This window comes from Melanerpes formicivorus, unplaced genomic scaffold (genome assembly GCF_026170545.1).
Source record: "Melanerpes formicivorus ecotype bairdi unplaced genomic scaffold, bMelFor1.0.p_v2 SCAF_2, whole genome shotgun sequence".
Taxonomy (NCBI): domain Eukaryota; kingdom Metazoa; phylum Chordata; class Aves; order Piciformes; family Picidae; genus Melanerpes; species Melanerpes formicivorus.
Window position 1 is genome coordinate 25228194 of NW_027142354.1, and position 72089 is coordinate 25300282.

Consider the following 72089-nt stretch of genomic DNA (forward strand, 5'->3'; position numbering starts at 1 on the left):
TCAAATGTTTTACAGACAAGCATCAAGACAAATAATTCCATTGGTAGAGCCATGCAGCAGTCTCTTTTTATTTAGATTTCAGGCTTCGGTGTCCTCAGATGACATAACTGCTTCTGAACACCCCAGAGTGACATGTGTACATGAACAAAGTAGTCTAAGGTACTTCACTTTTTTCTAGTTCTTGAGAGATGTTGCTAACCACACAGATCAGCAGGCAGACAGGTGGTGACCTGCTGTGAAAGACCACGTCAAGACTACCTAGATCTGAATGACAAGGGATCCAAACCCATACTACCCCCTGGCATCTATCACATAGACCAGAGCCCACAGATACAGTATGTCTAAAGGCTCTAGCTTTGAACTTGTGAAATTCACATTTATCTGAAGCACAACACATTGAAGGCCAGTATATGGGTAGGTATTGCATCTACTTGGTATAAAAGTGATCTTCTAAAGAACATTTGAAAAAAAAAAAACAAAAACCTGAATACTTCATTAGAGAAAATACACATTCACACTTATGTTCTTTTCAAGCTGGTTGCAAGATAAAACTACAGAATATGAGTAGCATTTAAATTAATCTGTGGCATGTATATATATTGCAATCCAAATCAAATAGGGAGATCAGAAAAACAGTTAAAGTTCTCATGACAGAATGTACATAGCTTTACAAAGAATGGAACTTCCTTTCACCTGCATCAAAAAGTCTTGTAAAAATACACATGATGTGTCTTTGAATGCTGCTTGTATAGGAATGAGAAACAGCAAAAGGAACAGTGCCACACAACAGACTGTGGTGCATCTTTGAATGTGGAAAACCCCATCGGGAATCACTTTACAAGATTAAGCCTGATGTATTCCTTAAAGTCAGAAATTGTTTAACCTAACAAACAGAAGCTGACATTACAGACCAGGGAATGCACAGGGGCAATATACTCCAATAATTATGCCCTGGATAATTTAACACAGCACATAACTGAGTGTATTACTGGGCAGGCTAACACTCTGTTCATGCAGACCTGGCTGGGGAAATATTTTGAATTTTCCTCTCAATTAATCTTCTACTCTGATGTTCAGCTATGTAAAAAGGGCATTGTTTTCCCCCTTCCTTTGAACTGGCATATATCTTCTAAGTTCAGTGTTAAAAGAAGGAAAAAAAAAAGTTTATCTTGTATAGTCTAGGCCACACTACACAATCTCTTCAGTAGAATAGAATAGAATAGAATAGAATAGAATAGAATAGAATAGAATAGAATAGAATAGAATAGAATAGAATAGAATAGAATAGACCAGACCAGACCAGGCCAGGCCAGGCCAGGCCAGGCCAGGTTGGAAGAGACTTCAACCAATCCAACCCACCTAAATAACTAACCCATGGCACCAAGTGCCCCATCAAGTCTCCTCCTGAACACCTCCAGTGACAGCGACTCCACCACCTCCCCAGGCAGCCCATTCCAATGGGCAATCACTCTCTCTGTATAGAACTTCTTCCTAACATCCAACCTAAACCTTCATTACTTGAAGACCTCATTTACACAGCTTTCCTACTACTGAATTGATAATTCTCTATCTTAATGAAGTTCAGAAGAACTTCTTACTGAGAAGATAATATTCTGTTGATAGATCTACAGTAACTGAATAAAGCATACACTGTCCACTGCAAAGCCACCCACACAACTCCAGATGCTTTATCCTTTCTTTAGAACAACAACAGAGGAAAGCCAGGCAACTTGATGTTTCCTTGAGCACCTCATCTACTTCTTAATTTTCCTAAGGCAAAATCCACTAGTCCTGCTTAAACACCACTTGTGTTTGGGGGACTCTCAGTTGTTGCACAGGCCTTGTGCTGCCCATCAGGATTAAGCAATGTTTAGGGATTATCAATAATGGCCTCTCTTCTAATTCAGGTAAAAAATTAGAAGAATACATACTGAGGGTTTTCTTCCTTCTCCTGAAATTCATGACTTTTCCTTATATCAAATCCGGCTTAAGTCAAGCTCTTCCACATTCCTCACACACTGGCCTCACTTACAACTTGGCCTCCCTCTATATAAATGTAGTAGGGCAGACGCTGCTACTAAAATTCACCCAGCTAATTTCAACCTTGAAAGCTTCCAGCCTACTTCAAAATTAATAAAATTGAAATTTTCTTGTAGATGATCTGATTTAACCATGTAGCTTAGCAGCACAGACTGAATAACCAAGGTCACTGGAGAATTTCTTCACTGTTAACCACTACATTATTATGTTTTGTGTGCTCCAGTGGTAATATCAGTTAAGCTTATTTTAATCAAACTTTAAACACTAAATATGTCATAGGTGTTTTTCTAAGCTTGATCTCAGCACACACAAAAATCTTCAGACAAATAACACAGATTTTAAAGAGTGCACCAAGAATATATCAGAGGGATAAGGTTCAATAGAAAACCAGAGAACAAATGCACACTAGAGAAAAAGAAAAATCCAGTAAATAAAATAATTGCATTTTTTTGAATACTTACCAGTTGAGGCCTGTTCCAGGAACTGGGTCCAACGGCTTTTTGGCACAGTAGGCTAAAATCTATGTTACAGTTACTACTGTTTTGTTTATGGATGTCTTTTTTTTCCTTTTTATTTTTTTTAAACAAAATTTCCCTAAATACTTAAAAGAAGTAATGTGACTCCTGTAATAAATTGTTTATAGTAAAATAGATTGAAGTGTAGCCTGATAGAGAAGCAGAGATCTTGACTGATACAAGTTTTGCTTTTTACATGTTTTTCAAAACTTGCCTGAATCATTGTGATGCTGCCTTTTACAACAGAGTGAACTTAAGTTTTCCCAAGCCATTCATAAGTTTTAGTGTAAAAGAGGAAAATGATGTCATTGCAGTAACCAAGATAGGAGAGGGGGAAAAAAAATTGGAAAATCTTGTCTCTGTACATCTCAAGCAGTATTGAGAAACTTTCCAGGGGAGAATTATTGCGTAGGGTTTTTTTTCAGTAAATTTCATATCACTTAGAATTTTGAACTTTATTACAGTAATGACTAACTCACTCTTTAAAGTCCATTTAAACTTGTTTGTTTGTTTGTTTTGAACAACAGACTTGGAAACCGACATGACACTTTTCAGCTTTATGTTACAGCTAAGGGAGAAGGATGATGAGGATACTGTTTGTAGTGGGTTGAGAGAAGGCCACTCTTAATCCACTACATTTTTAATTGGTGCCCAACGTTGGGTGCCAATTAAATATGGTGGTGAGAGAAGGCCCAGCTTTCCCTCTCCCACAAAGAAAGGAAAAAAACCATGGATGGCCCAGTCGGAGAAGCAAAGGATATGCTATATTTACAAGCAATGTGGAATGCAGGTTATATATACACAATATATACAGTATTTACAATATATATACAGAAATATACAGCAAAGAAAAATACAGGAACAAAATTCCCTCCTCCGGACATAGGAGGGTTTCCCCTCCTGTACCCCCCTCTTTCCCCCTACCTCCCTTTTTTCCCAAAAAGGGTTAGAGAGAGAAAAGGCAGTTATTAAGGAAGAGAATTCTTATTAGGCCTCCAAGCACGTGCTTATCTGGTACTCAAGGTCAAAACTCCAGCTAGTTGCTCAGAAGCAGACAGGCTGGAAAGGGAGAAACGAGAGGAACTGAGGAAAATTCCAACTGCACTAAAACTTAGAGTTGCATTCTACCAATCTACCAATGAAATTCGTTTAGACCTATCTTTGTTTTTCAAAATATTCAGCCAGAGTGTTCCAGCACTGTCCCTTTCTTAAAGGCATAGCCTAAAACGGTCACACTGTTTAAACATATCTGACATTTACTGCGAGTTATTTTCACTCTCTGTAATTATCAAACAGTTGTACTAGTTTGGTGTGAGTCAGGCAAACTTTTTAGCCAGGTAAGTTTCAATGGATGGTACTCTCATCTGGGCTCTCATCTGGTACGCTCATCTGGTATTCTCAACCTGAGGTGCCCAGGAGGTAGTTCACAGTACAAAAACAGGGCAGGATTTGAGTTCTCTTCAGAGACACACCACCTCTGTTTGGAAGTTTAAAGGCAGACAAAAATGTGGATGAAAGATGGATCAGCAGATGCAGTTCCAATAGCACTACAGGCAGGAGACATTAAAATGGTCTTCTAAAACAATGGTCTTACATAGAATAAACCAGGTTGGAAGAGACCTTCAAGATCATCGCATCCAACCCATCAACCAATCCAACCCACCTAAACAACTAACCCATGGCACCAAGCACCCCATCAAGTCTCCTCCTGAACACCTCCAATGATGGTGACTCCACCACCTCACCGGGCAGCCCATTCCAATGGGCAATCATTCTCCTTGTATAGAACTTCTTCCTAACATCCAACCTAAACCTCCCCTGATGCAGCCTGAGACTGTGTCCTCTTGTTCTCGTACTGGTTGCCTGGGAGAAGAGACCATCATCCGCCTGTTTACAACCTCCCTTCAGGTAGTTGTAGGGAGCAATAAGGTCTCCCCTGAGTCTTCTCCTCTCCAGGCTAAGCAACCCCAGCTCCCTCAGCCTCTCCTCTCTCGTTCCAGCAAGTCAACATCTTTCCTAAACTGAGGGGCCTAGAACTGGACACAGTACTCGAGGTGTGGCCTAACCAGTGAGGTGTACAGGGGCAGAATGACCTCCCTCCTCCTGCTGGCCACACTGTTCCTGATGCAGGCCAGGATGCCACTGGCCCTCTTCTCCACCTGGGCACACTGCAGGCTCATGTTCAGCCTACTATCAACCAGCACCCCCAGGCCCCTCTCCGTTTGGCCACTCTCCAGCCACTTTGACCCCAGCCAGTAGCTCTGCATGGGTTTGTTGTGGCCAATGTGCAGAACCCGGCACTTGGATGTGTTAAATCTCATGCCGTTGGATTCTGCCCATCTGTCCAGCCTGTCGAGGTCCCTCTGCAGAGCCTCTCTACCCTCTAGCAGATCAACTCCTGTCCCCAGCTTGGTGTCAGCAAATTTACTGATGATGGACTCTATGCCCTCATCCAGATCATCCATAAAGATGTTAAATAGCATGAGGCCCAGCACTGATCCTTGTGGCACACCACTAGTGACTGGCCACCAGCTGGATGTGGCACCATTCACCACCACTCTCTGGGCTTGGCCCTCCAGCCAGTTCCTAACCCATCGCAGTGTGCTCCCATCCAAGCCATGGGCTGACAGCTTGGCCAGGAGTTTGCTATGGGGGACGGTGTCAAAGGGGAGACGATGATGTACATAGAAGCTTAATGTAGGAACTAGGAATGATTTTACTCTTCATTCTATCAGAAAGTTTTATAGTAGAGAGATAAATCTGTGTTATAGCTCAGCTGAGGATTGGTTCCAGCAGTGAATAGTTTCTCAAGGGATGTTCAAGAACTGATATGGTTGTAAAATTGATCTCTACCAACTTAATTTGTTCCTTCTGTTCTTTAACAAATTTGCCTACCTGACAAGAGACAGTTCCTTTAGCTCACCCTCACCACCCTTCTACTTTCACCTGTCTCTTCCTTTGCTTCATCTAATGAATTTTTCCTCCTTACCCAGCAGTGCTCTAGCTCACATTTGATATACTGTCAAAGACACAGCAAACTCTAGCAAATGCAATTAGAAGTCTCTAATGGATGAAAATCTGAATAATAATGAAAACATTAATAACTTTGTAGCAGTACATTTGTAAATCATTGTGTCTTATTTATTTTTCCCCTTTTCTGAGCCTGCTTGTTTCTATTGCAGGACTTCTCAAGAGAAGAATATCTCTTGCTCTGTGCTTACAGAATGGACCCCAATGATCACTGGAACCTCTAAGACATACTGTGTTGCAATCAACAAGCAAAACAATAATGCACAAGAAGAGAAGAATGTGTCTATCAAACAGAAAGATCTAGGATTCTTCTATCACTCTTAAATAAATGTGAATAAAATCAGATGTGATGAATTCTTTTCATTTGAGTTTTCATTGCCAAGGAAGCTTTGGTAGATCATTTTGACCCAGACAAAACAATTACAAAATTGTCTGAACTATAAATATTCCTGTTTCTTTATTCAATCTTGGCTTGTATTTCTTTTTTCTTCTACTTAAGCAATACTATTTCATTCTCAAAGGTTAAAGGGGAGCAAATAAAAAAGATTAGTAAATAAAACAAATACAAGATAGATATATTACAGGATCCCATTATGAAAAAAAAGACTTCTCTGATCTTACAAGAGTTATATCCCTTGGGTAGATTACCAAAGATTATGAATTTTAAAGACTATAGCCTTGACATCAATTAATGGACCATGTTGTGCAATCCCTTCACAGTATGATGTGTTTGTATGCTTGTGAAGCAACATGGGAGGTTAATGAATACAAGTGCATGCTGAAGATTCTTCACATAACTTTAATCCCCTCAAGACAAGATGACACAAAAGAAAATAACAAACCAACCACCCAACACAAAACCTCTTAGTGTGTCCCAATGAATGCTAGCAGAGAATTTTAAAGAAGGAGAAAATACGGCTTCAGGGCTGACCACCAACCCAGACATGCTGTTCTTCTCTACCCAGAGGCAAAGATTAGTTTAGTTACAAGTCCTATGCAGAAAGTAGCCATTTCTCCCATTTCCAGAAAGTTTATTAAAACACTTATGCAGTGCTTGCTCCTGCTGCATATCCTCAGGGCAGCTTGTTGCAAAAACTTTCAGTCTAGATAGCTATGCAAACATCACTGGTTTTGGAAGCAAATACGATTTCATGACCACGCTCTCCAAAAGATGACACTCTAGTGCAGAAGAGAATACCTAGCATTGAACACTGTGGAATCAGCAAGCAAATGAAATCTAGCATAAAAACTGTGGCAAATCAGACCAAGGCACTCTGGTGATCAGAAACATTTTCCTGTCTGCACAGCAGAAAGTACATCTGAAACAGAGTTTGTGACATCAGAAGTCAGATCTGTTGCTGGTGTGCTTTTACATGCCTTTTCAGAAACCAAATTCATGGAAAATACTGAGCAAACTATATTCATTTCAATACTTAGATATTTCAAACATAGTACAGTTGGGGGGAAAAAAAATAATCAAGCTGACAAATATAAGACAGACAGTCACAACTAAAGGATGTGATATAGGACTAGCAGTTGCTAACCAGCTGAATTTGTTAGCACTATTGTACATCTGCAAAAAAACACCCTAAAGAAAACATGACTGCATATTCAAATAAGAGTCCAGCCTGTAGAATAAATTATGTTCTGCTTTCTGTTGTACTGTTTAAATATGCTATGTAATATGCAGAGTTCTATATTTCAAGAAAGTTGAATGAACTGGAAACAGTTGAAAATTTATCAGCTTCCGGGAAAACGGGAGTTACAAGGAAAGATTAAAAAACCTGAGCATGGCAGAAAACAGGGGGAGACAACAGTCCTAAATGGCTTGCACAAAGAGTTATTAAAAAAAAATTAAAAATCTTTTTCCTCAAGGTACTCAGTGGTAAATACCTACTGCCACTGACAGGAACACATTTAGTCCTGCATTGAATGTGACAACACTTATTTTTCTATCAAAAAATGGACTAGGAATGATCATTAAATTACTTTCCATTTAATCAATTATGATTAATATGCCTATACAATAATAAGCAAATCCATGTATTGTTTCAACCCCTTTGTTTCTTTTGCAATGTTTGTGCTGGTTTGACACCACCTTTTCCCTACAACACAGAAGTGTGAGAAAGTGAGGCAACTGGAAGCTGACCATCTAAATACTCCATATAAAATTGCAGCCCATACTTCTCCTGAGACATCTTCAATTCAACAAGCACACAAAAAACACCCCACAAACAATGCATGTTAAAGAAAGGGCACTGGGCAATTGCAGTGAATGTCTAGGTTTGATTGTAATCTAAGGAAGAATGAGGCAGTCCCTTTCAATTTGTCCCTTTTTACTGGTGTCTGTGTTAAATGACACATAAATTTTCTTTGGTTAACTTTACAGTACCCTTTAAAATTACCACACTGTCAGAAAGACAGAAGTCAAAGATTTGGACCACAAGCAATAGGACTGCAAGACAATCGTTGATTTTGTAAAATGGGACAGCCTTGCAATAGTCTCACTTTTCTGAATAAATTTAGCTCAACAGACTTTGAGGAGAGTAGGTTTAAAAAAATACATCCCCTTCATCAAGTTACATAACAGCTTAACTACCAGTAAAAAATAACATACTATATTGCACACACTGGCATCGTTTATAGCATTTAGGACAGTGAAAGTCCTGGATTTAGCAAAGATCTGTTGTGTATTTAAAAAGAGAGAGAAAATTCCCTAAAGAATCAATATCAATAAAAGTCCAGAAAGAAGAATCATCTTAAAGTATTCTTACAGGTAAATTCAATTCACCTCATTGTTTACTAATCTTCAGGACCAAGAATTCTGAAGATCATCTTCTAGTCTGCTTTTAAAGTGAGAATATGGCCTATCCTTCCTCACTTTTCAAGACCCCATCACCTTGCACTTACACTTAATGGAGATGTTTTACTGTGACAGTAGGTGGTTTAATGAAATATTACCACATCATTTCTTCAAGGACTCCTTTGGCTTCTTGTGTCATTTATCTGTCTCAAAATCACACTGTTTATTTTGGACCATTTTACCAGAATTGCTCCTTGGTGCCTGATTGATTTGATGAAAAGAAGACCAGTCTTGGCCCCATTCAATAGCAATGATGTTTTTCCAAGGCTGGCAGACTGCGCATGCTCTAGGCATTGCTCCAGATTTTCTCCAAGGAGCAGCTCTTCTATGAGATGTAGCCTGATCACAGGAGTCTTACTGACATAACTAGAATTGGCTTGCCTTGCACACTGGCAGTAGAAGATGCGATTCAAGGAGATGTGGAAGGCACAGGAGGATGGGAGATGGAATGGTCTTCCACAGATCTTATCATTATTTTTCTTTTGTATCCAATGGTAATAATATATTTTTTTTTTACTTTTAGTCTTTGCAGTAAGGAACTAGACTAAAGTTCCCCCTTCAAACTGTAACAGAAGCATAAACATTTAGGCCAGGTACAGCTATCCATTTCCCAGACAGTTAAATCCCTTCCCCCCCCTCCATTCCTCCACTTATTTACTAGAATATCATCTGTTTCACACATCTGGAAATAGGTCATTTCTTACAGCTATGGCTGCTATTTTTGATACACAGGGAATTTTGATACATGGACCAAATGGCCAATCATTTATGACCAGTATTGCTTTAGGAAATATGATTTAACAGTTGCCCTCACCTCACTATTAATAATCTCATTGAATTTCTGCTTCTATCTTTAAATCCCAGTATTTGTTAGGTACGAACATGGATCAGTGGCCTTCATTCTGATCTGAAAGGACAAAGAAAACAACAAGAAAAATGTCCCAAACAAAAAGCATATAAGTAGAAAATGCCACCTCTGTAAGTTCATTCTGAGGAACCTAACTTCTGTATTTTATAAATGCATCTAAGTCTTCAACCCACCTTTGCAGAAGTGTAGCAAGAATTTGGGTCTCTGGTTCAGAGGATCCTGCCAGGCATCTTAGGTGATTCAGATACTAGCCCATTATTTCTGCAGACTGGATGCTACATTTCTGCAAGTACTGAGTTTGACTTTGAGAAGAGGATTCCCCCCGCCCCCCAGCCACCCACATCTGTTGTGTGGTTTGTCCGTCCCTATAAATATTTGTGCAATTTTACTGTGCAACTTCACCTGCACTCATTCCTTTAAGTCACATCTGGTACGTTACACATCTCTGACAAAATTTGCTGGCTTTCCATTAGTTTCAGCAAAGTGGTATCAGCATAGGTAGCAGAGACAGCCTTTGCAGCACAAATCAACACAGTGTTTTAGAACAGAATAGAATAGTAATAACCAGGTTGGAAAAGACCTTTGAGATCAAGTCCAACCTATCACCCAACACTATCTAATCAACTAAACCATGGCACCAAGTGCTTAATCCAGTCTCTTCCTAAACACCTCCAGTGATGGTGACACCACCATCTCCCTGGGCAGCCCATTCCAATGGCCAGTCACTCTTTCTATGAAGAACTTCTTCCTAACATCCAGCCTAAACCTCCCCTGGCACAGCTTGAGACTGTGTCTTCTTGTTCTGGTGCTGGTTGCCTGGGAGAAGAGATCAACTCCCACCTGGCTACAACCTCCCTTCAGGTAGTTGTAGACAGCAGTAAGGTCTCCCCTGAGCCTCCTCTTCTCCAGGTTAAGCAATCCCAGCTCCCTCAGCCTCTCCTCATAGGGCTTGTCCTCCAAACTCCTCCCTAGCTTCGTTGCCCTTCTCTGGACACCTCCCAGCAAGTCAACATCTTTTGTAAACTGAGGGTCCCAGAACTGGACACAGGACTCAAGGTGTGGCCTAACCAGTGCTGAGTACAGGGGCAGAATGACCTCCCTGCTCCTGCTGGCCACACCTTTCCTGATACAGGCCAGGATGCCATTGGCCTTCTTCTCCACTTGGGCACACTGCTGGCTCATGTTCAGCCTACTACCAGCCAGTACTCCCTTTCTGCCTGTGTCTCCATCTGCACTGTCAATAAGTTTAGTGATGATATTTTTGCCTATGAATATTTCAAATCAGTGGCGAGGATTTTGTTAACAGGAATTGTTCGTGTGATTGTCACGTAAACCTCTGTGCATACAAACCTTTACTTTGTTCACCTAGGGTGAACAAAATTAACAACCCTGACCCAGTAATCAACAGAAGGCCTGTATTAACAAACTTTAACAGAGTTTTGCAAGGGTTTGTGCCTCACAGCTGAACTACACAAATTCAGATGCCCTCCCCACCACCTCATCCCATAATACCGCTGTCTCATCACATAGGCTGAATTTTTCCCTTCCTCTTACAGCAGCACCTCTGGCACTTGTGAGACTCCTTACCACTTTCTGAAAAAGTAAAAACTGTCTGACAACTAAACAATGTTCATTATAGTACACAAAGCGTGGGGTTTTCAGCATAAAAATAAGGAAGCTCTTTCTTTTGCAATGTGCTCCCTGAAGTTTTACCAACATCAAAGTGAAGTATCGTCAATGAAAGAGAAAGAAAACAAACCTTAGATAGATGACAAATACCTTTTCCATTCTTATTAGGCAAGTTTCTTATTAGGCAAGTTTTTAAAAACCAAACCTTTGGCTTAATACACTGCAGGAAATTAGTACTTAACCTGAGGAAAATTTAGAAACCCATAAAAGCTCCCATTAGGAGCTGCTTTTTGGTGGTGTGAGACCTGGCAAATACCTGTCTAGATTCCTCCTATTGGCCTTTTTGTCTTCATCCTTCTCCATTTTCCATCTCAGCACCAGCTGGCCTATGATATTCAGAGCCTACCTCCCACCAGCTTGGCATTACTGTGCACTTCTGAGAGCTGTGGCAAGAGAAAAGGAACAACTTCTTCACAGTGCAGAGCATAAACATGTGTCAAAGCCTCACATGATGAGTCACAAAAAAAAAACATTGGATATACCAGGAAATGAAAATGCTCTGTGATTGTTTCCATTTCAAATAATAGCTCTTTTCACAGCTTCAGCTTTATTTTCCATTTCTTATGCAAAACACTTGCAACATAATCCTCTCTTGAACACCTCCAGGGATGGTGATTCCACCACCTGCCCGGGCAGCCCGTTCCAATGGCCAATCACTCTTTCTATGAAGAACTTCTTCCTAACATCCAGCCTAAACCTCCCCTGGCACAGCTTGAGACTGTGTCCTCTTATACTGGTGCTGGTTGCCTGGGAGAAGAGACCAACTCCCACCTGGCTACAACCTCCCTTCAGGTAGTCATAGACAGCAGTAAGGTCTCCCCTGAGCCTCCTCTTCTCCAGCCTAAGCAATCCCAACTCCCTCAGCCTCTCCAAACCCCTGCCCAGTTTTGTTGCCCTTCTTTGGACACCTCCCAGCAAGTCAACATCTTTTGTAAACTGAGGGTCCCAGAACTGGACACAGGACTCAAGGTGTGGCCTAACCAGTGCTGAATACAGGGGCAGAATGACCTCCCTGCTCCTGCTGGCCACACTATTCCTGATACAGGCCAGGATGCCATTGGCCTTCTTCTCCACCTGGGCACACTGCAGGCTCATGTTCAGCCTACTATCAACCAGTACTCCCAGGTCCCTCTCCATTTGGCCGCTCTCCAGCCATTCTGACCCCAGCCTGTAGCACTGCATGGGGTTGTTGTGGCCAATGTGTAGAACCTGGCACTTGGATGTGTTAAATCTCATGCCCTTGGACTCTGCCGATATGTCCAGCCTGTTGACATCCCTCTGAAGAGCTCTTCTACCCTCTAACAGATCAACTCCTGCCCCCAGCTTGCTGTCATCTGCAAACTTACTGATGATGGACTCAATCTCCTTGTCCAGATCATCAATAAAGATATTGAACAGGATAGGGCCCAGCACTGATCCCTGGGGGACTCCACTACTGACTGGCCGCCAGCTGGATGTGACACCATTCACCACCACTCTCTGGGCTCAGCCCTCCAGCCAGTTTCTAACCCAGCTCAGAGTGCTGCTGTCCAAGCCATGGGCTGACAGCTTGGCCAGGAGTTTGCTGAGGGGGACAGTGTCAAAGGCCTTGCTGAAGTTCAGGTAGACTACATCCACTGCCTTCCCCACATCCACCAGGGAGTCACCATCATAGAAGGAGATCAGATTGGTCAAGCAGGACCTGCCCTTCCTAAATCCAGGCTGGCTGGACCTGATCCTGTAAGTGCTGTGTGATTGCACTCAAGATGACCTGTTCCATAATCTTGCCTGGCACTGAGATCAGGCTGACAGGCCTGGGATTCCTTGGGTCCTCCTTCTGGCCCTTCTTATGGATGGGCATCATATTGGACAGCTTCCAGTCATCTGGGACCTCTCCAGTGAGCCAGGACTGTTGAAAAATGATGGAGAGAGGCTTGGCCAGCTCATCTGCCAGCTCTCTCAGCCCCCTATGATGGATCCCATCTGGTCCCATGGACTTGTGGGGATCCAAGTGGCTAAGGAGGTCTCTAAGTACTTTGTCCTGGATTACAGGGGAACTATACTGCTCCCTGACTCCATCTGCCAGCTCAGGAGGCCAGTTGTCTGGAAGACAACCTATCCTGCTATTAAAAAATTAGGCAAAGAAGGTGTTAAGTACCTCTGCCTTTTCCTCATCTTTTGTTACTAGGTTTCCCTCCGTGTCCATGAGGAGTGGACGTTATCCTTGCCCCTTCTCTTGCCATTGATATATTTATAGAAGTATTTTTTGTTGTCCTTCACAGCAGAGGCCAGCCTAAGCTCTAAATGGGCTTTTGCCTCCCCAATTTTTTTCCTAAATGATCTAGCAACATCCTTAAACATTCCATGGGTTATCTTACCTTTCTTTCAAGGATGACACAGCCTCTTTTTTTCCCTTAATTGATCCAGAAGTTCATTGCCCATCCAGGCTGGCCGTCTGCCCCAGCGGCTCATCTTCCAACACATTGGCACAGCCTGTTTCTGCACCTTCAAGAATTCTTTCTTGAAGTAGGTCCAGCCCTCCTGTACCCCTTTGTTTTTAAGGGCTGTTTCCCAAGGTATCTTCTGGGTTAGTTCATTGAGTAATTTGAAGTCCGCCTTCCCAAAGTCCACAGTGGAGGTTTTGTTTGTTTGTTTGTTTGACTTCATATTGAAAACTCAATAATTTCATGGTCATTGATATAATAAGGGGGTGGGGGGGAGGAAGAATGCAGAGCGACTCCTTATTTATGTCTTTCTGCATGCAGTTAAAAAGAATTTCCAAGAAGAATAAACCAAGGAAATGGTCTAGCCATTTTACTGTTTATGAATGCTTCACACTTTGAAAATTGTGCAAGCCTTAACCTGAGCATTTAACAATGATCTATTTTTCTCCCTGTTCCTGATTTCTTTTACAAGCACTGGAATTTCTTTAAATGACGAAGGGCTATTCTGTAGAGCAGTGATTGTCAATATCTTTGACAATCTTTGATACTGAGTCTCACTTGAGAAAACTAGTGATCTTCCATGTCCCTGGTTTCAGCTCTAGACTTTGTCCTCACTTCTTCAGCAGCAAGTCTGAGCTATTGTGTATCACCAAACCCACTGGAATACATCCATGGCATTTTGTCCTTCTGACTGCAAAATCCTAGAGTAGAGACACTGCAGCTGAATTTTCAGCAATCAGGACAGATTATTTTGCTTGGGCTCCATGCTTCAGGTCTAAAATTCTTGAGTTTCTTCAAGAAGGAATGTCTTAGCATTTGTAGCCACTTCTCCTGAATATCTGTTAAAGCAAGCTGAGAGGATTTTTTTTTTTTTGTATTTTGGATCATTGTCTCTTTAGGATATGAAGATCCATGACTACAATTTCTATTTGATGTTGTTGCTACATTCAAGAAGGCAGCAGCAGCAGCTCCAGGAAGGGAACTGGATTGAGTGGTCAATCAGAAGACTAGCTGAGGGAAACCTGCCTTGCATGAGACTGAAAACTTTGGGTTTAATTTTCTTCACATATATAAAAAGGAATTGATCAAATATTATCCACTGCAGCAGCTGACAGTGTCTGTAGCTTTCCATCCTTTCCCTTGTTTTCTTTTGGTTCAGCATGATTTGAAGAGAGGAAATCAGCTCAAAAAGGAAATTTCAAAATTGTAGCTTCTAAAATTTACTGAATGAATACATAATCTCAATTATTAAAAACAGTTTCTAAGTTACAAATTACCTTATTACAGTTGTTGCTAAGATTTGTTGCTCAGCGTGATTTGCAATGCATGCTTCCAACATCCAGAGATTGGTGTATTCAGCAGTGATGAAAAGAGTCCAGAAATATAAGCAGGTATCTTAAATTCACTTGCTTCTACTGGGACAACACCAAACATGTTCCCATCTACCTCTACAAGTATCCAGATTAAGATGTCATGATCAATGATTGTTGACAAGATAAAAGGTTGTATAAGATCTGTCCAACTCATTTGCATGATTCCAACTGTGGCCCATAGCAGATATCCAGGGAAGGCATTAAGAAAAAAAATGAGCAAAGAATGACACTTATCATTTGCAAAATATGTAGATTTTTAGTGCCTGTGTACATGCACATGCATATATAACACATCTACACATGAGCTAGACAGAGAGACTTAGAGAAGGCCATAATCATGGGTACCATTCAGAACTGCAACATGACAGTTGGGAATCTTGGCAAGTAGAGGGAATTCTGCCTTTGATGTACTGCATAAACTCATTACAGGCACATGCAGATGAACAGTAAGAGTAAAGCAGAGTATCTTGTTTTCTAAAATGTGTTTTTATGATAAAATATATACAATTCGCTCCTTTCCAAAGTCTGTGAAAAATAAAGCCTGTCAATGAAATTAAACAGAAACATACATAAAACTGGTAAAAGGAAATTTTTACTGCATATCAGCCTCCAGAACTCTCAATAGGTTGAGAAATGGGATTAAAGAAAGCCTGGAGTTTTTATATGAATAACAAGAATATTTGCAGTTACATTAGGGCAAAACAAGTCATGCAAGCATGAAGACAGAAACCACCCATTAACTACCCAGACCTATGAATGACATTCCCCTTCTAGGCATACTAATAGAAAATGTTTAATCATAAATATTTTACACCTTCCTCTAGTGCATTTGATACTGGCAGCTTTCCAGAAACAATATAATCAATTAGAAAGATCTTTGATTTAGTAAGTCCCAGGTTTCTTTTGCTTCAATGTCCCCCTTTTTTCTACAAGGGTGGTCTCCTCCACATTGGGAACAACACTGGGCCAAGTTATTACAGTTATTTATTTTTCAAATGGCTTTAGGAGAGCAGATGTTCCCATGTGAGCATTAGATCTCTCCTTCTATGGATGTTTGCAGCACAAGCTGAACCCTGAATCTCATCCAGATATCACTCAAGTCCACAGCAAAACTCCCACTGAGCTGACCAAGATGAGGATTTGGCCTATTGACTGTGATAGTCTGCTCAGCTTCTGCCACCACTGTGTAGATAGCAAGCAGTAGATAGTTGTTAGCATTTATGTTGTCTTAGGACAAAGGATAACAGTTTTAAACTCAGAGGGTAGATTCAGACTAGATATAAAGACGAAATTTTTTACAATCAGGGTGGTGAAACAGCCTGGGAACAGGCTGCCCAGAGAGGTGATAGAAGCCTTATCTCTGGAAACATTCAAAGTCAGGATGATCATGGCTCTGAGCAATGTGATCTAGTTGAACATGTCCCATCTCACTGTGAGGGGGTTGGACCAGATGACCTTTGTTGCTCATTCCAACTCAAAACGTTGTATGATTCTATGATGCTAATATTTGGACTGCCTGATGTGCAAAATCAGAAGTATAATCTGTGGGTGGGTTTTTTTCCTTCCTTTCAGGGAGAAAACATGGTAAATGTGTTAGAGTGGAGAAATCCCTTAATACTTTAGTTTGGTTTAACTTTTAAAAATTCCAGAATTTACCTGAAAATCTATGTTTTAAAATTGGTCAAGAACTTTCATCAGAATTTAATCTCAGGGGAAGTTCAAGATTTCCTGGGTTTTTTGGCTTGTCTGGAAACAGTAAGATACATAAAACTTATCAAAAGGATTTGAAAGTGGAGGGAGTTAACCACTGAATTCTAGTAGATTGAAGCCTGATGTTTAAGAAAATAAAAAAAAATCTGCCTAGTATCATGCAGGAGTCAGTGGCAGAATGAGCACCTGCTCTACTCTGCTTTCCTTTGTGAGAAAAACAGCCTCTCTGCAGGCATTTCAGGCTTTCTTCCTCCATACTCCTACATCAGAAGGGCAAAGGCTGCAAAATTTTTTAACATGTATTTTTCCCAAATTACTCAAATATTTCTGATTATCTTCAAAAGCCCATCATTAAAGCAAGGTTACAGTAAGTAACTGTGTTATATGAATCTGCTTATTCACAGCACATTATTTGTGGGTTTGGTCTTTCCCTCTCTGTTTTTCTTAGAGATCATTACAGAAGTGCTGCTATTATGGTTTCACATTGTTTCAATTTATTGTATCTCCCTGTGTCTGTTATGAGGGATTTTGTTTAGTTGCCACGAAGAGATTTGCTTTTTTTCTTTTTGCCTTCAAATAATCTCTAGAGTGTTCATGCTCAAAACTCTCTTATGAGATTCAAATGGAATTCTTGAGAATGTGGGTAACAGGATTTTGATCACTTTATTCCTGGAAAATGTCAATCACTGATGTCCTTGCAGCATAAATCAAAGAAGTCTACCTCTCTAACAAATACAAATATTTGGTCTTGTAAGGGACTCATCAAAAGGTTGTTCTGAAGACCATGTGACTTTCTACTGTACTGAGTACTCACACTGGAACAAAAAGACAAGGAAACCTAATAGCTGGGATGTTGGTATGGCCAAGAAAAGTGAATAGTTGGAATATTTGTAAGGTCAAGAAAAGTTATTAGTTGGGATATTTATAAGAGAATATGACCTGAGTACACTTCTCAAAATCAGTATTTTGGCAAGCTGAGCATTATTACTTCTCCTAACCCAAATTCCCCTTTCAGAGAGCAGCTCCATGAGTTTCCTCATGGCAAAGATCTCTCATGCTGATAATTTTTTCTTGTGTTTTTCTTCTGTTTGGTTATTGACAATTCACTGGTTCCTCCAACTGTCCAGCAGGAAGACAGTCTTCTCTCACACCAACAGAATTCAAGGACTCAGATGGGACTTGCAGCAGACACAGTTATTTGTTCAAACATATAAGCCAAGACACAATATAAAGAACACAAAATAAAGAATGTGTGTATGAGTCCAGCACATAAAGAGAAGCATTTCTCAGGGAACATGCCATAAATAAAACTTCAGAGAGTTCACCAGATAAAGACTTCATGGTGAACGATATCTTGTAGGGAAACTAGGAAACTTGTGGTTTACAACCCTGGAGGACAGCTGGTGATTTGTAACCACGCAATAGATTTTCTGGTTTGCTTGAAGTGAACTGGTTTATAGTAAGATAAGATGCTTATTTAACTGAGGACTTTGGGGAATGAAGTACATTTCTTACAGAAACATTTTAAGTATAAAAAAGGTAAAGAGAATATTTTTTATATAAAACCTTTTTACAGTTTATTTCCTATCATTAATTTCTTAAAATATATATTTTTATATATATATAAATGAGGATCTAACTAAATGAATAAGGACGATAGATGATAAAGTTTCGTCCATGTAAACAAATAAATAATTATTTACAATCTTTGGCAAAACAAAATGAAGTTTCATTGATCTCACTCTCTCACACACACTTGGCAAGGAAAAAATGTAAAAGAAAATTAAAAAAAACATCATAAATAATTTACATAGAATAGGAAAATTATGATACAGTCCAAATATTAACATCTTCACCCCCATACTGATGTCTCTCTGACAAAACAAAAAACCCTACACAGCCATTACAACCATTACATTTAATGAAGTCACCCTCCCTTTTGCTTGAGACTTGGGGATACAATTTGAAACACCAAAAGTAAGAAACTGAAGCATTTAAAAACCTCATAAAGAGGACTTGAAGAAACAAACAACAAATCAAATCAGCAACAAAACAAAACTGAAAGATTTGATAATATGAACGCTATAAAATGTGCAATAAAGCCAGCAACTGTGGATTCCTTTCTAATGAATACAAAACCAAAATCTGTTTCAAGGGAGAAAAAGTTGATTCAACATTTAGCTCACTGTGCCCTGTAAGAATGCAGAGGTACTGTATTTCATTAGTTAACCCATCTATGAATAAAATTACACCAGCATGTGTTCTGTTTGTGAACAAAGCTCATACAACTTAAACAAAATGTAAAAAATGTTAAACATGTTTATACTGTTGTATATCCAAGTAAATGTATCTGTTTAGAATAAACACTGGTATCCCTTCAGCATTATTTAAGGAGTTCTATATACAGCAGACATAGGTAACAATATAAAATATTAAAATTAGGGTAACGGGATATATATCAAGGTTCCATTTATAAATTTGTTATTATTATTCATTTAACTTTAAAGCATACATGAACATAATCCATGAACCTATAATTAAGTGTCTACCATGCTTTGACAATATCTACATATTGTGATATGCTTAAAAAATAGCTTTAAAATATTATTTGTGAATGTATTACTGATGCATTATATGACATGCTTTAAAATAAGTTATCAGATAAGGTAGCTCAGAGTGATAATCATAATAAATACTAAAAGTATTTATAAATGGAACCTTAAATTCATATGTTACCAAATTAGGTAATAGTGGCATTGCCACCTTTTCAAAAACCCACATCAGGATTCAAGATTCCAAAGTGCTTTTTGCAGCAGAGGTGGGAAAGTGGTTCAGGTTCATTTTGCTCCACATGACCGCGGTATATTCTTCATGGAAAAGAAATGCAAAATCATTTTTTGAAAGTTAGACAATAGTGATAGATTAATCATCTTCCCTTTCACACATCAGTTTCTAGTCCAGTTCTGTTTGGCCTGAATTAAGCCTCTATTAGACAATGCTTTAGATTGCAAATTCAACATTTCTACTGACTGTGATTTTAATAGGTTTTGTTATTAAGAACATTCTTTAGCTGATGAGAATGCATCTTTGGATAAAGAAATGTTTATAATTTATCTTTATTTTATTATCCAAAGGCATTTTCCTTGTTATTATAGATACTGTTGGTGTGGCTCTTCATTACTTTGCCAAAATTAGACCCAGAGGCTTTGAGTTCTGAAGTCCAGTCCTGATCAGATCAAGGAAGTGTCAACCATGCACCTAAAAATTTATTCAAACACATTTTTCCTTGCTTAAAGACAATGACAGATAATCATCACTTCCCTCTTTTTCTCTCTCTCTCTAAAAATACATTAAGTAATTACATTTTTATATGCAAATGTCATTCCCTAAAAACGGCAAACAAACACATTTTGCTAAGTTTTCACTCTACAAAAGTGCTCTAATTTATCAGTCTGGTTTTGCTTCAGTGGTGGGTTGGATGCTCAAGTTTAGGCTTCATCAGCCCTGGCTGTAAGAAGGCACTTTGGTGGAGGGATGGCTAAGGAACTCCTGGCAGCAGGGAAGTACCTGGTGAGTGGAGCACGAGGACAGAGGACAGGAGGTACACAAAAATAGAAACTGGGAGTACCAGGATGTACTGAGGTGTCTAGGTTGCAGAGCATTTACAGTACTTTGCTGGTAATGCAGCAACCATGGCTCAAGCATCTGAAAGAAATAGGAAAAAAATAAAATCTCATTTATGCTTGTTTATTTTGGTTAGGAAGTTGATCACACAAAAGACACAGCTCCATCATGATACAGTACAGGGATGTAGTACATTGTTTTCTATTCTGCATTCTTCTACAAATGTAGAACCATAGAATGCATTGAGTTACAAGGGACCTTCAAAGGTCATCCAGTCCAACACTCCTGCAGTAAGCAGGGACATCCCCAGCTGGACCAGGTTGCTCAGAGCCCAATCAAATCTGACCTTCAATGTCTCCAGGGATGGGGGCTCTACCGCCTCCCTGGGCAATCTGTTTCAGTGCTCCATCACACTCACAGTAAAGAACTTCTTCGTAGTGTCCAAGCTAAATCTCTACTCTTCTCTAGTTTAAAACCATTACCCCTTGTCCTGTTGCTACAGATCCTTATAAACAGTCCCTCCTTTTCCCCTTCAGGTATTGCAAGGCTGCTATAAGGCCTACCCAGAGTCTTCTCTTCCCCAGGCTAATCCCAATAACCTCAGCCTATTTTCATAGGAGAGGTGCTCTAGGCCTCTGATCATTTTCGTAGTCCCACTCTCAGCAGGTCTATGTCCTTCTTATTTTAAGAGGTCCAGAGCTAGACACAGCACTTCAGATGAGGCGAGCAGAGCAGAGTGGCAGAATAACCTCTTTTGATCTGCAGGCCACGCTTCTTTTGATGCAGCCCAGGATGTGATTTGCTTTCTGGGCTGCAAGCGCACATTGCTGGCTCATGTCTGGCTGGTCTATCACCATTCCCTCAGCCTATATAAAAATAAGTATCTGCCTATACAGAGACACACACATGTATGTGCACCTATGTATCTAAATGTGTATGAAAAAACATACATAAGAAAACCTGGGAAAGCATTTCCCATATTTAAAAATATTTAGGTCAAGGTATTACAGCCAGATATGCTTGGTAAAAATATCTGCTCTCTCCTTCATGCCTCTTTCAAGAAGAAGCATTCTGCCCACAGGACACAGACAGCCTACAAAGGAAGTGGATGTACAAGATTCTAAGCACGTATGTCACCCATAGATTTCAATCTCATTTTTTCCAGGTGGGTAGCATTAACCATATGGGGCTTGTTATTCAAACTGAGATTACTACAGGGGTAAAGGGCATTAATGGTATTTCAGCAAATCAAAGTTTACTCCACAGTATGGTATTACAGGTTGTTTTCAGTAACTAGAAGATAGTTTTCATTTCCATATTTCCTGCTTACTCCACAGGTTATCAAAGGCTTCTGCATTTTCCAGACATCTTTTATAACTTACCTCTGCATTCATATTTGAGGTCAGAGAAATAGACCATCTCTTGAGAGAAGACAAAAAGACCTAATCGTCCACCAGCAAAGGTTGTATCATAGATTGGTCCAGAATCCACCATGACTTGTTTCCCCTCATACACTAACACTCTGAAAAAAAAACAATTTGAATTATACAAAGAGGATAACACAGTGTCCAGTGCTAGGAGTTGGTAACAGTTCCCCAGAAATGAAACAGAATTAATTTTAACATGGCACATGAAAACCCAGCATCACTGTAGGAACCATCTCTCATCTGTGTCTCACACCCACCTGGCTGGCAGCCATAATACATTAATCAGAGCAGTGGAGCTGTTCCATAAGTAACTTTATGCACACCATCTGCAAAAGATTTCCCAATTTTTTATTTAGAACAGTCATGTCTCCTGGAATGACTATGTCATGTACTAGCACTCTCTGATAAGATCCTGTCCCTGTGAACTCAGATGTTAGCACAAAACCTCGCCACATCACTTAGAAAAGTCATCTCGACAGCTGTGTGAATGGCTGATTTCCTATCTTTAGGTGCAAGGGCCAAAAACTGCAAGAACCATCCCTTTAGAGTCAAACAAAACATTAATTGAAGACATTTTGAATCTCAGTTTCAGACATTTTAAGAGCTTAATGAAAGCTGGAATGACTTGGACACAAGCATCTAGACTAATAAATTGGAAAAGAAAAACTTGAGGGGTTTTGGAGGGGATTGGCTTTGTTGTTTGTTTCAGTGGGTTGTTTTTGTGTGGGGTTTTTTTCCCTTGGTTTGTAGGTTTGTTTTTTTAGTGCTTCAGGCATTCATCCTGGAGCCAAAAGACCTCTAAAGATGCCACTTCTTTTTCCTTCTTTATGACGCAACAAGGCTGGTGAGAGGCCTTGAACACAAGCCCTATGAGGAGAGGCTGAGGGAGCTGGGATTGTTTAGCCTGGAGAAGAGGAGGCTCAGGGGTGACCTCATTGCCCTCTACAACTACCTGAAAGGTGGTTGTGGCCAGGAGGGGGTTGGCCTCTTCTCCCAGGCAACCAGCACCAGAACAAGGGGACACGGTCTCAAGCTGTGCCAGGGGAGGTTCAGACTCGAGGTGAAGAGGAAGTTCTTCACCGAGCGAGTCATTCGGCATTGGAACCGGTTGCCCAGGGAGGTGGTTGAGTCATCGACCCTGGAGGCGTTCAAGGGGAGATTGGACGTAGCACTTGGTGCCATGGTCTAGTCATGGGGTCTGTGTTGATAGGTTGGACTCGATGATCCTCGAGGTCCTTTCCAACCTAAGTGATACTGTGATACTGTGATACTGTGATAAGATGTAGTTCCTTAAACTTGGAGTCTCGCCTTCTCATGGGTGATCTTGAGATAGTCATGGTTTTTAGGCTCTCAGTCTCTTAAAATAACTTTGGGCCAAATGAGAAATGAATCCATACTTCATTAATCAGAGCGGTCCCTGGAGGAAGGGTTTGGGTTCCTGCTTCAATTGGAAATATAGGAGTTATACAAAGCAGGATAGCTTTACGCAAGAGTGAACACACTTGAGCATCTTCCTGTAACTCAGGGGTTAGAGCACTTGCTCTATCTTGAAGTATTTTATTTTCTGAAAAGTGACAAGTGTAAACCTGCTCCCTGAAAATAGTATTTAATGGATGATTGAAAGAACAGCATAAAAAATGACAGGTTCATGTAACCCTATTTAATACAATTCAAAATGTCAAGAATCCAAAAGGTATGAGAAGAGTTTAATAAACTATCCTTCCCACAAAAAAAAAAAAATCCTGCTCTTATTATATTAACACTAAATGGCCAATTCTGTACAAATGAAACAAGTTTCATGACTGTATTAGTGAAATAAATAAGTAAATCAAATTATTTTCTATAAAAATGCCCTAAAGGATGAAGAAATTTCATGTCCTGTACCATAGGATTTGTCATGCTAGATTAATCTAAGCGAATACCAGTAGAAATGTGCTTTGTCTGATGCTAAGTAGATCCTGCAAAGGAAGATACAGATAACACCAATACAAACGAAAAGCAAGTTTCCTTTTGATCTGTATTAGCCAATGCTTTGCACTGCAAGACTTTGATATACAAAGAAACTCTTTCCAAGAAATAGATCACTTGGTAACTTAATCTGTCCAAATCTGTCTACCCTTTGTCTTTCACAGCCAAACAAAACTTCCCTGCTCATAAACACAGACAAGACCTTAAGAGGTAAACTCAGACTCTACCCCATGAAAAATGTCCTTTACAGTTAAACTTTATGTTAGTAGAAGATAAAATTGACATGGACAGTTAATGCTCATTCTTTGAAACACTAGATAAACATCTGGGCTCTAAGGAAAATCATATGCCATAGCTCCTTGTATGTGTTACAGATGTGCTTATGGCTACTCCTGCAGTATCTTGCACAAGCCACTATGAGAGACAGGATGCTGAAGTAGACAGGCCGTTGGTCTACTTCCCTGTGGCAACTCTGATGTTTCTAATTAATTTCATTCACTCAAATTCCAGAGGTTGAGAAGGAATCTCATGTTCTGATCTTGGTTTGAATTTTGCTTATGCATTTTTGGTCACTTTACAGAAGAGCTGTTGAGAAAAAAACTTAATTTTTTTCTTTAGTTAAAGAATATTTAGCTGAAGTAAATATTGAACCATCCAGAATAAAATAAATACTTCTGAAAAGGAAAACAACTTATTTAACAGATAAAAAAAAAAAGTCACAAAAATATTGGAACACAAGGTCAAGCAAGTATCATCATTATCAAAAATAACAAACTGATAACATATCTCTTACATAAACAGAGACAAGGGTTTGATACTAAAAAAAATAAGGAGGTGCAGAAACATTTCTTACTTTATTAATCCCGTTTTTGGCCTATGAATCAAATGCCACCTGTAAGCTGTATAATCTTTCCAGCCAATGTTCTTGGGATCATGCCACAAAGTACGCACCTACAGTAGGAATACAAATGCCTTATTAGAAACAGACTGTGCTCCAGTAACTGTATATACAGCCAAAGCTTATTTGCTGCATAGCATGAAACTGAAAGATAGTGTTTAACACTTGATGGTGTGATCAGCAGACCTCTTTTATAGGGTGAGAGTAATGAAAATTTCTGTCTTAAATTGTTCATCAGTTACTCATCTGTAGTTTCACAGCTGGAGTCACTGAAGACCATTACAGCATCAAACCTGACTTTCTCTAGGAAGTCCTGTCCCTGCTTGCACAAGTACACACCCATGGCTGCCAGAGTTGATGCTACTTTTCCCATTTGTATGAATGCTTCCAGCAAAGGAGAGGGACTGCTGTTTGCACAGATGTTACTGCATGTGACCTGCTTCTTGAAATCTCTCGCACTCAGTCAAAGCCTTTCTCCTGCACGGAGCTCTGAAACGTGAAATTCCTATCCACATGCGAAGCCTCACTAACTTCATTTCCAAAAGGCACAAATTTCTTCCATGGCTGGATGCTATTTGGAGCGGCAGCGGTTTCTGTCTGTTTTCCTTTCTTTTCTCTTTGGCTGCCACTGGCTACTGAACTCTAAATCACAAGCTGGAATGCCAAAGAAGCAAGTGCCAATACAGAGGTACAAAAGATTTATGGAAAACAGATCTTTCACTCCATTTTCTTTGGACCACAACACATCTTCCCTTCTATGCATATAGTTTTTTCCACTGGTAACTTTTTGAATGTGCAACATTTTCTTTGAATAACAAGGCAAATGTGATTATTGACACCAGTAATACAGAGACTGAAGAAAATATGAAAGATGTCTGCAAAAATTGGGCTGTGAAAGGAAATTATTTTTTGTGACACCTCTCTTTAAAATATTAGCCATGAATCATTGGCTTGAAGTTTTAAATCTCTCACCTGTCCAGGGGTGTTTCCTGTGTGCCAGAGAGCATTTCTCAAGTGTTCACCAGTACCAGTTGTTGAATTCACTACTTTGAGTGACACACCAGAATAACCATAAGCCCTAGTAGGTTTGTCCTCCCAGTAGGTCTGAGTGACCTGCTTCCACATCAGAACATAAAATCGACTGCTGGACTGGTAGCCAAATACAAAGCCAGCATAGTCATCATCGCGGTCTGTGTTAACATAGAATGTCCCACTGAAGTCAACAGAGCTGAACTCATCGTAACCTGGGAGAGGATAAAACAGATGAATGATAGAGTTGCAATGCTGGCTCCAGCCATGCACACTCAAGAGTCCCAGCGCTGTCCTGAGTTTTGTCAGGAGTTAACTATTTTTCCATTTTCTTATCTGTAAGAGAGGAGGTAATTACCTCCACCTGCCACACACCACATCTTGCCTAACTATAACATCGGGGCTTCTAGAGAGAAATATGTTGTTTATGAGGGGCATTGAAAACAGCAAGCAAATGGGTGCTCATCACTAGATCACTAGTTACTTTTCCAAAGACAATGGCTGACATCTGATACTCACCTACAGCTATTCCAGGATCGGAGTTGGCAGTCTGCACCAGTTCCTTGCCTTGGTGTCGAATAACCCAGTTGGGATCAATCTGAGCTGTTCCCTTGGGGTCCAGGGGGACCATCTGGAACTTTCTGAAATCAGTTTCACTGATGGCGTTGTTTTCAGGGCATACATCATAAATATCTGGGACGTTGTCATTGTCAAAATCATCTTTGCAAATATCACCTCTGCCATCACCTAAAAACAAGAACAAACAAGTACAATTGTTAGCAATTTATCCAGCTTTCCTAACAGCTTTCCCAATAATAGAAGAAATTTATACTACATATCAGTATGTTATTCTCCCATTTCTCAATGAATGCTCTAAATGATTCCAAGGAACATTAATTCTCTGAAAGTCCATTTGAAAAGTGCTGGTGGTGACTAGAAGTAATCAGATCAGACCAGGGCTAAAGTTGTTGACAAAACTGTCCTGTCAGCATAAGCCTGTCAGTTGTTTATGACAGCGATCAGCCTGGCCCCAGTCTATACACTTCTTTAGAAGAGGGGTAGGGAAAGCTGTAAATTTGCTACGTTGATGAAATTCATTAATGCTTACATTACATTTTCAGTTCACTTTTGTCCCAGATGTGGAAACAACACCACATTTTAATAGGTGCAGTGTAAGTGAATTAAAACAGTAGTGTTAAAATCTTAATCTTCCTGCACATTTTAAAATCCTATACACTATTGAAGATATTAAACTTGTTTTCAGACTCTAATCTCTGCCTCAAGGTTCCTTCAGCAACAATCTCTGAAGTTACTTAATGTTTCAGAATTGTCATCCCTACAACGAAAGAGAGTGGGAACAGTATTGCAGTAAAGAATGCATACAGGCTTAGTCGGTCTTTCTTCTTATAAAAATTGTAGCACTTCAGAAAAAATGTTAATAAAAGTAAAGAAACATTGTATACAATAGAACTGGCCTTGGAGGAAAGGAAATGTTAAGTTTTATTATATAAATTGCAAGACATTTTTTAGAGAACCTCAAAAGACATCCCTACAGTTCAGCTGCAGTTGTCCTTCTGCTCAGCACTTTTACTACTGTCTTTCTTAATATATCCATAATATTGGTTGAAAACAGGAGATGTGACTTGTCTTGCATAACAGGTGGTGAAAGGAGACATTTCAAAAAATAATTTCATTCCCAATGCCACTGTTATTCAGTGGCACACAATAGTATGTACACTTGAAAATAAAGTAGAAAAACTTTGCTAGACAAGTATAGAAACAAATTTGAAAATGGCCCTGACTTATAACAGAAAGCACTGAGTATTACATTGGGCACTAAAGTAAAACTAGAATAGAATAGAATAAACAAGTTTGGAAGAGACCTTCAAGATCATCGCATCCAACCTATTATCCAACCCACCTAATCAACTAAACCATGCAACCAAGCACCCTATCAAGTCTCCTCCTAAACACCTCCAATGAGGGTGACTCCACCACCTCCCTGGGCAGCCCATTCCAATGGCCAATCACTCTTCCTAACTTCTTCCTAACCTCCAGCCTAAACCACACCTGGCACAGCTTGAGACTGTGTCCTCTTGTTCTGGTGCTGGTTGCCTGGGAGAAGAGACCTTCCTTCAGGTAGTTGTAGAGAGCAATAAGGTCACCCCTGAGACTACTCTTCTCCAGGCTAAGCAACCCCAGCTCCTTCAGCCTCTCCCCACAGGGCTTGTGCTCCAAACCCCTACCCCGTTTTGTTGCCCTTCTCTGGACACCTTCCAGCAAGGCAACATCCTTCCTAAACTGAGGGGCCCAGAACTGGACACAGTACTCAAGTTGTGGCCTAACCAGTGCAGTGCACAGGGGCAGAATGACCTCCCTGCTCCTGCTGGCCACACTGCTCCTGATGCAGGCCAGGATGCCATTGGCCCTCTTGGCTGCCTGGGCACACTGCAGGCTCATGTTCAGCCTACCATTGACCAGTACCCACAGGTCCCTCTCTGCCTGGCCGCTCTCCAGCCACTCTGACCCCAGAGTGGAACTGTCAGCTAACTTGTTTCTATCCTCATGCAACTGAGCATCTGCTTTTCTTTAAGTGTTTGTGATTACTTTAAGAACATGGGAATTAACACAATGGGAAATAGCAATATTCCAGCTCATTTAATATTGACCTACTACTACTAGATGCTTCAGAGATAAATGTGAAGCTAATTACTATGTCTAAACAGCACAGCATTATCCAAGTATGAAGCTTTCAGAAACAATGCAGAATGAGTTTTACGCAACATCCAAAAACAGTAGTTGGAGAAAGTGAAGTATCTAATATCTCAAAGACTTTCTATAGTTCAGATACGTGGTAAAATGGTCCCATTTTTCACCCTTGCAATCAGCCATGAACAACTACAAATCCTGACCAGCTGCAGCCTCCTGCACCTGTTCGTCTTAGTATTTGTTGAAGAAAAGAAAACGAATTTCCAATTTTATTCCCTTTGCCAGTATCAGAGAGATAATTCTTGAATTACAGGAGAGTCTAATTATTCACTGTAAGTCCTGCTGACATTCATTTGGCAATGGGCTGCTGCTGACAACACCGACTCCCTGTCAAGGAAAGTTAAAAAGGGTTTGTTTGCTCAGTCATGTCCAATAGCTCTTTCCGGGGCCCTGTCTTTATATGCTATAGCTCAACGCTTCAAAAGCATGGAAGCGTGTTTTGGATTTATTGATTCTTTCCCAAGATTTCTATTGGGCCTGCTGCTAATGAGTGGTGAGCTGGCTGAACTCCTTAAATTTACCCTTCTTCTGAATCCTTAGCCCTTACCCAAATGCAGTCTCCCTTGCAAGACCCACATGACAAGTGACCATAAAAATCTGTCCCAGTTTGGGACACCTTTATCCTGGAACATTTCTGAAATTTAGAAGACAGAGTTTGGCAAGTACAAAGATATTCTGAGTATACAATTAGACTGAAGGGTTAAGTAATTTAAAAACTACTACTGACTATCAACTAGAAACTTCCCATTTCCAGTAGCTGTCTTGGCAGGATTTTATCTTTCTGAATGTACATAAAACTGTATTGAGCATGTATTAAATTTTGCTTTCAATTCCACCAGCATAACCATGGAATGACTCCAGCAAGCTGTGTAACTCAGAACAAAAACTGATCACCTGCATTGATTGTAAGCACTATTACAAGTAGATACATGATGGTTTTCAAAAGTTGGTAATGCTTTCTCAAGTATGTTTATGATTCTGAAACTATCACTAATTCATTACTGAAATACTGCCAAGCACAGATGACTCTTTGAGAGTGATCAGCAACATTTTACCACAGAACTGAAGAAAAGAACAATTATGGATCCACTTTTTAACTGTGAGACATAAATCATCGGAGCACACTTACAGTTATCTATAAGCAAATTTTGAGAAAAGCTGCTCAGAAGTCTTTTTTATAAAACTAGCTGAGTATGACTTTTAAATTTAAACACTCTGGATTTAGATTTTAAAAGTCTGCTTTTCAAAATAGAACAGAACAGAAACACATATTTTTTTCCATTTCAGTTTTCAGAAGGTAACTTGTTTTGAAAGAAAAGCAGCTCATTTCTCATTTTTAAAGACATTTGAAATTCAAGGTGTTTGAAATGTATGAGAAATTAATACTCCAAGATCAGCATTGGATACCATGAATTAACTGAAATTCATACGACATTGTTCTTACCATCAGAGTCTTCCTGCTCAGGGTTGTATCTGAGGCGACAATTGTCTCTGTCATCTGGGACACCATCGTTGTCATCATCAGGATCACAGGCATCTCCTTTGCCATCTTTATCATGGTCAGCCTGGTTAGCATTGGGGATGTAAGGGCAATTATCTTGGTTGTTCTGGTGGCCATCTTCATCAATGTCCTCATTGTTGTCACACTGGTCACCAACAAGGTCATTATCTGCATCAGTCTACCAAAAAATATTTAAAGAGTAAATTTATTATTGTTACTAAACACAAAAGTACAGATAGATTGGTAATTATTTTTTTTCAACACTTCAAGAACTTCTCTGGAGGCAAATGATATTATGATAACAGCCCTGCTTAAAGGATACACATATCTTCAAAGTTGTACAGCTACTTATTCTGCTATAAGTGCATAAGGTTTGATCCCCAAGATGATTCCGGGGCAGGTCTTTGGCCACAACCTTCATTGCCCCCATTCTAGAGATCACAGGGAAGTCAGTCTGGGCAGCATATTTTCTGATTGCTTCTATATATTTGATGTTACTTATCTGCACATGGACCAATGAACTCAGGCAAACACAACACAGTCCTGAGGCTGTACTCTCTTGCCATGGCGGAAGAAAAACAGTTCAAAAGCTGGAAGGTGTATTACAAGGCATCACTCTACTTCCCTTACAACCTGAGATGTGAAAATGAGCAAAACAGACCCATCTCTTCAGCTCTACAGTAATCAGGATCTGAATGTAATTCCTGTGTTCTTTTATCCACCCTCATTCTGATACCATCATTAAAGAAAGTCTAACATTTACCTGGTCTGGATTATGCATCAATGGACAATTATCACACTGATCACCAACTCCATCACCATCTGTATCACTCTGGTCTGTGTTATAGACGTAAGGACAATTATCTCGTTCATTAAATATGTCTATGAGAAAAAAAAAAACAAAACCAAAAACAACAAAAGGTTGAAGAAATCCAAGTGATACAGCATCAAGAGTAGGTAGCTACAGACTGTAAGAGTTACCAGTAAAGAAACAAAGATCTTAAGGGGTTCATAGGCTTCCTCAATTGTACATGAAATACTGATAAGTCTAACATTAGAAATAAGTTACAGTATAGATTCCACTTTTCTCAACAAGATGTTTGTATGATTTCCCTAAATAATTTTGCTAGAAAAATTCTTCATGTCTCAAGAATTTAGCCCTTTTTAATAGGATAACAGATAAAGGGGTAGGATATTTTCTAAATAATTTGATTTTGATTTTCTTGCCACACTCTAAGAAATGGTATCAAATTCACCACTATGTCATGGTGGAATTTATCAACAACTTTATCTGGGAGCACCTGTATTAATGGCCAGCTGCCTCTACTAATTTTACCAGAAAAAGTGCATCATTTGTTGCACAGCATGCTGAATTTTCAAGAGAAACTGTTCCTACTCAGGAAACTTTACTACATATCCAACAATCTCCTTCAAAATTATACTTTGCAGAAAAAAAAAAGGACAAAACCAAGACATGTTGGCATACCTGGCTGGAAAGAATACAAGAACCCTTTCCTACATTACATGGTCCAATAATATATATTTACATTTTTCTTCAACTGCTGATATACCACAAGTAATACTAAGGACTTGATGATCAAAAGGATGAGAGAACTTCCAAATATTTGGAACAGACAGAGGAATTAATTGCTTTTAAGATTCCACTGGTGAAAGACTTGTGTTTTAGTCTTCACTAATATCCATTGCAGTCATTTAGGGACTTTATGGACCAACTATACTATACAGGGCAAATAGATCTTCTATTCCTTCCCCTGCATTTTTTAGCTGCTAGATCAAATTTTATTCCATGTATATATATAAAAGCAGGTAGTGAGCATAGAGCAAGCTGTAGTTGTGGAATGGCACTTTATTCCCAAAATTAAGAGCATACCATCTCCATCAATATCCACGGCACATGAGTCACCCTCCCCGTTATTATCTGTGTCAATCTGAGCAGGGTTGTGCACGTAGGGGCAATTGTCACAGCGGTCACCAACTTCATCCTTGTCATAATCAAACTGTCGAGGGTTGAACAGAAGTGGGCAGTTGTCCTAGTAAGAAGAAATAACATTTCAGAATATAAATCACAACTCACGAAAGCCTAATATGAAGTGGTAACTTCATGGTCAGTGGTAACTTCGATGATCAGAGGGCTGGAGCACCTCTCCTATGAGGACCGACTGAGGGATTTGGGGCTGCTCAGTCTGGAGAAGAGAAGGCTCCATGGAGACCTAATGGTGGCCTTCCAGTATCTTAAGGGGGCCTACAAGAAAGCTGGGGAGGGACTTTTTAGGGTGTCAGGTAATGATAGGACTAGGGGGAATGGAAAAAAAGTAGAAATGGGTAGATTCAGATTAGATGTTAGGAAAAAGTTCTTCACCATGAGGGTGGTGAGACACTGGAACAGGTTGCCCAGGGAAGTGGTAAAAGCCTCATGCCTGGAGGTTTTAAAGGCCAGGCTGGATGTGGCTCTGAGCAACCTGATGTAGTGTGAGGGGTCCCTGCCCATGGCAGTGGGGTTGGAGCTAGATGATCCTTGAGGTCCCTTCCAACCCTAACAATTCTATGATTCTATAACTCTTCCTGCTCATCTTGGACAGAGGCCAAAAACTAAACTATGAATCTGTTATTTTTTCAATGGACAAGCTCTACCTACACCAAAAATCTTGATGGTAATGGGGCAGCATCGGGGCAGCATCTGGACAGCCTGGTTCACTGTCGTTTTGATTTTTGTACAAGCTATGTAAAATGTGTTCAATATCTCACTAGGATAGCAACAGGCATTTTATATTGTATCTGTACTCAGATATTATTAAAAAAATGTATCACTAGTATAAGTGTGTTTTTTAAAAAAAACAGAATATGTTGCAAATTCAGGCCAACCTCCAATGCATATTATGTTTTTGGGGAAAAAATGTCATTCTGATTTTTTTGAAACAAACTAGTATCTATAGTCTCATTTGCTAAACCTCATACTTTTATTTATTCAGTTTAAACAAAGATTGACTTTTAAGTAGGTTGTGATCTATTGCATATGACAAAGAAAGTTTCAAAAAGCCAAGTTAAAATGAAATACTCTTATTGACCCAAAATGTTTCTTTCCATGAGACCATTCTCTTTAGTGGAATTTTGAAAAATTAATTTCACTTTAGTCTCTAATTTGAATGTCTGCCAGAACAACAATTCTCATTTCACACACCACCAAATTAAACACAGACTTCTGCAGAGGCACAAAGAAGTATTCAGTGTGCAAAGTGAAGAAGATTAAAACCAAACCAAGGCAGTGGGAGTAAGGGCTACATCAGCATCATTGAATCTGAAGGGAGATCATGTGGAAAAAAAAATACATCTTTAAACTACTTTTCCCCTGCTAAAGCAAATAAACATTTACTACGAAATAATTTTTTTAGCACATTTTACATTACTTGGAAATACAGTTTACATGCACAGGGACAAGATATGGAGGTTATTCAAAATTTTGTACTGCTCATAAAACAATTTCTGGCCACATTTTTTCAAATGTATGCATTATGTTATAGTCGTTTATCAAATCATTCTTCACTTTTTTAAATATTCTAAAGAGAGTCTCCATGAACACAGTTTTAACCTTAGGCTCCCTCTGAAGGGAGCAAAGAGGAACAGTAAATTCCTAAAAGCAACTAGGATGAGTGCATCCTAAACATGTTCAGGAAAGGCAGGGTGAAGTCCCATCTGGAGGTGCCTCTGTCCTTTTGCTCAACACACAGGGAGAACAGGTTGCGACTAACTGCTTATCTTTTAGGCTCTGCAGATACATGCATTTCAGTCTTGTTGGCATATCTAAAGGAGTAAAGTATGGACAAGGCTAGGTACTTCACTCCCATCATTTCCCCTTGATGTTAGCTATGTTTATAGTTATTATTGCTCATCCTATTTTGTTTCCAACACACCTTAGATACAGTATTTACTGGCTTTTTCAAATATAATGGCCATAGCATTCTCCCACTGCAAAATAAAAGTCTAGTACCACTTTCCATTATATCGCTTTCCTGTACACAAATGAACCCAAAACTAATACGGAGAACATAACTCAGCCCTAGGTTCCCCTGATTCTTTACTGTGTACAGCACTTCTCTCTTTTGACCCAATACATCTCAATCTGCATCAGATATCACAGTATCACAGTATCACTTAGGTTGGAAAGGACCTCGAGGATCATCGAGTCCAACCTATCAACACAGACCCCATGACTAGACCATGGCACCAAGTGCCATGTCCAATCTCCTCTTGAACGCCTCCAGGGTCGATGACTCAACCACCTCCCTGGGCAACCCGTTCCAATGACGAATGACTCGCTTGGTGAAGAACTTCCTCCTCACCTCGAGTCTAAACCTCCCCTGGCGCAGCTTGAGACTGTGTCCCCTTGTTCTGGTGCTGGTTGCCTGGGAGAAGAGGCCAACCCCTTCCTTCATTTATGGAAGGAAGTGCTGACTAACTTAGCTGAAAGTTTCTGAACAATAAAGCTCTTATCTATTGTAATGATTTCCCTTAAAACCAGATACTTAGGTCAAATGCACTGAAGACACAGAAATGCCTCTTACTTTATCATCTTCGACACCATCATTGTCATCATCCTCATCACAGGCATCTCCTTTGCCATCTTTATCAAAGTCTTCTTGGCCAGAGTTAGGCAGAAGCGGACAATTATCCTGGCCAAAAGAAATAATTAATACATTATATTTATGATAGAATAACTTGCCTGGGCAGAAGAGTAATGTGGCACACCACAGACTGTTGAAGACGAAGAATCAGTCACAAAAACTTTTTAAAGTGACAGCCTGGTTGCTAACAAAGATAGTAGTTCTTGTGAAGCCTTCATATAGTAAAGTGAAATACATCTGCAAATCATTCCATTTCCCACCTCTCCTTCTGCTACAGGGATGTTTCCAGTAAATTTTAGATGAAACCACCTAGCAGAAAAATACATGTCCCATACACACAGAGATGCCTTCTTGTATCAACTTTCTATGGACAAGTCATGAAGTATGTTCAAAGATTACATATAAAATTACAAGGATTGTTTGCCAGAAAAATAAAACTATAAGCCAGGAGACGGTCTTCAGAAATAGTTGCTCTGACAGAAAGTTACTGCAATGTAATACATGGCAATGAAGGGGAACACTGTAAGAAAGGGTTTTGGAAAATATGCCTTCGCACTCTCATGCTTCTATGGCTGTGAAAATAAAAGGCAAATGGGGTTTTTGGGTATTTTTTATATTTTGTACCACAGCTTTGTAAAGAATTGATATTTTAAACGAGCAAGTCTTAGGTTACATTGAAAAACTAAGAAGTGTAAAAGCTTGCCAATTGTTTAATATTGCTTTCAAAACTACTAAAATCGGTAAAATTAAAAAAAAAAAAAAAAAGAAGAAAAAGAAATGCAATTCTACCACAGGCTAAGAATAAATACATCTATTAAAATCTACTCTGTTATTCTCACTTTTTCTCATGTTTCGTATCTTAGACCAAAACTGAATCAGCCAATACAGCGCAGAAACAACTCTTTTGTAATGTGTAATGTAAGAAGATGGACATTGTAGCAAGGTTTCTAGCCCTGTTTTCAATTGCAGTAGCTCTCAGAGTATAGACAATTTAAGAAAAAAGAACTAGAAAATCTGTGCTAAGTTTCAAACTGAAGTAGCAACATGAAGACTTCATGGGTAGCACGTTCCAATAAATTTTGCAATAAGAGGTTATGGGATGGATGAGAGAGATTCTATCAGTGCACTCTAAAAGTCACAGATACTAGAAGAAGGACTTGTTAGACATCACAGCTTCTGCTTGTGGAATCAGTCTTGAGGTACAAACACACTAGACACTAGGCTTTGATTCATCTACTGGCAAAGTTGTGTCTTATGAAAAAATAATGCTACCTTCATGTGAATGAAAAAGACATTTTCAGTAAAAGATATTGCTAAGATTTTTGATTGTGATTATTTACAACTACTTGCTTTACTAATATAACTTTGCTTAGACAATAAGTTAATTTTCAACCATATCAGTTCAAAGAAAAAAGCTTTGGTTTATTTTTCTTAACTGAATTACTCATTTAGGATATTTCAGATCCCGAAAATATGTGGTATTTTTAAGGTGGAGTTGTTTGGGGGGGAACAGGGAGGTCCCTTAAATGAAGTACCTGTGTCTATTAGATCAACACATATGTTGCAGAAACCATGAATCAGTCTTTGGACACTTTTATTTCCTGATGAGTTCATTGTGTTGGAATTTTGATGAAAACTAATCATTTGCATTTGCATTAACTAATCATTACCTCTTGAGCCAAAATGTTACAGATTCTGATGACAGAAAATGAAAAAGAATATATGAAATCCAATTGCTGAATTGGCTGGATCCACAATGAGCTGACTTTATCTACAGTGAGGAAGATCGCCATTCAAGGCTCAAATTGCCATCAATGTCTGAAACCCTTCTGCTGATAGAGCCATATTCATAACTTCCAGTGGATTATGATTGATTGACTTCTGATTCTCTCAAGCTTTTCTAGTCTTTTGATGTGTATTTTTTGGCTTTTTTTAGCCACTGGAGTGGCCTAGAACTCAGTCATTTTTGCATTTCTTTCCTAATTTTTAAGCAGAAGTTACTGTGCTAGAACTTTGAGAGTTTAGAGACAGATTGTTTTAACAACAAGGGAGAAACCAAAGTGATTCAAGTCTGGTGGAAAAAAATATCTCTGAAAACATCAGGAGGGAGAGCATTGCTCTCGTAGCTATGATCAATTCAGTAAAACACCTGAGCAAGTGCTCAAGCATGTTGGTAAGCCAGTGTTGTCAGTGGTCCAATGGGTAGGTGCTTAAAACTGAACACTTGCTTATGTCTTCTGCTCAGACAAAGTTCACTTCACATTTGCTTCTGCAAATAGCATATTCTCCTTTGTATAGTGCCTGTCACTCAACCATCAGTGAGACCACTGTTTGGAACAGGGATCCACAGAACTGTCTGTTAGGGCAGTTGCCTTCACCCCTCTTCTATTTGGGCCATTGTTAAACTGGTGGACCTGGATCAACTTTCTGGTTTTGTAGAGCAGTGTACCTATGTCAAGATGAGACATCCCAGTGGGTTACCATTTTTTTAATAGTTTCTACTGAATAGAACCTCAGGCCATGGACCTGAGGAGGATTTAAGAGCATGCTTTAGATGAGCGCAGACCAGGTCCTAGGGAATACACCATGATAGACACCCACTGCTAAACCTACACACCACCATTTTTAGGCTCCCTGATGCTTGTTTTCTCCCTGGTGTAGTAATTTTTCATTTTTAACTACAGCAGCACAACTGCAGCTGCATGACTGCAGAACAGGCCCTGCCAAGTCCAGAATCAATGATGGCAGGCAGGCCATTACTCTCAGGAGGGTGTGAGCTGGGACACCACATCTCTGAAGGGTAAGAGGGGCTACATTTCCCACCCTCTCCCACTGAGCTTTTGCAATAAAGAGAAACCCACTGTCTAATTACTCATATTCTATCCTCTCTTAGGTTTCTACTGCAAAAAAATATCTTCAGAGTGACCTGCTTAAATCTTTAAAAAGACAGAGTAGCTCAATAAAGGATTTAGAACTGTAGATGTTATGCGCTGTCAGTGTCCTACAAGCCATACAGCTAGAATTTCATACCTATCTGTGCCCAGAGATTTCTGTTTATTTCTCACTAGCTATATGCACCACGCCTGTGCTTTAGGCTGCTCCTGCTTGATGCACTAATTCTATTCACAAGCATCCCAACTTTCTGTGTATTCTGAGAAGGAAGAAATCCAAAGCACAGCACTCTGGATTTCATTCTGAGAATTTCATAATGGATCTAGCATTAAGAAGACACACATTTCACATTTCCTAGAAAATGCACATGCTGTAACAGTCAAAGCTTAATGAAAGCAATCACCAGCTTGATGTTGAAAAGTCTAATTCACAACTGTTTAGAAAGAAGAAGAGATAAAATTTGTTTATGGCATGGCATTTTTACCAACTTCTTTTGCTTACCTTCACACAATGGTAAGTTGCATTAGCAGCACAGACCAAGTTATTATTAGGCCAGCCATCCAAATCTGAATCTTCACCACAGAGGCGTCCATCACCAGCATAACCTGTTCTGCATTCACATTTGTACATAGGATCACTGAAATGGCCCAGGTAGATGCACTCTGCAGACTTGTGGCAGGTGTGTGTCTTGTCTTTGCATGGATTCTCAGGTTCACAGACCTGTGACAGACAAAACACTCATTGAAACCCAATGATATTTGCAGTCAGTTGTCAACCCTCGACAGTAACTCAACTTTGTCAAACCAGGCCAGTTATTTAGATGCCTAAAGGCAGGAACTTTCTTTTAATTGTATTTAGTAAGTCATATTGCTCTGTCAGTTCATAACTCCAGACAATGTGTACAAGGAAAATAATTAAAACATCCCACAAGAAAAATTGGCCATTAGTCAACAAGCAATTAAAGTGATTAACAATTTCAGAACTCTATCTGCTGTCTTCCAGATGTTATTCATTGTCAGAATTTAACTGCAACAGAAAGCAGACTGTACTCACCACTTTTCTTTAGTGTTCTGCCTTTCAGCATACATTACCTTGTTTTCTTAAATCAGAGAACCTAATGGTTTTTATTATCTTTCTTATCACTTTGCTTATTTTCATTGACAGTATCTGAGAATCTTACAGAGATGTTTTACATTTAGACTTCACACATTGAACTAACCACAGACTGATTCAACAGCAACACAGAGAAGGCATCCCATGACATTCTTTTTAACATTTTTGTCTTGTCTATCGAACCATAGTATTCCCTATCACTTCATTCTATCCTTTGATATTGATAGTCATTGGCCTAATGGAGCTTAAGAATTGAGAACTTCAGATTCATGTTTGATGACAGCCACACCAACAGTGTTGTATTTATGGAGAGAGCAATCCTGATTAGTCATTGCCAATCCCCAGAGGAGGCACATGCACCTGAGAGAAAGAAGTTCAAAGCACGAGAATGCTTGGTCATGGCATTTTATACTCACTTGGTACAACTGTGCCAATGCTTAAAGAAGATAAAACCCTTAAAAAAACCAAACCAAAACAAAAAAAACCACAGCTACCAAACAACCAAACCATCAACAACAACAAAAAAGCCAAAACCAAACAAACTAAAAAAACCCAACCTCAAATTCAGGTTTTTTTGCTACTTAAACCAAAAATACTCTGGAGCAGCAGATATCTATTTCACATGCATCCCTTCACAGATATTTTGAGGTGCAACTTACTGAAATTCATCAAATTCTTTTCAGCATCACTTACTTGCTTCTCTGTCTTAGCAACTTCCAGCCCCACTCCATAGGGCTGACTTCCTTTATAGCGTGGAGGACATGGCAAGCAGTGGAATCCTGGATTTGTGTTCACACAGCGGTGGATCTGATTCACCTTAAAGCAAACATCTGACACAGCCATACACTGCAGGGAAGGAAAAAAGAAAGAAAACAAGGAACCATTAAATGGTTGTGCAATTCCCAAATAATGAAAATTTCACAGTGATTTCCTGAGGTTAATGGAAACAAAGTCAATACCTCATCAAGATCCTCACAGACAGTACCATTTCCAAGGTACCCTGCAGGGCATGGTCCACATGACCAAGAACCATCTGGGTAACTATTGCATTCTGCTCCAGGAAAGCAAGGATTTGATAAACATCCATCTGGTAAAGACACATAAAAGTGTAAATTTAATTAGGAGGATAAACGGTATATAATATTTCACTTAAGAAATAGGTATTCTCTGTTCATTAGCTTAACATCACTGGAGATGTTAAGGAAGAGACTAGATGGAGCGCTTGGTGCCATGGTTTAGTTGGTTAGATAATGTTGGATGATAGGTTGGACTCGATGATCTCAAAGGTCTTTTCCAATCTGGTCTATTCTATTCTATTCTATTCTATTCTATTCTATTCTATTCTATTCTATTCTATCTCATCTCATGCAACACACCTTTATAAAACCCCTTAGAATTAGGGTTATTAAATCAGTAGTATATTAAATGCATTTAATACAAAAACACTACAGATTGCTACATCCAATTGCATAAATTACAGCATACTGAAGCCCTGTTTAAGAAATGCATCCTTGTTCACTGATCTAAACAGCATCCAAAATAGTTAGATGTGCTTTCCTAGTGTCAATTCATAATTACCCATAATAGCAATGACAATTGCTCAAACTGAATAAAGAATAACTGAATACCAACCAATCGGGCAATCCTTCTTGTTGCACATATCATGTTGTTTGGTATCTCCAACACATGGCTTTCCTCCATACAGCGGCTCTGGACTGTTACAGAGGCGAGATCTCTCACGAATTCCTCCTCCACAGGTAACAGTGCAGGCGGACCAGGGAGACCAAGGACCCCACCGGCCATTCACTAGGACACACAGAGGAGAGGAGAGAAGCATCACAGGCAACGTGCTGGAGACAACATTTGCTGCCAGTAACAACAACCCTGTCTTCAGATCCCTTACTGGAGATAGTTTCTCACTATGCACATAGGAATAAAGATGTTGACAAAGCCTTACACTGAGATAGCAGTATTTCAGAAACAAACAAACAAATAAAAAATATCCAACTGCTTTATAGGCATTTTTTGGCCAGTAATTCAAAACAACAGGGCCTGCCCACTGGCACAGTGTATTTTCATTTCAGTTGATCAGAAAAAGCATAGTTCCTCCAAAGCTCCCTAATAAGCTTTCATTTTGTACTGAAAGCAGGGTGGGACCACAGGATACAAATTTCTGCTGAGCCAAACCTTAGCTCATTGGCTTTTTTAATGGTAATGGTATGCTCAGTAAGACTGCAGCTATTATTTTTGTTTTGCTAATCAATTTATCAGTGTATCTTAAATAATAGTGTTTGACTCAGTTTAAACAACTTATTTCAGTGATTCTTCTGCACTTTTTATATTGGTACAACTCTATTCATCCTGTTGTTAATCTGGAATTTTCTTGAAATACAAACATCTGTGAAACAAACTTGTGTTTGTTCTTGGTACTGTAAAAAAAGCATAAGGGCAGTGATGTATGGCCTTAATTAATGAATCTTTTCACTAGTTTCACATGCATGGGTAGATCAAAAAACAGGTAAAGTGGGTATAGCTATTTAAGTACTATTGGGTTAGAAGCCTGAAATCAGTTTCAGGCTCCCATCATGTAAGTAAAAAGACAAGACTGAACAGAGAAGGGAATAAAGGAGGATATATATATAGGAAAAAGTTTCTTTTTAGATAAAAATTGTTTATACTTTGGATATGCAGAGATAAATCACTAAGCTATGAAATGAAAATTTCTCAAATTCTTTATGTTTAGTCAAATCACAACTTAGGAGGTTTCCAAAAATCTCTGATTGTGTTACTGTCTTCATTTTAAAAGCACCGTTGTATGTTATTTCACCCCTAACTATCACAGAAATTCACTGTAACTTAGGCTGAATAAAGACAAGAAATTGAGTTGCAATATTATTGCATCACCTTGGTTTCAAGACCACTGACATACCTGGACATGGAACTTTCTCACACTTCTCTGTTTCACGTCCATTTCCCACACAGTTCTTCCCACCCATCTGTGGGACAGGGGAATTGCAGAGGCGAATACGGGTGATATTTCCTACTCCACAGGTAACTGAACAGGAAGACCAGGGAGACCAGTGACTCCAGCCACCATCCTGACGTACTGCCAGAGAAAAGAGCAAAACTCGTGGATTTAGTCCACTTGTAGAAGTAACATGAACTCACTTGGGAAGTCAACCTTCTAATTAAGCCTCTCGCTCCATCCTACCATTGCCACTTACAAAACCCAGCATGTCAGCTCAGGCATTCAAGTAGTTTTCTTATGAACCTCAGTGATCAGCATATGGCTAACATGGATGTTAGTTACTTTACTTAGAAATAGACATGTTCCAATGAAACAAAAACTTTAAGATGTACATTTGGATATCTAGCAGCTTCAGCTAGGTACTATCATAACTTGGATATAGCAGCTACCTGCAACAGTATTAACTTGCAGTTCTGGAGACAGAGTATGATCTTTTAGGTACCTCAAATATAAAAGTAGCTTGATATATTTCAGAAGTCTTCTGTGATTATTATATTAGTGCTCAAATACTGTTCTAACTAGTCAGTGTTCATAGGCAATCCAGATTAAGCTTGTTTTTGCTTAGACATCCAAAGAACATTTTTAAAAGAAAGAAATTCTATTACTTACTGCGATGGTCACATTTCTTAAAGCTACACATCCTTGTCTGGATGTGTGGTCCTGTACAAGCACTCCTGGTGACATCACATGACCTTCCTCGCATCTGAGTCCCAGAGCCACAGGTCACTGAGCACTTTGTCCAGTCTGACCATGGTGACCAGCCTTCCTCACTGTCATCAGCTGCAGAGAAAATGGTAACAAAGTGCTTAGCACTGAAGTTACTCTCCTCTGTTCAGAAGGGTTTTCACTTCTCTTTTTCTGTAGAATGTTTTCTTTGTCCTTTTTATCTCTCTTTTTATATTTTTGCTTTCCCAAGCTGCATTGAAGTTAGGGAATTACAGTTAAATGTAATGAGAGGTTAGTCCAATAATCCAGGATCTTCATGAAGGTGTGTGCAATGTTTGTACAAAGCACTGACTTTCTGAGGAAAAAGAACATCTTCAGAATGGATTAAGCAAAAAACTCGAGTCCTAACTGCCTTTGACTTCAGAATAGAGGTCAGTATGATGAGATGTGGCCCCACCTCATAACATAACATAAGAAAACATAACATAACATAACATAACATTTCATTTCATGGCTTCATAGAATACCAGGTTGGATGGGATCTCAAGGATCACCTAGTCCAACCTTTCAGGGTAAGAATATAGTTTAAATGAGATGGCCCAACACCCTGTCAAGCTGGGCCTTGAAACTGTCCCACCATCTCTGTCTAATAGATTGAATGGGGAAATGTTGTTTTTTTCCTGGCATCCAGTCTGAATCTCCCTAGAGCATGTTGTATGAATATGCTCTGAATAGGCAAAAAAAACTCAGTATATTCCAATACATTTTTATTTAGAACATTTAAGCAAACATTTTATTCTATAACAGACATGCCTAGTAGACAGTGAAAGATATTTAACCCACACTGAAGTCACTTAGTCACTGAAATTATTAAAACTGTTGTCACTGCAAAGTCTAGTTTTCAGCCTGAAATGATGTCTTGAATGTGGAACAGACTGTTGAAGTTCAGGAGTAAAGCACACAATTGCAGAGCAAAAGAAGCTGGAAGGGACCTCTGGAGATCATCTAGTCCAACCCCTTTGCCAGAGCAGGTTCACCTAGAGCTGGTTACGCAGGACAGCATACAGGTGGGTTTTGAGTGACTCCAGAGAACAGGTAGTCTGTTCCAGTGCTCTACCACTGTCAATGTAAAGAAGCTCCTCCTCATGTTTATATGGAACTTCCTATGTTCAAGTTTGTGCCCATTACCTCTTGTCCTGTCACTGGGAACCACTGAAAATAGACTGGCTCCATCCTCCTGACACCCACCCTTCAAATATTTATAAGCACTGAAAATATCACAGTATCACAGTATAACTAAGGTTGGAAGAGACCTCGAGGATCATCAAGTCCAACCGATCAACACAGATCCCATGACTAGACCATGGCACCAAGTGCCACATCCAATCTCCTCTTGAATGCCTCCAGGGATGGTGACTCCATCACCTCCCTGGGCAGCACATTCCAGTGATGAACAACTCGCTCAGTGAAGAACTTTCTCCTCACCTCGAGTCTAAACCTCCCCTGGTGCAGCTTGAGACTGTGTCCGCTTGTTCTGGTGCTGGTTGCCTGGAAGAAGAGAGCAACCCCTTCCTGGCTACAACCACCTTTCAGGTAGTTGTAGAGGGCAATAAGGTCGTCCCTGAGCCTCCTCTTCTCCAGGCTAAACAATCCCAGCTCCCTCAGCCTCTCCTCATAGGGCTTGTGTTCAAGGCCTCTCACCAGCCTTGTTGCCCTTCTCTGGACACATTCAAGTGTTTTGATGTCCTTCTTAAACTGAGGGGCCCAGAACTGGACACAGTACTCAAGGTGCAGCCTAACCAAAGCAGAGTACAGGGGCACAATGACCTCCCTGCTCCTGCTGGCCACACTATTCCTAATGCAGGCCAGGATGCCATTGGCCTTCTTGGCCACCTGGGCACACTGCTGGCTCATAATCAGGTGGCTGTCGATCAGTACCCCCAGGTCCCTCTCTCTTTGGGAGCTCTCCAGCCACTCTGACCCCAGCCTGTAGCTCTGCATGGGATTGCCGTGGCCAAAGTGATCTCCCTCTTCTCCAGGCTAAAAACCCCCAAGTCTCTCTGTGCCTTTCTTCATAAGAGAGATGTCCTACTGCCCCAGTTATCTTTGTAGCCCTTTGGCGTACCTTCTCAAGTAGTTCCCTGTCATTTTTTAACTGAGGAGCCCAGAAGTGGACAGAGTACTCCAGTGAGGCCTTACCACAGCAGGGTAGAGGATGAGGAAAACCTCCCTTGACCTGCTTGCCACACTCTTCCTGATGCATCTCAGGACACCATTTACCCTCTTAATCACAAAGGCATGTTGCTGGCTCATGGTTATCCTGCTGTCCTCCAGGACTCCCAGGTCCTTTTGCAAAGGGCTCCTTTCCAGCAGATCAGCCTCTAACTTGTACTGATACAAGGGGTTATTCCTCCACAGGTGCAATACCCTACACTTGCCCTCCTTGAATTTTGTAAGGCTACTTTGTGCCCAACTCTGCAGCCTGTCCAGGTCATACCAGATGTCAGCACAACCTTCTGGTGTCTCAAACTCTCCCAGTTTTGTCATCAGCAAATTTGTGGAGGATACACTCTATCCCTTCATCCAGGTCATTGATGAATATACTGATCAGGACCAGATCCAATACTTACCCCTGTGGAACACCACTTGTTATGGACCTCCAACTAGACTCTGTGCCACTGAGCACAACCTCTGAGCACTATCCTTCAGTCGTTTTCAATCCACCCCACTGTCCATTCATCTAACCCGCACTTCCTAAGCTTGCCTATGAAGATGGTGAGGGAGATGGTGTCAAAAGCCTTGCTGCAGTCAAGGTAGACAACATCCACTACTCTTCCCTCATCTATCCATCTGGTCATGCTCTCGTAGAAGGTTATCATGTTAGTCAGACATGACTTCCCCTTGGCAAATTCATGTTGGCTACTTCTGATAGCCGTCATTTTCTCCACATACTTTCAGATGATGCAGAGAACAAGCTGTTCCATCATTTTCCACAGATGGGGTGAGGTTTCCTGGGTCTTCCTGCTTGCCCTTATTGAAGACTGGAGTGACACTGGTTTTCCTCCAGTCCTGTTTTCCAGGACCTTTCAGAGATGAGAGTGGCCCAGCAATAAATTCTGCCAGCATCCCCAGCACTCACAGGTGCATCGCATCAGGACCCATGGACTTGGCATTACCAGTTTATTTAACTGATCTCTGACTTGATCCTCCTCAACCAAGGGAAAATCTTCCTTCTTCCAGACTCTCTGTTACCTCCGGGGACTGAAGCTTGGCCTTAGCAGCAAGGCTGAAGTAAAGATGGCATTCAGTAACTCTGCCTTCTCCATATCCTTTATCAGCAGGTCACCCATCTCACTCAGCAGCAGGCCCCCATTTTGCCTGGTGTTCCTTTTCCTGCTAATGTACTTGAGGAGGCCCTTGTTATTTTTTGCATCCTTTGACAGATTTAATTCCACAAGGGCCTTAGATTTCCTTGTGGCACCCCTACATTTCACCAAAAGCATATATATGACAGAGAAGAAATAAAACAGAACAACAGAAGAACAGGGAGGAAAAATAACTTGCACTCTTAATAAATCTTGCAGCAACTTTTGATCTGGAACTTAAGCATTCTGTTCAAGTAGACAGGACATCCTAACCTATATTAGTCTGTTTTAACCAAGCAGTATGGAAAAGAAACAATAGTGCAGTGCTATTGCAAATCAACAAAAATCAGAATGTCCAGGCTTGGAAAACACAACTGGGCAGGAGCATGTATCTAACCTTTAGTGTCCCGCTTCAATGGGCACATTAACAGCTTACTTCTAAGCAGTCATTTTAATCACTGAAGAGACACCATCTTTTCCAGAAGGTAACATTAAACGGCCAAGTTACTTCATGACTGATATGTGATCTTACCTGCCTTGCCCTCTTACTTGTTTTGACCTATCTAACACACTAGAAGTGATTTTAAGTATCACCAAATAGTATCTTTCTCTTTGGCTAAATACTCACAGTGAGAGCAGACTGGACAGCATTCACCTTCAACAAAAGATGGATGGGCACAGGAGACTGCTGGGCAGGTGATTTGATGGCACACAATTTTAGAATCCTACAGGCAAAGTAAACAACTTATTTATGATTATGCATAGAGGCAAACTTCTGGAGAAGTTTCATGTGTGGAAATTCTCTGACTTTGGGGGCTACTTTTTATCAATATCAGTAAGTCTGGAGTAAGCTCTGAGTACATGTGACCTGCCCTGGACAGCTGGGCTTGCTTAAACTGACTATCAATTTCTGTAAAGAGTAATGTTTCCAAAACCCTACCTGGCAGGTGCACTTGGTGCAGCTGTCTACAATCCAGCTTTCATTGTCTGCAAAGACACGGCCATCCTGCCAGCATACTGATTGGTTCTTCAGTGTTTTGTTAGGCCCAATCAGTTCCCACATAATTTGGTTCTCTTCAGACTAGAAGAAATGTAAAGAAAAAAAATTCAAAGAAAACAAAAATGTAATTTGTAGGCAAACCATTTTGAACAAACAAAACTGAGATGTTACTGGATTTCATTCTTCTGTTATAAAAGTAGCATATTTTTACACATTTATATTTTAAGTAGCATATTTTTACATAAAGAAGATTATCTTAGGTACCACTATAATGCATAGCAATTTTTCAGATAGCAGTCCAAACACAATACTAAGGGATCTCATAATTTTTGCTTTCCTCTAATACAGCTCATCTTTAAATGGGATTTTAGTTCTGAGACATATGGCATAGCAGTAAACTCTCCTTAAAAGGAATGAACTGATTCCAAGTAAGAAGAGGGGCAAACTTCAGCAAAATATCACCATCATACTTCAACTATGAAAATCCCATATATTTACTTTAGGTATCCTGTGCAGTCACATGCTGATGTATTCTTAAATGGTATAAGCATGGTAAGTAACAATTTAAGAGTACATGGCAAGGTTGAGTTTCTTAGCTCTTAATTTTCAAACCTGAAGCAACCTTTTTTAAACCCAGTCTATGAAAACCAAGTCTTCACTTAAATGTTATACTCTAGAACTACCTAATCTATCACTTTGAAAAAGTAAGTCATCCTTACATTATGTAGATATAGTAACAGGTACATACAGAAATCTCCATTAATGTTCTCTGGTATAAAAACAAAGAAAGAGCACTGTACAGCACACCTCTTTCAGTTCTTCAGACTTACAGGTACCTACCACTTTTTGGAGGTTATCAGCTAAGTTGTTCACCACAATGCGCAGGCCTGTAAGCTCTGTGAACATCGTTCCCAGCTCTTCACAGGAACGGTCACAGAACTCAGCCTTCTTCTCTGGTTTCTCTCCCACATACTCGGTTGTGACAGCAGGGCTCAAGTGAAGGATTTCTGTGCTCTCATTGATGGTGTTCTCTTCAGCTGGTAGCAAGAGAGGTAAAGAGGTGAGCATCATGTACAAAGTTCTTCCACAGACTATAGATTCCTGCTGAAATCACAGATTGTCACCCACTGGTAGGATTTAAAAGCATGTATTTTGGTACAGCTTCATTCTAGATTATACCCACAAATAAAAGAGAGAGGTTAGATGTCAGCTGGTTCCAATTGTAGGCTTTCCCTTTTCACAATTAAGAGCAAAGCTGTCTCACAGGGCCCTCCCTCCAAAACTTTGTTGGCACTGCAACAGTAATTCATGAAGAAAGTGTACCAGAAGGATACAATAGCAAAAAGGCAAACCAAACCCATTTTACCTGGTCAGAGCCATGAAAGGCTTCAGATTTTTTTCATGACCTATCACATTTTCTCATTGCAAAGAAATAGGGAGAAAATCATTGCCCTTGCTCTGCTCAAATTCCATGGTTAGCTGGACCATTATACAATTTATTCCAGACTCTGGCCTGCTATATGTTGCATCACCTGGTGTTAAACTCAAGAGGAGCTGTTATAACGATACTTCAATTCTGAATTTAAATGGAGGTCAAGCTAAGATCAGGCTGAACATTTGATTTGTCAGTCTAACACTTGTCCCTGAAGCAGATCATAATTAAAGAGATCTTTTCATGCATTATACTAGGAAACTTGGACATTTTCTAGTACCAATTTAAAAGCCCTATAGGAATTCTTGGAAAATGGCACAGCAGAAAGTATCAGCAGTAATTAATAAAAAAAGAACTCAGAAAACTAAATAAAAATCTGTATTTTGTTAAGCACGTAAATCTCCACTATGTAAATATCTTATGGATTCCATGGAAGCTTTCTTTAAGGACTCCATGGTACACACAAATCTGGTATCAGCTAGACAGGAATCTATGCCCTGTCTCTCAACAAAGATTTGTTTACCTAATTTAGTAATGTTGTAATAACTCAAGATTACCAAACAGAAAGAAGAAATTATATAGCATAAAACATATGCTTCAAAACACTCCAATACCATTCAGTGTTGTCAAGTCAGAGAATGTGGCACCGCTTCAAAAATTCTGGGGGCTCGCTTTGATGCTTGACTACACAATGTAAAGTGTTATATTTAAACAGACAAGCAATGAAAATGAGAGCTAAGTATTCTTCATCCATTTGGAAGGCTAAAACTAAAACAACAAAGAATCAACCCATCAGATGACATTAAATAATTACTTTTCAACCACTCAACCATACTTAAAATTATTGGCTTGATGTGATTTTAAATTAGCTACAAAGACTCTGCTATTAGACATGGTCTCCAAAAAAATTGTTCACAGTATTCCAGAGTTGAAGCAATTGTTCAGTTTCCTTTACAGGATAGAAGAAAACCAATATACCACATAACAGATCAGAACTGTCTGTGTCATAACTGTTTACGTCAGCTTTTTTGATTCCTTGGAAAGTATGTAATTTTCCTACCACACTGAAACACTAGGTTTCTCAGATTCCCCCATAGCACTTCTCAGGTCATTAATTTCATAGTTTTCAGGCCAACATGGAGTGTGCCTTGACCGGAACATTCTGAGGACATTAATAAAACTGCAATCTCAGCAGGAAACATAAACCAAAACTATGCTAGAAAAACTAAATCCACACTTCCTACTGGTACTTGGCAATGACTGAAAGAAGATGCCTGGGGATCACTGGGAAATCAGTTCTCTGCTGCTGGCTTCCTGCTAATTTCCTAAGGACCACATGATCATCTTTTAAGTGAGAAAGCAGAAAAGCAGAATGTGCATCCTTTCACATATGCAAAAGTCATTCTGTTGATCTAGCTGAAGTTATTTTCTTGATCTGCCTGTTTAGGTGTGTTTTTGTCATCTCTTCTACCCAGTGCATATAAGTCCTGCCTAAAGTATTGGCAGCCACCACACTACAGAAGAAACCTTCCTGCCATCAACCCAACATCAACACCACACTACTATTTCACTGCACCTCACATTCTGATTTTGATGGTTTAATCTTTCTACACCTGGGATCCCCTCCTCTTGGCTGAGACTGTTCTGCCTCTGACAGATGAATGTGCCTACCTCAAGTTTTGAGAATTTTATTTCCACTGGTAAATGAAGATAGCTGAACTGCATCCTTCCTGAAACCACCCTTCTCTTCAACACATTCTGTTTTCCTGATGTAGTTCTGCTCATCAAACATTTTCTTAAACTAACAATGCTGAAAATGAGTAATCAATAGTTTCTGAGCACAGAAAACAGCTTGGCTGGGAGAAATGACACCCAACAAATGAGGGCATTTCTTCTTGCCTGTGCCATCTAAGGCCACTTCCATTCCAGCCTACATGACTCATTTCTAAGACATTGACACACTTGTGTCTGAGCTCCTGCACTTCTGGAATGTACAAAATAACTAACACTATTCACCAAGATTTAAAAACAGACTAGTAAGCTCAGTTTAATTTTTTGTGCATATATATCTATATAGAGTTGTGTATATACATATACATACATATACAGATTTATATATCTTATAGACCATTTTCATTAAAAAAAACTCAGTACTCTTTCAAAAAGCCAAGACCTGCTACTATTTAACTTCTGGGTTTTGCATGATAAGGAAAAAAGCTGAGCACAGTCTGCTTAACTGATTTGCGTATGTCATATGTTTTAGCAAAGTGCCAGAAATAACAGCTCTTCAGACAGTAGACTCTGAAGTCTCAATTGCCTTCTGCACCTATCACATTCCTCTGATAGACTCAGTTATTGTCTCTCATTCCTGACTGAGTTCTTGCCAGTTAAAGTAAAATAGCCAGCACCAAATATGAGCTCAAGTACAAAATCTTAGTGCATACTTGACACATTTTCAAACCTCTTTCATGATGAGTCCAATATACTCCCACACACTGAGGGTTCCCCCCCTGGTGAGGTCAGTATTAACTGGACTAACATTAGTCTGTCACATACATGCCTTCCATACCTCCCTGCTTTATTTCTTCTTTTTCCTTAGGTTGTCTTAATTAACAATGTTTTGGGATTCAAACACAAAACCTTTTTCAGTCAATGAGCTTATTGCTGAGGAATCCAGTGTCTTTAAGACTTGAAGATTTGTTTATGGGTACACTGAAAGTCCGGAGCAGAATTCATAAGCAACATTACTAGTCCTATGCTCAAAGAATCACAGAAAACTCATGAAAGAAAGTAGGTATTTTCAGACATATGCATTTCCCTTTCTATTTCTATTAATTTCTTGCTTGATAGCTTTTCTCCTAACTTAAAAACAGAGAGTCAGAGTTACATACCTAGCCTATAAGAACTAAAATAGTATGCCAGAGAGTAAAAACAGTATTTTAACATAGCTACAAAATATGTTCCTATTACCACCAAAATGCAACTGGATCTCTTTTTCATTTCAAAGGGATCTGTTGCATGGTCTTAGGATAGTGCATCACTTTTGACATTTCTTGTTTTCAGAGTTAATTGAACAGCATTCATGAGGCAAAAAATCCTTACTTGACTGGCTTCTCTGGCATCCTTTTTTACGCAGAAAATCTTCTATTGAAGTATCAAAGATTAACTGAATATTTTGCAAAAGACCCTGTAATAATAAGAAGAAAAATAATTAAAAAACAACAACAACAAAACCCAGTTATACCAATTTAGGAGTAACTAACAACTAATCTGTCTCACTGCCCTGCTACTGACTGAATTCATCCAGAAGTAAGTAAGTAAAACACAATCGGAAAGGCATTAAACCTGACACACATTAAAACAAACCCAAATGTTTAGTCTTTTTATATACATTTTAATTTTATAAGCAACAAAATAAGGTATGTTCTGAAATAAGTAGCAATAAAAATTACTAATCAGTTATGAGCTCCTATTTCCATTTTCATAGGAGGTGTTTTAGACTGTAGTTATAGGAGACATTCACTGTGAGGTCAAAGCCATCTTATGAAGTTTCTGCCCCATCACACTTCCATCTTTAGCCAGTTATCCCCATGCACCACACTTCACTGCATCCACAATTGTGCTGACACTATCCTGAAACAACACTAGAGTGTTATCTGTTTCATATTAAAAAAAAAACCAAACAAACAAACAAAAAAACCCATGTTATTTTAATGACAGATTATGTCAGTGGCCCACTTAAAAGTACAGTTCCAGAACCAATTCTAAGAGCACAACTGATGAAGAAACTTAGTCATGGAAGTAAGAATGGAGAGGCTGTGGGCAAGAACTTCTGGATTCCCTACCAAAACTGAACCACATTCCAGCATGTCATACTCTGGTTAACATCTAGATGGCACTAGATGGATGAGAAAGAAAGGGCTTCCGGAAAGTTTTGAAGCCATGAGTCCAAGTTTGATTTCAACTGTGAGGGAAAAGAGGCCATATTTAGAGCATTTGGACCACTTCACATCACTGTAAGACACACGAGGTAATTTTTGTTTTATAGGAAAAGCAGAAAGTTTGCAATTGCACCATTTTAAAACAAAGGAGAAACGATCAATGTTTTTTAAAAAATAATTCATTTACAGAACTCATCGCAACATGTTGTTATTGAGGGTTTGTGGTAGTTTTAGGCTATGCCTTTAAAATTTTTCACAGATCTTGAATGGAAAGCAGTAGAATGTAAATAAATCACTATTGGGTGTAGAAAGGGAAGTAATGATAGTTCTAAACAATCCCATTGGAAAGATAACAGACTTAAGCTAGTAATGTAAACAATTTCTCTCTTCTCTCACTTCTTCGCTCTGAGAGAAATACTAACTGGCTTCTGCTTGACCTTGGCTGCATTGCTTTGTCTTAAGTCTAATGTCTCTCTGTTCCTTTCTCTTGTCCTTTTTGTACAGGGGGCTAAGTAGGAAGCAGTGGGAGAGAAGCTGTTGCAGCTCCCCTGGTCTTTGGCTAGGGGGGGTCCTTGTGCTGTTTATTAATTGTAAATACCTGTAAATATTGTAAATACTGTGTATTTTGTGCATATTCATTGCATTCCATTGCGGATTGTAGTTTTGCTTGCAAATACAGCTTTTGTTTGCTTCCAACTGAGCTGGTCTGGCAAATTTAATGTTGGGGGGGGGGGGGGTTTCAACCTACCACAGGTTTTTTTTCCAATTTTTTTTTCTTTTTTTTTTTTAAATTGAAATTAAAAGTTATTCAGAATAGCAAACCAAGGTGCTCTGTTAAGGGATGGACTAAAACCACATGCTTCAGCTCCATTAATTTTTTCCCATCATTTTTCAAATAAAATTTAAAACTATTGACAGGTTCTTACAAGTTGAATAGATGTATTCCAAAGAACTCTACAAATCATCACTAAAAATGCAACATGTAGAAATCTTGCATCTAGAAAAGAAAGTAGATGGTGGCATAGAAGACCCATAAGCTGGTTTTGCACCATTTTCCCGGAACTAGAATTTACTTTACCAGTCCTTCACTTTCAGGAACCTAAAATTCACATAGCACAGATCCAGGAATGAACAAGAATGCACTCTGGAGAAATTCTGCTTGGGAATACCAGTGACTCCATCAAATCCAAAAGGCATTGGGAGATCAAGACTGCACCTACTGCATCTTCTCAAACTACTTGTAGTTACTTTCTTACCTCACCAAAGATCAGAGCTTCTCCAAGTAACCTACCCTGAAGTGATTCTCTCGAATGGACCCTTTTGCCACATACATTCTGCTGTTCTCTGCTTTCAGCTGCTCATAGAAAGGCTCCTCAAGGATGAAACTGTCAATAAGGTCACAGCCAACATAGAGGTTGTAGTTTTCCCCTGTTATTTGCACGGTGAGGTTCTTCCACTGTGAGTCAGCCAGGTCCACATCCTCCAGGGAAATCACATTCTGGAAACCATCCACCCAATAGATAAGGTCCAGGGTGTTAGCCCGGCCATTGGAAATGATCTCAAACTGCCTCTCACTGATTCCAGGACCCTCTAAAGCAAGGATAGTGCCTCTAGATTGCCTGTCCTGTCTCAGGGTAGCTGAAAGGATAAAGCCCTCATTCTGCCGTATGAGTTTCACAATCTTTTTTAATTTCTCTGGTTTACATGGAGGTATGTGGTCAAATCGAATGAAACGATACGCTGGGACAGCGGGGTCTGGACCTCGAAACAATTTTGCTCCAACTGTTTTTCGGTTTATGTTACTGATTTGAAGTAAATCGAAGGTAGTCTCCTCTTCCTTGTCACCATCTGAAAAAGTTAACGCTGTGTGACAATGTGTCAACAAAAAAGTCTTTAAAAGAAATGCTTCATGCATATACATCGCAACTGCAATTATATGAGTCATAAAAATGAGCAGAGTAAACCCAGTGCATTCCCACTTTCACAAACAGAATATTTGCTACAATCATGCAGGAGTATCTTATTTTTCACCTGTTAACTTTCACATACATGACAACACTCTCTTTCCAAGTCTGTATGTATAAATATGTTTGATAAACACCTGGCTATATATTTTCTAGCACTATAGATACACACTTGTATAAATATATATATATTTATATATATATATATATATATAATATATATATATTTACCTGCTGTATGTCATGTATATGCCTGTGAATGGATGCATATAATTGTATATTCATTAAATGCTTTTCTTTTTTTTAAATGGATAAGGACATGGAGCCAATTTCTATATTTTGACTACCAGATAAATAAAAATAAAATAATAAGAAGACATGTGGCCACATGACAACAGGAAGGAAGATATTTGCTTTTTCAAGAATTGGGTCAAGAAGTCAGATGTAAATGAGGGCTGGCACTGTGCCAAATTACATTCTACCTATATTTGTTCTATAGAAGTCTATTTCTCTACCTACATCTTTTTGTAATGTTCACCCCACTCAGATTCCGTTTATGCTATTTTCCCCACTGCAAAGGAAAGTATAATAGCAATTATTTCTGAGATTATATACCCTTTTATCCATAATTTCTATATAATTTTCTACTTATTAGGGAATATTCATTTAGCAGTAGTAAAATGTAACTACCAAAAATATCCCCAGGATGTACTGTTCCAGGCACTTCTAAAAAAAGCAGTTATGACTCTTTTGTCTACTGTAGGTCAGGTAAGCCAATGTTTTACACCAGCTTTTAGCTTTGGGAGTTACTCTCTATCTAGTTTAGAAGTGCCAGTACTTACCCTGAGCATGTGAAGAAACCCACAGGGTTATTAAGACAGCAAGCCACAACAGCCCACTCCTCTGCAGCATAACTCCTATGAATAAACCAAAAAGCACTCAGTATTAGGGAATTAATAAGGATCAGTTACAAATATTTTAACTTACCCCATGAAATATTATAAACTGAACTCTCATTATAAGCAGCCATACATATAAAATCAAAATTTCTGTCTTATCCAATTCCTGTAATACTTATTCTGGGGTTATTCTTGATGCTAGAAGTACAACATGACATGAGCAATGAGGAATTCTTGGTGATAAAGCTCCTTTTTATGTGAATATATTTTGTAATAATAGATATACAGGAAATAGACACTACTATTTTCTCCATGGTATTTCAGTAGCTGTCATAGGGACCACATGACAGTACACTAGACATAGTATGTTAGCAGTTGCATCCTTACTTTGGAGCACAATGTTCAGATGAAATTCCTTGCAGGAATAATGGGATCTCACTAGGTGCTGATTCTGCCTTTCTGTACCTTTTTCAGTGCAAACATACAACAAACTCCTCTCTCCTTCCTATGTATAGATATCCGTCCTCTGTACCCAGCCATAGCTGGATAAAGTGACATTTAACGAGTTGCTATATTCACCCTGAAGCACTATGCAGCTATATCAACATAATTGCATTTCCATCTGTATTTGCACTCACAATGGAGCAAACGGCATTCGATGGAATGTGTAGACCTGGATACAGACAGATCGCTTCAGCATTGCTAACTTCATGCATTTTTGTGAGGACCTTCAACTGTCTAATTTTTCCTCCACCCATAACCCCGAGATATAACCGCTGCAGACAATTACAGGCAAACGCCGGGAAGCCTTTCTCCTCACAAACCCAGCACCTCTCCCCCGTGGGACCCTGCCTGGACGGCTCCGGCACGGCCCCCACTGGCACGACGGGCGCGGTGGCGGACACGGGTGCTGGCAGCAGCCGGAGTAGCGGCCCAGTGCCGCACGCCTTCTCCGGCGACTCTTCCCCGGGGCAGGTTCCTTCATCTTTCACCCAGAGTACCCGCGGGTGATGGAAGAGCGGGGAGCCCACCCGGCGCTACCCACGGCGACCTCCGGCGGAGCAGCCCTCGTCGGGTAGCAGCCGCCCTACGGAGGGGACTTCACGGAGGGACACGGCGCCTTCCTGCCTTGCGCCTCACCTGGCATGGGGGAAGCCAACGACGCGCTGAGGCTCTGCAGGGGAGATGCCAGCAGACCACGGTACCCCGCTGCCGTCACAACTCCCTCCGCGGCCCCGCGCCCGGCACCGCTGCCTTTATGGGCTGCGGGCCGGGCTCCGCTGTCAATCAGCGGCACAGGGGCGCGCCCCCGACTCGCCCCTCCGCGTCAGTGACATAAACCTCTCTTGCCGCCCCTTCCCCAGCAGGCGGCCAGCTCTCGCCTACCTGCGAGGCCATCCCGGACCCGGGTCCTCCCCCTGCACCGCCCTGCGACCGCCCTCCGCGGGGGATGCAGGGGCCGTGCGGGTAGGCGGGCTGGGCGGCCGAGGCGTCACCGCAGGGAGCGGCGCTGCGTGGAGGGGCGGGGAATAGCAGCCGAGCTCGCCGTCATGTCGTCGTGCTTTTGGTTTGAGGAGCGCGGCCACCCCGGCGCGGCTGAGCCCCCGGGAGGCGGCGCCAGGCCCCGGCGTCTGGGATGCCAGTGCATTCGGGACTCTCTGCCTTCGGATTCCGAGCACGGCCGCCGGAGGAGGGGACCATGTTCCCGGCTCCTTCGACCCTGCCCCTGCCCTGCCCCTGCCCTGCCCTGCCCTGCCCTGCCCTGCCCTGCCCTGCCCTGTCCGTGCTGGGGCTTCGCGAAAAGTCTCCGGCTGAGCGCTCCGTGCCTCTGCTGCCAGTGCGGCAACACTCAACTTGCCCGGGATCCTAGTCCTCTCACTTACATCCTCTTTTAAATCGCACACCACCACAAGGGAGAGACTTGCCCAGGTCACCCTTCATTCGTCCTTGTAAGGTGCTTACTGGAGGTCAGGCAGACGCTTTTCAAGTGAGTTCCGCAGCTCAGTCCTTGTCTCTATAGGAAGAGCCATTCCCCTTGATCTGGAGAAGTTTTGCTTGAGTATGCTCCTCAGGGAGGAGGCCATGCCTTGGGTTAATGAAAGTGGCAGACAAAAAATGTTGCTCTTTAGGAGAACTGGAAAGTATCTCCACAAGATGGACTCCAGCCTCAACACTTGCTGAGTAGCAGCCAGTATGGCTGCTGTCACTGTCCCTCATGTTACAGGAGAATGGAGCCCCACACTGGGTCCACAGAACCTGCCATATCATGTGTAAAGACTTCAGAAGTCCGGGATACTTGTTACTTAGGTTGCAGAGTATCTATGGAAGGACTCTGTAGCTGATGTGAAGATGCATGAATTTGGCCTGATTGCCTGTGGAATCCAAGAAATGGAAGCCTGTCAAATGTGTAGGTGGATATAAATCACAAATGTTAAGGGAGAAAAAAAAAAAAAATAGCATAGGAAGTCATCAACTTTGCTCACTGCACTTTTAAATTCCAGTTGAAAAAGGTGCTGATGTTTCAGAACTCCAAAGACTTCAAAAGGCTCAATCTGTCACTAGAGGAGAAAATGCCAATGCAAGCATTGCTGCCTTTTGCCATGGAAGCTCCTTCCAACTTGGCTGGCCTTGGTCTTCCAGGATAGCAGGAGCCAAAGAGCCTTCCCCTTTCTCACAGGGTCCAGCAGACTGAGCCAAGCTAGGAGGGAGAGGTTGGGGTCTGGTTTTGTTGGTTTGTTGGTTTGTTTGGTTGGGGTGGGTGGTTTGGTGGGGGGGTAGGGTTTTTTGGTGGTTTTTGTTGTGTTTATTTTTTTTTGTCCTCCTTAGACATTTGGTTTTCAGTTTTGCAAAACCTCAAGAATTTGAAAAAACAGCTAATGAAGTTCACAAAACCACAAATTCTACTGAGTTTACTCATTCCCCCACTATATTAAGACTTAGTCTTTATATCTATATATGTAGTTGTACAGTGTGTTTTCCACAAGACTTCAAACAGCTGCTGTGGAGAAGAGTAGTCAGCAAGGTGTCTAAGAGACCTAGAGAGATAATACAGTTTACTATTTGTACATTCATATATGAACACCTTTTACAGTGGAAATCTTTCAGTCATTAAAAGGACAATGCAAAATAAAGACAAATTTTGTCATGATTACTTTTAGCCACCTACTTCATAACAAAACTCTTCTTTCCATCTCTATGAATGCTGCAGGATAGAAGAATTGACAGAGTATTGTTTCAAACATTCTATATATAGAATGATGACCTTTGAGAAGGCAGATTTGCTCTTTCTGTGACTGTGAAAATGCTCACTGCTCACTTTCCCCTGGCCACTGTGGAAGAGGTGTATACAACCACTTTCAAATATTACTGACATATAGGCTCACAGGAACAAATGTACATTCTATTTCCCCTAGCTAGCCAATGTTCACATGCAAACACTGACATTACATTCATGTTTCTCAGTGTACCTGTTTTAGTAGTACAAGGTGAAAGTGAGCAATGGCAATTAGATAATAAAGTCAGATTTACTAACATTTAGGATCACTAGTGAAGTAATAGCTGTCCCCTTGCTAATGGTTTTCTGCAGTTTTACTTTTTTGTTGTGGTTTGTTTCAGACTGGCATATCAGGCAATTCTTTAACTTCTCATTTCTTTATCACAGTATCACCAAGGTTGGAAGAGACCTCAAAGATCATCAAGTCCAACCCATCACCACAGACCTCACGACTAGACCATGGCACTAATTGCCACGTCCAATCCCCCCTTGAACACCTCCAGGGACGGTCACTCCACCACCTCCCTGGGCAGCCCATTCCAATGACGAACGACTCTCTCAGTGAAGAACTTTCTCCTCACCTCAAACCTAAACTTCCCCTGGTGCAGCTTGAGACTGTATCTTCTTGTTCTGGTGCTGGTTGCTTGAGAGAAGAGACTAACTCCCTCCTGGATACAACCACATCTTCCTTTGCCTTTTCCAGTCTATTGTTTATGGTTTTGCTTTTTTCTCCTTCTGTACCAGCACTAAAGGACATTGTGTGAGGTAGCATGCACTGCTGACGATCACTGGGGAATATTATCTCAGAAAAAAATTATTTCATGCATCTCTGCCAGATAATACTTATTTTTGCCTAGGAGTTTATCACTGATGTTTTGACTTAACTGGGGACAATACTTGAACTCTCCTCCATTTGAAGAAATCCCACTGTACAAGTAGAATATGCTATAATTCCTAGAAAGTTCTTTTGTACCGATTTTCTGATAAAATTGAAGCTAATTTAGCACAATGCAAGAAGACAAATTCCCTGAGTTTTGCTGGCTGAAATTCTGATCAATTTCTTTTTTATTTTCCCCCACAAAAGCATCCCCTCTAATTGAAACGGATCTGGCTGTACAAATCTGATGGAATCCTTCAGGTCTTATCCAGCAGTACTAGATGTTCACTCAATGCTGGTAAACATTATTTCTGAAATGCTGTCTCACAGGCATGAAATTATTATTTTTTTTTCTTCCTGTGGCGAGGTTTGATTTTCATAATTCACTGTATCACAAGTTCCAAAAATGAAACAAATTACTTCAGATTAGCACGTGAGTCAACTATTCGTTTTTTTGTCAATGAGTTTGTAGCAGCAGGGAGAAAGACCTGGGTGGTTCCTCACACTGTATATTGTAAGTACTCCAGCTAAATGGAGATTTTGAATCCTGGAATAGATTACATTCTGCTGCATAAGTAGTCATAAAAACTGGGCATCATAATCAGGTACCTAGTTTTCTGTTCTTTGATTCAGAGAGAGAAGTGGTTTATTTCCAACTTTCCTTAATAATTTCTAGGCATAAAATGCATCCAGAACCAAATACTAACACAGTCTGTCAGGACACATGGCCATGGGCTGTACAAGTAGCAGCTGGTATACTTTTGTAATTGTCTTGTCAAAAAGGGAGGTCTTGCTACCACCTGTTTACCAACTTCATCTTTAATCAGCAAAATGCTTATTCACAAAGTTTGTTTAGTGACACTGGCAGGAGGACTTTGGGTTTAAAGGTAACCACATTTCAGTGTTTTGCTGTATTGATTCTGATGATAACTGCTGTCACACAACTGCTATCACATAGAGCTGTAAGTCAAACCATAGGCTTCTAACCCATGGTCAGAAATTTTAATCTGGAAACTGCTCTCTTTATCCTTACAGTAGTACATATGATAAAACAACTATCCATCTACAAACAGTTAAATGTGTCCTTAACCATTGTATGGAATTTTTTTATTCTTTCCCCACATGTGAGCTGCTGAACATGTTAAAGCTGCCAAGTATTTTCAGCCTCCAAAAAGGAACATTCCCCTACCAAGTGCAATGCAAATGAGCACTGAAAATGTTCAGTAAATCCCACATTGTTGCTCAGGGTTCCAAAAACCCCCTTTTACTAGATTCAGAACAGATGTATTACTCAAAGACCTTCTTTTATTACAATTTTGTCACATATTTTCACATTCTATCACAAAGGTATTGATCTTTTCACTTATAACAGGAAAAGAATACATCACTACAGCAGACTTTTAGACTATTATTTAGTCTGTGCTATAATATTTTTTGTTTTATTTGTAATACTGTGCTTTCTCTAGATTAAATGGAATTTGTTCTTACATTTGTATTTGCATTTCTTTAAAGACAGCCCAAATCTGAAAGCTTTTAGATTATTTCCATTCAATTATCATTTAGAAGTAAAACATACTTGAAGTGGATAGTAGTTTTAGCTGGAAGGTGAATACAACTTAAATGATAACTTCAGTGGTCCAGATGGATTATAAAAGTTGTTTGGGGGGCCAGATGTCATTCATTTCAGGAGCAACTAGAACCCAAATATCTTTTAAAGCTTGGGCCTAGCTTCTTGTCACTTATTTAGGTGAAGTAAAATATCAAACATAGACTGAGGGCTTAACACATAATAGCAAATGTTTGAATGATCTTGTTCTGAAAAGAATATTTTAGTGTGATGAGACCCACATTTATGTTTTACTAGAATCATGCCAGATCCTTGCCCTTCCCCACATAACTGTCCCATGAAATGTGAGTTAATTCCCACTGCTCCATGGGCTGGCTACTGGGGAAGGGCCATCCTGAAGAGACTTCAGATGCAAACACTTCTGGCCAGGCATGTAGCCTGCTACCTAACAGTGCTGATTCATCTGTGCTTTCTGCCCTCTCCCAGGAAGGACCTGGGCATTTGAACCCTTCATGCCCTCCATTTTCCTGTACACATGGCAGTGTGGCTAGCTGATAGCAAAGTCTGGTCTTACCAGGTACAGTGCATTCCTGAAAAACAAGATTCCCAAAGTCTGAAGTGATCAAGAGGCACAACTGGGAAGAGGAACCAAATGGATGAAAGCCCCAACAGGGCAAGAAAAAACATACTCAAGAATTTAAATTGAATGGAAAAGATATGAAAGAGAACAGTCTAGGGGTTTGGTATCTCTCCATATGTTCAAACCTCCCACAGATGGAGTCATGGGTCCCACAGGATGAAGTGAAGAGATGAAAGCAAGCAATTCATGAAAGTGCTACAGATGGCTGTGGGTCTCTAACAGGGAGAAAGATCATCATTCAGCTGTGGCCTGATAATGATTACGATGATTAAAGCTGAACAAATAATTCCCCCCTCCTTTTTTTTTTCACTCTGTGTTTTTTTTCTTTTACCCACCATAAGAACATCCACACACAGACCACAGGTTCTGCAAGCACATTGATTACTTGAGTGTGCTCATATAGCTATTACTTGCATTGTTGATGAATATTTAAAATCCATATCTTCTTGTGTAGCATTGAAGAGTCAGAGGAGTCAGGTTTCATCTGCCCGGTCAGTATATCATCATTTCTGAACAAATATTTGGGTATTTAAAGTGGGGCCTTTCCTACTACTCATGCTTATACGCATCCATTTTGCTCTGAAATAGTTATAAAAGCCACCATCCACATTGAATTAAGAAGTTTAAAAAACTTCTCCAAATGGCTTCTTCCAAGGTGAAAGAAATCAGTTTGGTGGTTGTGTTCCATGTTGCACTGTAGATGTTTCTGGTGCTCTTCAAATGTGAACACGGAGAAATTCACTAGTCATGTAACGAAATGCTGGGAAAACTAAAACAGTGGGAAAAATACCTAATATATCATACACCAGAAACAAAACCATGTATCACCACACATTTGTTGCAAACTTGCCAGTTATTGCAAGCTAATAGCTTATTTATTTATAATTTGTTCTATGTTTCACTCTGTTCAAGAACCAATTGGCTTCACATCAGTCAAACAAGTATGAGGAATCTGCAAATTGTTCCTCTTCCTACATAACATGCTCATCCTATTTGTGTGCTTTTTCTCTGGCAATAATAATTAAAAATAATAATCAGCAGTAATATAATTCAACCTATGCATACTGTACTGATTATTATTGCTTGTTTACTTACAGCAAATAACTGTCACAGAAACAGAGCCTCAGGATCATCAAATTCAACCAATAATTCTACAAGGTTTACTCCTAAACCATATCCCCAAGCACCACATCCAAATGACCTTTAAGCACATCCAGGTTTGGTGACTCAACCACCTTCCTGGGCAGCACATTCCAATGCCTGACCACTCTTTAAGTGAAAAAATTATTTCCTAATGTCCAGACTAAACCTACTCAGTCACAGCTTGAGGCTGTTCCCTCTTGCTGTATCACTAATTGCCTAAGAGAAGAGACCAGCACCAGTCTTTCCACAACATCCTTTCAGGCAGTCTCCCTAGACGTATTGTTTTATTAACATTCTTTCATTTTCCTTTTCATGAGTGCCCACAATGATGTGCACAATGATGGTTGCACAGGAATGAACTGATATTCATCAAATGAAGAAGGACATTTCCATTTATTATTGTCTTGCATTTATTTAGTAATTTATTTTATGTTTTGAGAATATTCACTTCTAGAAAACCATGTAAGAACAAAGATGGTCCTACTTCAAGAAAAGTGCTGCTGACCAGAAACTGTCTCATTTTTCTCTCAGCTAACCACATAATGCATCTTAAATGTGTGTGGGTCACAACACTAAGGAAAATAAAACTGAAGTTGATGGTTGTGGCATTTTTGCAATGGGATGAATGTTTTTTGCAGAGCTGGGGATGAGCCCATGTCAGAAATCCAGTTCTTGCAGCACTCTTGGTTTCCTGCAGTTTAGCTAGTAATTCTCCATTTGCTGCTGGGCTTAATGTTGCCAGCAAAATTAGGTATTTTTGCCAACAGAATTAGGTATTTTGCATTTTCCTTCTCTACAAGATTTATCTTAGCAAAAAGGTACCATGAGCTTCCTTTCATAAATCCATCTTACTTTTATCTAGTTTTCTTCCTATCTTCATTTATCCTTTGTTTCAGTATTGTGGTGGGTTGAAGTTTCCTCCCCAACATTAACTTTGCCAGACCAACTCAGTTAGAAGCAAATGAAGCTGTATTTACAACCAAAATCTACACTCTATGATGGAATGTGATGAATATGTACAAAATATATAGTATTTACAATATTATACAGATATTTACAATTAATAAACAGCTTCTTCCCCCTCCCCCTTCACCTTACCTCCCTGTATGAAAGGGACAAGAGAAAAGAGGAGTTAGACTTAGACAAGGTCAGCCAAAGCACACAGGTTATCTCTCCCGAGCGAAGCAAAACCAGCCAGAGATCAGAAGACAAGAGAAAAAGGGAAGAATTGTTATGGTACAGCTCCTCTTATTCTAGATATTTACCCAATGAATTTGTTTAGAATAATCTTTTGTTTTCCTTTTCACACCCAATAGTGATTTATTTATATTTTTCAACTTTTCTGCTCAAGATCTGTAACTGAATTTTAAAGGCATAGCCTAAAACCACAAATATTTACATTCTTTGTGCATTGCTGAGATCTGGTTTGCTCTTTCTTCTTCTTTATGAAATGTATTTATATTAATTTTCCCTGTTTTCTGTGAGTCTGTCCCAGATGAGACAGATTTACTCAAATTACTTTCTACTGGTTTTGGAACCTCTCATGACAGTTCCTTCAGAGTCTTCATACTGAGATTATTTGGTGAAGTTTGAGCATGTCTGAGTCTGGGACTCTGGGCTTTTCTTCCACCTCAAATGTTAGCATTTGGTTTTCATGCCCTTTATTCCTAACTCTTCATCCACCCACAGTGAAGATCTTTCACTTAAAACTATGACTATAACTACAGCATTTCCTATGCTCTACTTACAGCTGGTTTGGATCTATAATGGATCTATGTTGAAAAGATTCTTGGGAAAATACCTGACAAAACTTTAATATGTATAGGAGCAGAAGAGTTTAAATTTTGCCCAGTAAAGCATTTCATTATTTTCTTGGTCCTGCATTCAGGGACACTTTTAACCTTGAGATGATGATGATGATGATGACAACAACAAGAACAATAATAATAATATCATCTAAACTATACAACATTCCTAAATTTCTATGTTATAACCTGGAAGGAAATTAGGATAAAACCTTTTTTGTTAAAAATCTTTCTAGTGTTTGGCAAGATATACTCCTTTCTACAATGTCTGTAATATTTCTTATTTCCCTCATGGAATTATTTATTTCATAGCTTACTCATGCCTGAGGATGTTTTTATATTTTGAGGTGGAAGATGCCCTGAAAATCTGAATTATTTTAATTGCATGCTGCTATGTCTATTATATTTACCAAGCAGAGGTGTTACGGCTCTTGCCTCTGACTGAAGTGGAAATTGCCATGTAAATAAGGCTATGGACTTGAATACAACATATCTTTATAGAAAATAAATACTGAACATATTTCTGTACTAGTGTTCCTGCTAAATTTCTCCCTAAGTGCTCCCTCATTACTCAGACAAAAAAAGTAAACCATGTTTTTCTTGCAAAGTAAAAAGCGTAATTTTGATACTTTCGCCAAATTATACAAATGCTTTCTTATATTATCTGTTCAGCTTCCTGCCTTGGGGCCACAGAATTACTCTGCCCATTTGATGTACTTAAACATGGCAGAAGAAGGTACGACCCACCCACCCTGTGCATCCCAGCAGAATTGAAACCCTTTTGACATAAAGCTGTCTATATATCTATATTTATTCTTTCAGACATCCAAAATCATACTAAAATGCCATTGGCTCCCACATTCAAAGGCAGCTTGACACACCTTCAGAGTGACTGTGTCCTAGCAACTAAGTCTCTTTCCAATTTATAGAACTTAGGAGAGAAAATTATATTTCTGGTGTTGGATTATGGCTGCTAGGTGAAAAATATGTTTTCTGAATGGCTAGCATAATATTACTGTGATAAAATGAGAGCAGATGATCTATGGTCCTGTTCAGGTTTGATCTCCAAGAAACATTATTGAACAACTAATGCATTTCTCTTCAGACAGAAAGTAGACAGTGAGGCATATTCCCTGTACAAACCCCTTTGACCAAGATGTAGCTATAATTTTCAATAAGTTATACTTTTGTGAGTCCCCTTAAGGCCACATTCTTAATGTGTAGTGAGGAGCCTATTTTTTTAATACAATAACTAAAGTTTGTGGGTTTATATCAGGGGAAGTTTATTAGATATTTAAAAGTTGTTCCCATAATCACAGATAGTTAACTAAGTCCTGATTTGTACCCTTTATTAATTCCTCGGTGTTCTTTTGTTTTATATATTTTTCTCAGGTACATTTTGAATATATGTAAATTAGTGGAATATTCTGAGTGTGAGTAGTGGTGTCCATTTTGTGTGCCAAAATTAAATTGCGTTTCTTTGGGTTTTAGTTTTCAGTAACTAATAAAAACCTAACTGCCTGGTATTTATATAAAATTAGTCTTGGACTGTAAAGATAGACACCACCTCTAAAAGAGTAGATTTCACTCTGTAAATGGAAGTGGTGTAATCTCTTTAGCCAACCTCAGCTTCCTTGTGGGGATATATGGACTTTGGACTAGGAGATATTCATCAAAATACTGCTTCCAGTCTCTTAAACCTGAAGGGAGCGTTTGAAGGGAGCTGGCAAGTGGCACATAACCAAAGGATGAGATCATGCCCTAAGTGGCACTTACAGACTTGCTTTATGATGCTGAAGTGTAAGCTTTCCTTGTCACCCTTCCATTCTCTTCCGAGGTGTGTCTCAGTCCAGTGTGAATAGGACGTACATTTGGGTTATGTGTCTCTCTGCTGTGTGTCACTGAAAAAACTGCTGTGAGATGATCAGTAGATTTACAGCTTTAGCACTTTACAGATATACAGTAACAATTAATTTTACAGGGGCTGTAGCACAAACAAGCTTGAAAGACATCAGGCTTATGATGTCAGTAGTGTAGCCGTAGGTATACAATTTGTTTGTTGACCATTGCTACTACCTCAAGAAAATATCTTACATCTTTCTTTTAAACATGCAATAGTGACTTCTGCTCCTGGCAGGACACAGCCTGACATTATCACATAAATCTGCAGTTATTAGTTCTGCCATGAAAATCAGTAGCTTCCAATTGCCTCAGACATATGGCCTCCAAAAGTCAGATCTATGAAAGAATGACTGTGGTGCTGCAGAAGAAAATTATCTCAGATTATTGTTGGAAAAAAAAAGACAATGAAATCCCTTTTGTGGGGTTTGGCCTGGTTAGAATGCTGGTTTTCTTAGAAATGCAGTCCCAGTCATCAGATTTCTACATCATACAATTCTGTGTAGGGTTGAATACACAGCCAAGAGGAAATGTGTTTAAGAGCTTTCATAACAGAAGGCCAGCCCAAGATCTTCTTTCATCTTTACTGGATTGCTTTATAGACAACCTATTTCACAACATTTCGTCATCTGCCTTCATGATAGAAAGCAGATTTGGTGTATGCCTGTGCATTGTAAAAGTATGTCATGCACAGGATCACGGAATGGTGTATTTCTTATGGACATTCTCTGTTTAAGGTAGCTTCATGACAACTTATGATGATGTCAAAGAGCATCCTTTCCCAGGTAAATAATAACAACAGCAATAATAATAATACAAAAAAAAATGTTATTTGGGTGATTTTTTTTTCTTATTTCCATGAGGAAAAGCAGAAGGTTCATAAGGAGAATTTAAACACTAGTTGGATTATGCTTCCTAAAGAAGGAAAAATGTCAAGGAGGAGAATGAGATTTTGGAAAATTCCATTTGTGACAGGTCAAGAGCTGCCCTAACTGTATTTTTTTCCCTCGCTTAATTCAGAAGCTGGTTATACAAGACATAGATAGTCTTAGACTGGCACTTTCTATGGCCAACACAGAGATGTAGGCATTTCCAGAGGATGAATCCTCCCCTCCTAAAAGCAAGTCAATAAACAAGATCCAGAGGTCCTTACCAAAGGACAAAATGAATAAAACACACTTTTAAAGGTTCTAGTGACAGTAAGTGACAGATGCTAGAGTTCACATGTTACACTGATGAGATTGAACAGATTTTTTTGCCTAAGTGTCACTATCTATCTCACCTTGCCAAAGTCCTCTTGGCCTTTCCTGCTTAAAGTCTCTAGAATTTGTTCTTTGACTAGAAAGTTGTTTCCTGGCGTCACAATTCAATATGTAGCCCAAAAAGTGGAATGTGAAAAACACAGACACTGAAAAGTAACAGCGAAGAAAGAGTTCTTAAAATTCCAGAGTGAATGACTAAGAGCATTGAACTCATCATATAGAAATATATACAGGTAGAATATGATAAATTCAAACTTGGAACTGCTCAAGTCAATGCTGGACTCATAAAAGCCATATTCTGAATGGGAGTTAATTCTCATTGACTTTCCAAGCTCTGTAACAGTAAGAAAAACCCATGAAGTAGAATAGAATAGAATAGAATAGAATAGAATAGAATAGAATAGAATAGAATAGAATAGGAATTAACCAGGTTGGAAAAGACCTTTGAGATCACCAAGTCCAACCTATCATCCAACACCATCTAAACAACTAAACCATGCTCATCCAGTCCCTTCTTACATACTTCCAGTGATGGTGACTCCACGACCTCCCTGGGCAGCCCATTCCAATGGCAAATCACTCTTTTTGTGAAGAACTTCTTCCTAATATCCAGCCTAAACCTTCCCTGGCACAGCTTGAGACTGTGTCCTCTTGTTCTGGTGCTGGTTGCCTCGGAGAAGAGACCAACCCCCACCTGACTACAACCTCCCTTCAGGTAGTTGTAGACAGCAATTAGGTCTCCCCTAAGCCTCCTCTTCTCCAGGCTAAGCAACACTAGCTCTCTCAGCCCCTCCTCATAGAGCTTGTGCTCCAGACCCCTCACCAACTTTGCTGCCCTTCTCTGCACACCAGCCTTTCTCTGTTTATAAATAGAAGGTCAAGCCAAGCCTTACACCTGGTAGGCTCACACAGCAGCTGTGATAAGAAGCTATCCTCCATACACTCTAAGAACCTCCTAGACTGCCTCCTATCTGCTATGTTAAGTTCCCAGCAGACATCAGGCAGGTTAAAATTGCCCATAAGAACAAGGTCTGGTGGCCTTGAGACAGCTTCTAGCTGCCTATAAAATAATTCATCAACCTCTTCATCCTGGTTGGGTGGTCTATAACAGACTCCAACCAGGATGTCAGCCTTGTTGGCCTTCCCTCTAATACTCACCCACATGCACTCAACCTGATGATCCTTAATCTCTAGTTCCATGGCATCCTCCCTGATGTACAGGGCCACCCCTCCACCCCTTCTCCCTTGCCTGTCTCTCCTGAAGAGCCTGTAGTCATCAATTACAATGCTCCAGTCATGTGAGTCAGGCTGGTAGGGTATATACAACACATTATTATTATTTCAGTTCTCGTACCAGTCCGATGTACTCAGACATCTAAAAGTTAGGTTCAGCAATGAGGTTGCTAAAACTTACTGAAATATTCTGTAATAAGCCAGGTTCTCACCTGAATATCATTTCTGCTTCTCTTGCTGTTTACTCCTGTCTCTTTCTGTTATTTAACCCGCTCCCCTTATGTCTTCTATATGTGACACCAATCAGAAGATATCCTTCCTGCCTCCATCTGTCTTGTCTAGTCCCAAGATCTTCTTCCTTCTGCTTTCACCTAACATTACTTCCTCACACTCCTGACTCCACTGATCTCCTCTTCAAAGTGACTCCAAATCTGAATTTTGGTATTTCCAAGTCAGGCTAATTAGTTTTCTATTTTAATTTTGAAATTTTGCCCCAAAAATGAGGACACAATGCTTCCTCAAAATTAATTTTATGCATGAGTTAGGGATATTAGATATAAGATGAATTTATTCCAACCTCAGAAACAATCTTCCCAAGTACTTTCCCAGAAAAGAAGCTCTGAAATAGCCTCAAAACCAGATTTTTAAAAAATTATTATTATTAGCATAGAAGAAACTTGTAAGCTAATAAAAAGGTAATCAGGGAACCTTAACATAGAGATGCTGTTATCTGTACTGCCTGTAATATTCCTGTCATGTCAGCAATTGTTATTGAATGCCTTGAGATAATCCACAATTATCAGATTAGCTACATGAACAAATATTAAGCAAACAGAAGAGATTTATGTTGGTAGGAAATAGAGTTTGACCCTCACCATTTAGGAATGTTCTTAGGAAGGGAGGATCAAGGAATTTTTCCTAGTCAGACCATAATCTGTTGAGTGATTTTTCTAATATTTCTCTCTAAATCTGACTAGACCAGAGAAATGAAGTTAAGTACAGTTGAACAAAGAAAAAAAATAGTTTTTGTACTGATTAAAAACTGAATTTAGACTTTATGGATGGATACAAACTGAAATGGCATCAGTACAGTTTTCTGAACTTTAATGCATGAAAAAAAGAAGAAAAAAGGAAAACCAAAAAGCTTCAGTTCATATTTCAAGCAGAAAGATAAAATGTGCTCATTATATAAACCTCTAGAAGTAGAAAGGATTCTTGAAGGAAAACTTAGATCTTCCAGAGAAGTGGCATGCATAATAATAATAATAATAATAATAATAATAATAATAATAATAAAACCAACCACCAAAAACCTCACAAAGTGCATCTGATCCTTTATATTTTTCAGGAAAATTTTGCATGTCTGACATATTTTCATGTTGGTTCTATGTATCCAATATATGTAACAGTGTTTGGCTAAGGACAGAATAACTGTATAATGCTTCTTGGATTTTTTGGTTAGTTATTTCACCCACGAGACCTGAGGAATCTCAGATGACAGCTGCTAAATTGTATCCTAGAGACAGGCATGAAAGGAGCTCCTCAACTTAAATGGATGGCCATAAGTCACTCCTCATTACAGCTGCATTTGGAAGAGAGTGCGAAGAGGTTACTGAACTATACATTAAAATGGGAAGTGCTGCTAAGAAAAATTGCATTTCTGGAGCTGACATGGTTGCATGCAATGCCCCAGCATTATACTATGTGGAACAAATTCTAATATCCATACTCCATTTTTAACCATTCTTTACTCAAAAATGTCACAGAACTAAATGGGAACAGTGCCACTATAAAGACTGAGTTGATGGTGATTTACTATTTCAAGGGTGGGTATTCCCCACACTCCAGAATTCAGATACAACCCTAAATGTTTGGAAAATTTATGGTCTTCTGAGGTAGCAAGGCAGTGTTAGTGTCCCAGATTCGAGAAGATTTAAGGGATTGATTCCAAAGTGCCCTCCTTCTATACCAAATGGAGCTGCATGCAAAATCACTTGATCATTTTGTATGTACAATTAGGGCTCAAACCTTGGCTCAATTTTTCCTAAAATGGACCAAAACCTTTTGGATATGTCTCAAGCACAGAACACCCATGGCCACCACATGTGGAGGGAAGGGGTTTGCAGACATAATTTGTCAAGGTTTAAGTTAGAAGCTCAAAGTCAGCCAGGAAAATAAGATGAAAGACGCATCATGTGAATGTTGAGGCTTAGTGTCTGTTGAGGAACAGAGTTGCTCCAGACATGCAGTGAGTCAGTGCCTGGGAGGCTCAAAGACAGAAGGTATTCCAAGTCAAAGTAAACTGAACTTTATGTTTGAGGCCTCTGGAGAGCCTGTGCCATTCCTGCCTAATGGAGGCCCTCCGGGAAGTTTCACATGGTCATGTACAGCTGTGCAGAAAGTGTGTACATCAGTGTCCTGAGCAATGGGTCGTCCAGGCTGGGCAATGACTGAAATGTGTTGCACCTATTTTCTGGCCTGCAAGATGGATTTATCTTCCAAGGAAATGAGAAAATGGGAGTGTAGAAGATGGTGAGGAAGGGCCTAGAATTTGCATGATTCTCATCCTGATGCTGTGTTGTGACATGAATTGTATGTGCATGCAGAGCTGAAAGCTTGGATCACACAAAGATCTAATAGTGTAACTATAACCCTAACACAAATATTATTGGATGCAAAAGACTGCTTCAAGGTGCTTAAAAATTTATATAATTTTAGGAATAATTTCCAAGGAAGTTAACACTGGTGTAGTAGCTAGGATTATACTGGCATACTTCCTGACAGTATAAACAAAGCACAGTGAGTCACTACGTCAGGTGGACAAGGGATCCTTCATATAGACCTTGTAGAATGAGGTCTTCATAATGCATCCAGATGCTTCTCAGATGTTTTCTTGTGTCAGAGTAAATGTATAAGGCATGTCGGCACAAGAAGAGAGTAGGGGGGCTCAGGAGCAGGAACAGAGAAGGTGTACAATGCAAGGGGGTGCTCCAGAGGCAGAAGAGGCCAGGTAGATTAATTACATTTCCCTTTTTTTCAGAAGGTAAAGTTCATAGTGGCAGAGTAGTGACTTCTCCGAAGTTCTGTATTAACAAAGTTCAGGTAAATTTCATGTAACTATAGTAAAGACCTTGAAAATTTAATACTGTATCTGCTCCAAGGTTTTTTAAAAGCCTCCTGGAGGAAGTTTGATATTCTAAGGAGTTTCCACAAAGTGGCTCATTTTTCTGTGTTCTAACCAGTCACACAATCACTGAAGAACTCCCTTGGCACTTTCTAGTCCATCTAATTTAAAAATAACAATCAATGGAAAGCTAGAAGTCTGAAACAGTGAGAATACAGCAGTCTCCTGGGTATTATGTAATGCATAATTTTATTGAGAAAAAAATGGTATTTGTATTTATCATAACTTTATTTTTATATATTGTGGTTAGCCAGCTGTGAAAAATATCTACATCAGCTATTTCCTTTCTCTGTCACAGTTTGTAAAAAGCCTTCTGGAATATTTTAGGCAAGAAATATGAAATTACTTTTTTGCTTATTCCATTAGAAATATTTCTTTAGTCCAGGAAAGTGGTGGAGAGTAAGTTGGATGGGGAATAGGCTTAGCTAGTCAAATGTTGGTTGGCTTGTGTAAGATATCTTGAACAAAATCTTGACAACTTTGCAGAAAATAAACAAAAACAACATATATGAAAAAGTGGACTAGTGAAGGAATTAAA

The 72089-nt window shown here is 39.7% G+C and overlaps 1 protein-coding gene across 1 annotated transcript; it reads right to left on the bottom strand.

Moving 5' to 3' along the window:
- Positions 1-14373: 14373 nt before the first annotated feature.
- On the bottom strand, positions 14374-56092 carry THBS2 (thrombospondin 2). The gene is made up of 22 exons (XM_068153521.1): positions 55808-56092; positions 54611-54685; positions 53096-53652; positions 50966-51050; positions 47272-47468; positions 46372-46512; positions 46060-46156; positions 42010-42180; positions 41302-41478; positions 40005-40178; positions 39332-39459; positions 39066-39218; positions 37761-37979; positions 34308-34415; positions 31619-31778; positions 30491-30609; positions 29671-29905; positions 25977-26204; positions 25401-25672; positions 24384-24481; positions 21518-21657; positions 14374-20216 (listed from the first exon to the last, which is right to left on the bottom strand). Exons 1-22 carry the CDS (start codon positions 55812-55814, stop codon positions 20209-20211), a joined length of 3549 nt encoding a protein of 1182 aa, XP_068009622.1. The 5' UTR covers positions 55815-56092; the 3' UTR covers positions 14374-20208.
- Between the last annotated feature and the right edge of the window lie 15997 nt (positions 56093-72089).

Coding starts and splice junctions, on each gene's coding strand:
- THBS2 (XM_068153521.1), bottom strand. Junction 46,157..46,371: donor GCACCAAGTGCACCTGCCAG/GTAGGGTTTTGG, acceptor CTTTGCCTGTAG/GATTCTAAAATTGTGTGCCA. Junction 30,610..31,618: donor CGTGGATATTGATGGAGATG/GTATGCTCTTAA, acceptor TTTTTCTCATAG/ACATATTTAATGAACGAGAT.